A 72,089-nucleotide genomic window follows, 5' to 3' on the forward strand; every position below is an offset into this window, starting at 1 on the left:
GTTCCCAGGGTCAGTAGAGGTGCCTCCTTAGTGGTGTGGGACCACTGTTGCTGTATGCCAGTGTCCAGGTACATATCCTGTAGTACAGCCAAGATTAATTATCAGTCTTATATGCGGTTGTATGTCCTCTTGGAGTGCATGTAGCACACATCCAGAGATACCATCAGGTCACAGTGATGCTGTGTGTTCTGCTTTGCTGAGGGCAGCCCTCACCTGGACATGTGAGATGATAGGGAGGTTACATACAGCTGTGATAAGTATTTCAACTGGTGGGGGAGAAGGAGTGGGGATACGTGCACCGAACCTGTCTGCAAGAATGTTGCCAATACCTGTGTGTTTGGTGAATGTTAAGTAGGTGTGTATTAACGCAGAGCATATCTGAGGCATTTGGTCCATATGTGTAACATAACTGAAGAAGGCCTTGTGGTTATCCATAGTGTTTGTGGCCATTTCCCTCCCAGAGTAGGCCATGGCCATTGTTATGAGAGACCGTAGCATAGTACCAGTGCTGACCACAGATGCCTTCCCTTAATGTGAATCTGCTCTGTCCTGCAGTAGCCTCCTGCTATTGTTATACAATCTGCCTCTGTCTGGGGTCCACCAGACAGGATGCCTAACCTTTGTGCATAGGGTCTGGGTTAGAAATGTGTGTGCAAGTTCCATGCAATCTGTGGCATGTCCATGGTAAGCATTTGCAAAGGGGTCAGCAGTGTGGGTTGTGGCTTCCACTGGCCCAGTGTGCTGCATGGATACCATCTCAGTCCTAACAAGTGAATAACTGTCTAATCACATACATATCAAAGTAGTCTACTGTGCTGGTGGTGGTGGTGGGATATGTATATCCAGGCCGAGTAACTTGTGTCCACATCACACTAGTGGATTGCATCCCACATACAGTACCTTGGGATGAACCCCCAGAGTGAGGTTGTGCATTGGACCTGTCAGTGTGTGCTGACCGATGGGGCATGCTACTATGTTGTGTGGAATGTGGCAGGTATTGTTGCACAGGTGTTGGCTGAGCACTGATATCTGGCCATGTACTTGTGTATCCACCATGAGACACACACATGCAACATATGGGAGTAGTAGTATATCACTACACATGAGTATCATGTATAGTATGTGTGCCATATATTGCTGACATAGTCTGCTGATATCCTGTTTGTGTTCTCTTCCAGGGAGATGGCGCATCAGCGTAATCCCACCTACTCTGCAGCGGAAGATGAGGAGATACACCAGACCCTGGTGCGGGAGTATGACATACTGTTTTCCCGCACCAGTCAGAATCAGCAGGAGAGGGCTGCACTGTGGCAAGACCTTGTCTGTAGGGTAAATGACATTGGCACGCATAATAGGACATATGAGCAGGTACGACATCACTGCAGTGATTTAATCAGAAATGTCCATCAGCGTGCATCGGATATCCACAGGCAACAGGTTGCCACAGTGGGTGGCCACACATCCCCCCCTCACCAGACTGGAGGAGCTACTCCTAAGTGTTGTGGCTCCAGCCCCGGAACAGCAACAGCAGTACACCTGCATCATGATGGAGGCTGGATCCACACAGCAGCACGACATGGAGCGTGCAGGTAATATGCCATATGTACACTTGACTGTTCTGTACACTGTTAGTTTATGCATGTGTAAGGTGTGTCCGTGGTATGTAGCTGTCATCATAGTATGTAATTGTGCATGTGTGATATTGGCAATATCAGCAGCTGACGTGTGAAAGGCAACTGGTGTACTACTGCACTGTATCATATGCAGTATCAATGGCACAGTTGTGCCCACTGACATTAATCTCAGCATTTCTGCAGGTCCCTCCGGGGTTACAGCAAGGCAGGCCATCCATGCTGGTGAGTGTGTTTAACAATACCTGTAATAGTCCTGATAGTGCTTGTAACACTAGTGTAACTCAGTTGTGCTCTGTGTGTATACTGCGGGGTGTGCAGGTGTGCATGTGTGCAGGTGTGCCTGTGCCCATGTGTGCATGTGTGCATTTGTGCAGGTGTGCCTGTGTCCACGTGTGCATGTGTGCATGTGTGCCTGTGTCCACGTGTGCATGTGTGCATGTGTGCATGTGTCTACATGTGCATGTGTGCATGTGTGCATGTGTGCATGTGACCACGTGTGCATGTGTGCATATCTGCATGTGTGCATGTGTCCATGTGTGCAAGTGACCACGTGTGCATGTGTGCATGTGTGCATGTGTCCATGTGTGCATGTGTCCACGTGTGCATGTGTGCATGTGTCCACATGTGCATGTGTCCACGTCTGCATGTGTGCATGTGTGCCTGTGTGCATGTGTGCATGTGTGCCTGTGTGCATCTGTCCATGTGTGCATGTCTGCATGTGTGCCTGTGTCCATGTGTGCATGTGTGCATGTGTCCATGTGTCCATGTGTGCATGTGTGCATAAGTGCATCACTGGTAACAATGTGTGGACACTGTAAACTGTGTTTCCTGTCTTCTTCCCACAGGTTCTGGTGCTGCTCTGGTGTCCTGCAGCAGGGAACCTGAATCTGGTGCCACAGGTACTGGTAATGATGATATCTGTGTAATGGTACAGGAAGGTGTGTCAGGGTCTGCCACTGGTCAGCCAATTGACAGTACACAGCTGTCAACCCCATCATTGTGCACAGCCATCCTGCCAGTACATCCTTTGTCACCATTGTCCCTAGGTGATGGACAGGATACAGTGGGCATTGACCAGGGTAATGTGGTACCTGTGGCACATGTGTCCCCACACAGCAGCCATGGGCAGGGTCCTGCGATGGTACCACACAGACAGTTGCCCATGGGTTCTCGTGGGAGCATCCGTGGGCGTACTGCCTCTGGCAGACGTGCCCAAAGAGGTCTGTCAACCTCAGCTATGTTTCGGGCTGTCATGCAGGCACAGTTGCGTATGGAAAGGTACACCAGACAGGGTCTGAGGGAGCTGAGAGCATGTCGCACAGCCATGACTGACAGTATGCGTGACATCGCGGATGCTATCCGTAATTTCACCGATGTCATAGACAGACGTTGTGGGGACATATTACAGCAGTTCCACAACCAAATGTCCATGAGCCAGGGCAATGGTGGGTGTTTGCGGCATTGACGTGGCCATATGCCAGCAACAGCAGCAGCTGGCAGTCGGCGTGGACGACAACAGGCCCGCGCACGCCCCCATAGTGCCAGCAGCAGCCCCAGCAATGCTGGGTCTGTGCTGTCATTGGAACACCCCAGGAGACCACATGCACGTGGCTCTGGACAGTCCCAACAGGGACCTGTGTCCAATCAACACACTCCTGCTTCTGATGACAGTACCCAGTCTGGCTTAGTACTGGATACGGTCCGTAGCACCCCTGCCAGGCACAGGTACCGTGTCCGTGCCCACAGACACTGATCTGTATGACCTGCCAGGTGCAGTCTGTGGCTGTCCACAAACCTCTGTATATGGCAGCCATGAGGTGGAACTGTGTGCGTGCATACACACATGCGAAATGTTAACACCTAGGGCGACCACATACACGCACACACTGCACCAACAGTGCCCCACCCTGTACTGCTGCCCCTCACCAACACACATACACACACATGTCAATTGGTGGTATCAGTGGCAGGCTCAGGCATACCTAATTCACACCCTGTGCATATGATGACACTGTGCCACCTCCTGCAATCTCCAACATCATTGCGGGAACAGGTAAACACGTTGCTGATGCACAGGGTGACTACATAGAAGTGTATTAGTAGTATCATGTTGGTAACAGTACAGTGTGCTGATATGACTGTGTGTATATCCCAGCATGCCTGATGCAGTAACCGTATGAATGTCCTGAATTGTCATCTGCACCCATAGTACGTACCAAAGTGTAACAGCTGCACATAATTGCATGCCGGTGGTAAGGATGTCAACAGATAGCCGCATACATGGGTAGCACAGGGGAGAAGCTAACGCAAGTAGTGATATGCAATGGTGGACATGTACAGTAATGGTGTCAAGTTGCCCACAACGACTATGCAATGTGGATATTTGCGCATGTTGATATGTGTGCAGTACCAATGTAATCCAAATCGCAATTAACTATGACATAATATCAGTTCTACCATGGGCATCTGCGCTGTGTATTCCTGGATACATGTTGATAGTGCCTACATATTTGCATTGTTACTTACTGTTAGTGTTACCCCTTCTTTGTTGTACAATGCACTACTTCCAGCCCTGCTTACTGTAGCTTTGTTTGCATGCATGTTCGCTTGGGGTTCCCTGGAACACTGCTTACACCTGCAATGCAGAGTTACAGTGCTTCTGTGGACTCCTAGTGACATCTGCATAGCGTACAATACGTATGTCAAGTTTACACATGACAGAACGTCACTGTCCGTCCTGTTCACATGTACATTGCCTGTGACACATTGCACATGTCTTACCTGGCATTTACCCACGTGTGCAGTCATATATGCCAGTGCTATGAAACAGTATCAGTACACCCACACATACACACCTTCAGTATGTTGTTCCCCATTGGCCCTATGTGTTGGTACTCACCATGGCAATCACACTACTAGGGTAGCATGTGCAAAGGTAACCTGTGAATCACCTCTATGGTCCAGTTGTGGTTTATGTGAGTCATGTGGCAATGTCACAGCTGCCACATGTATGCAGTCAGCCATCACCCTTGGCCAGGAATGTACAACACATGTGTGGGATGCCACCACACAGCCAATCTGGGGACTGAGCTCTCTGAACCCAGTAATGCCATACCCTGTCAGGTGGCATGTCATATTACAGTGACTACAATACAAGTCAGACATAGACACGCACTGACAGCATGCTGAACACACTGGGGCATATGTGGGGACTCAGAATAGCATCCTGCCTGAGCATCACACACCTCCACAGCTGGCAGACAGGCATATGTTCCGTTGGAACAGAGCACATGCCACACATGGCACACACATCCCGTGTGCCACACACTCACAGCCTGTAGGGCTACACAACACACCTGCTACAGACGTGTCAGGTACCTGTCTTGGGTGCTGCACTGGGGTCCCGCTCAACAGGATGTATCTGGTGAAGGTCACAGTGATATGCCTCAGGGGCACTATGGTCCACCACAGAACATATGCATACAGGTCAGTCAGAGGCATGGACACATATGACTCACTCATTGACCATGCCACTATGGCTGACCTGAGACATACCTCCCTGGACTACATGATAGGGAACATAGAATGGATCTCTCAGCATGTGGCACGGGCCAGTATGAGCCTGATCTTGGTTGCCAACATACCCTCACCAGGTATGCTACCACTATATGTAGGAAGGGTGTTGTATGTCTACATTCTGCTCAGTCTCCAATGTCATTCATAGGGTATCCGCTGGCTGTCAACATGTGCTTACATGCTAGGGAAGCCACAATGATGTGCAAGGGTCATCTTGCACGTGACACCCATGGCCCGATGTATATTGGCAAAGCTCCTTGATACACACATACTGCCTTATGCTGCAGGACACGGATTACATAGCCACCTCCACGGGTATCGCACAGGTTAGGACACTAACAGTGCTGCTACACAACACCAGCAGTGTACACCGCAAGATGCATGCACTGGACACTGTCCTCAGCACGGTGAACTGCAATGTCTGTGCAGTACCAGAGTCCTGATTCATGGCTCACAGGTGTTACCCATCACTGACAGGTTATGCCTCATACCATGCCTGTCATCCCCTACACATGTAACACGCATGGACAGGGGGGTGGTATCCCAAGGCACCACAGATACACACACCTCCAGGTTGTTGCACAGCACAAAGCATCAGGGCCTAATCATGTGCAGCTAACAGTGTGTCGGACTGCCATCTGGTTCATAGCCTGGCACACACAACCCTCCCATACACAGGAAAACCACCTATCCTCCATAACAACACTGGCAATATGACAGTCTCAGGAACTGTCTTTATATGGCTGGACTGCATCCAGCCAAACATTGTGCGTGAGCATTACTGTAGCTACAACACACTAGTTGAAGGGTTCACAGCATATGGTCACTGAATTGCAGTGGAATGACATGTTACCACTCCCACAACAGGTGGGAACATGCAGCACCCCTACATTGACTACATGTAGACTATATGGCCCAGACCAGATGTGTATCCCCTGCTGTAGGTATTTTACCATATACACCCACACTGCATAGACACATACCACTTGCGGCCCCTGCACAGTAAGACACAGTCATATTGGTATACATTGCAAATACCATTTATCCACTCGAGGCATGTGTCAGACATGGTAACTACTGCAGGTCACAGGTATTTATGTGTATGTGTCACACACATACATCATGTGTGCAATGCCATTGCTGTTCTAGGCAATGTCATGCATTGTTATGTACAAAGACCCACACAAGGTCATAAGGTGTGACACAACCACACGTGGCAGTTGTGGGTTACCAAAACATACTTATCTGTACTCTGACAATGGTAATAGACCCAGTAGCAGAGTGCACTATTGGCATTACTGGCCAACTAGCCCTGTTTGGCTGTGCTGATAGTGTGGTGACATCCCCTGTGTTTACTGGGGGAATATGCAGCATCTGGTGTATTGTAGTATTTGCCAAAAGAACCTGTTCTTTCACACTTGCATTTACACACACCCTACTACCCCCACACACTTGTCATTTGTAGGATTCATACCCCTACCTGACTAAGTCATGACATGTGAGAGAGACGTATTAGCAGAGCACACTATTCAGATTACTAGATAGTTCTTCTTCTCTGGCTGTACTTATAGGGTGCTGACATCATCAGTATTTTGAAAGGGTAATGTGCATCAGGTAGTGTGATCTCCTGATTGCCAAAACTAACATGTTTTTCATACAGAAATGCACACACACAAACTCCCCACATCCAAACACACACACACTTGCAGGCTTCAAACCCTTGCCTAAATATGTTATGGCACTTGAGAGTGACGCTGTAGCAGGTTGCACTATTCTGATTACTGGCAGATGTTTCTTCTCCAGCTGTATGTATAGGGTGCTGTCATCATCACTGTTTGGAAAGGGTAATGTGCATCATGTAGTGTGATCTCCTGATTTCAAAAAAGCACATGTTTTTCATACAGAATTGCACACACACACAGAGTCCCCACATCCAAACACACACACATGCCATTTACAGGTTTCAAACTCCTACCTAACTATATTATGACACTCGGGAGAGACGCATTAGGAGAGTGCGCTATTCGAATTACTGGGTGGTTTCCCTTCTCCTGCTGTACTTATAGGGTGCTGACATCAACAGTGTTTAGAAAGGGGAATGTGCATCCTGTAGTGTGTTTTCCTAGTTGGCAAAAGGGATATTTTTTTCATACAGTCTTGAACACACACTAACCTCCTCCACACACACTGAGCTTTTACAGGATTCAAACCCCTATCTAACTATGTTATGACATTTGAGACGGACACATTAGCAGAGTGCACTATTCGCATTACTGGGAGGATTCTCTTCTCCTGCTGTACTTATAGGGTGCTGACATCACCAGTGTTTAGAAAGGGGAATGTGCATCCTGTAGTGTGTTCTCCTAGTTGGCTAAAGGGATATTTCTTTCATACAGTCTTGAACACACACTAACACCCTCCACACACACTGAGCATTTACAGGATTCAAACCCCTATCTAACTATGTTATGACACTCGAGACGGACGCATTAGCAGAGCGCGCTATTCGCATTACTGGGAAGACTCCCTTCTCCTGCTTTACTTATAGGGTGCTGACATCATCAGTGTTTAGAAAGGGGAATGTGCATCCTGTAGTGTGTTTTCCCAGTTGCCAAAAGGGACATTTCCCTCTCACACACACAAACCCCACTCACACACACTGAGCATTTGCAGGATTCAAACCCCTACCTAACTATATTATGACACTTGAGGGAGACGCATTAGCAGAGTGCACTATCCGAATTACTGGGCATTTGTTCTGCACCTGCAGTATTTATAGGGTGCTGACAATTTTATTTCTACAGAGGTATGTACATGTAGTACTACCTGTCAGGTGGGGGATAGCATATATATGCATTTGCAGCCACCTACGTCAGAGTCAGATATGCACATCGCACTGGCAGGTTATGTTCTATACCATGCTTTGTGACCACAGGACCTGTAACACACAACACAACCAGTCCAGAACATCACACCCACATTCAGGACACACACTTAGCTTCCCTGGGAACAGTGCCGGGATATGCAGGTGTTCACATACACCATTCCAGTTGTTAACATCAGGTACAGGCATATTGTGTGTGAGAACTACTCAGGCCTCTACCACTTTACCCTACAGCCACTACAATTTGTGGGTCCATGTGCTATGGCAGAACCACACACCACAGCCACATGGGGGAATACATATTGCACCTGTCCATCTGCAACGTGGGTACTCACTGTTCCACACCAGAGGTAGACCACCATTGTTGATATCTGACCATACACACCTTTCCCTGGACATCCATATCCCATATCCACCCCCAGGCAAGGTTGTCACTGCACACAAACTGTATTTAGCACAAGCAGACTCTACACTTGTGAAGACTGGGGTGGACGACTTCAGAGGACCCATGCTGGGGGACTATACTGGCCACTCAGCAAAATCCTTGACAATTGCATTCTATGAGCATGTGTATGGTTTGCATTGATCATGCTATCCCACATATACCCATGACTGCTCCACAACAAGACACCTGTCAGCTGTACACCAGCCATATATGAGCTGTACAACAGACAGAGTGAGCTAATACATTGCAGAGCTGTAGCCCACAGAGGGAGGACATCTGTGAACAGTTCCGGTGTGGCACTTCATTCACACATAATCATTACAACACAGTGTTGACAGTGGAATTGTCCAGAGAATGCAGATAGGGCTCCCCTCAGTCTGTTATTGATGGACACCTACTGTCAGAGATCCTCAGCAACCCTCTTCCAGCACACACCGACAACATGGCTGTGACTTAGCACATTCAATTCCTGGGACCTCCACGGTGCCCCTGCTTGACAGAGGCACAGCTCACTAGCCTCACATGTTGCCTTCTGTGACCTACTTTACAGTGGCACAGTAGCCTACTGTACTGGGGATGCAGATGCCAAGCACACTCTGGCTGAGCTGTCATTCCCTAGGGCAGCAAGCCTAGTATTGACCTCTACACCCATATGTTCAATTGTCGGATGCACAATATTTGTTGTGCTGTTCTACTGTTTGCAGGTCTTTATTGCCATAGCATTCCCTGTTCCTATGACCAACTTGTGTATCTGTGGAAGATGTTTGCATATGACGGCGATCCACTATATCACTTATGTCTCTGTAGTCATTTACTGTGTGCACTGGGCAGATTGCTGTGTTGTGGTTGGTTCCTGGACTGACACGTACAAATACCAGATATGTGTGGCCAACTGCTAAACGGAGATATGGCCTAAGTGTGTGAGCATGCCCAGTTCAGCCTTTCCATGGCATGTTGTCTGACATATGCCTCATTTATCAAAGTGTGCGAGCATGCCCAGTGTGAGCTTTCCATATGTTGCACTCTGAAGTCCACCACATATTTGGGGGGGTGTGAACTTCAACAATATCTCATGTTTATGGTTGTGTGTTGGGTGTCATGTTGTGTACTAACTGGCCAACTGCTTCATGTCTACCACAACAGGGATTATACTGTGCCTGCAGGGATTGCATGGGATACTTTGCAGACAGTTCTCAACATACTTTCATAATGACCTAACACTGTAGTACCGTATAGTGTACTGGTTCAGTACTTTCACTGTGGTGGACAGTATCTGGGTTTTAGTCCTATGACTGCTTGACATCTTCATAGTGAGCACTACAGACTGTGTAGGGGCCAGTTGTGCACATATGACCATGTTGCATTATGTTCAGATATAGACTACCTACACCAGGCTCGTCCAACATTGCTAGTGTATTCCACAACATGGGTGGACATTGGCAAACACTAGCGATGTTCCCTAGGCCATTTCTGATGCTAGTCACAGGGTGTGTTTGTCCTTCGACACACATTGTAACTGGAGTTTGCCATGACATATGTCATGGTTAGTATACTGTGCCTCCGTCTACCTCTGACATAACAGTGATACCCAGGGTTAGCTTACCATCTCCTATCCACTCATCAGGATTCCTCTTGAGGGGTGTCGATAAGTGACTCTCTGGCTAACCTGTACCAGGAGTTTACTGAAGAGTGGGGGTGCCTTCTGTGTTATGGATCATTCTGTACAGCTTGTCCTATGTATGTCAGTGCTGGGGTTCAGGTCTCTCATGTGCATAGCTCACTGCCATTCAGATTGTACAAGGTGCAGCATGTTCATTGATTCCAGGTTGGACATGGCTTCATACATCAGGCACAGCTTGCCTGTAGCTGGGCAGTATGGCAGTGTGTGGGGCTGCAGTTTGTTTACTCAGGCAACACATGGCATCTGTTCATGCTCTTTGCTCCTCCTGGTGGGGTACTGTTGTGGACTTTACAGTTGATGGAGGTGTCTGCTGAGGTATATCCCACAGGGGCTATTGTAGTCAATTGTGACGCTGATGGAGGATGACTGCAGAGCCACAGTGAGTTCCCCTTATCTACATCTGCCAACCTTCATGTTTGGGTGGGCATATAGTATATGTTTCTGCGAACACTACAGCCACATGTTTGTCCAGTGCAGGATATCTATCACCTTTTGTACCCAGGTCTTACATTACATGTTAGGTATGTCATGGGTTAACACCTGTGTGGTAATTTGTGGGCACTTACTGTATATCCACGGTGGTTGTCTATACACAGTTCTGCAATTATCTTGCGGACATGGCTATGGCTCCAGTTGTCTGTTTGTAGGTGGCCCTTTTGTGGGTTGCTTGTGTCAGCTGGGGGTCGGATATGGTGGGCTGTTTGTACTCCTCTGCATACATGTTCAGTCACAGTCCTTCCATGTTGGCCTATACCTATGGGACATATATACAGAATGGGGGGGGGGCCAGGACCAGGCCTTGTGGGATGCCACTCATATCTGCTTTGTAGTCTGACATGGATGCGGCATGTCTGACCATGTCAGTTCTGTCCTTGGTCTGGTTTGCAACCCCTCTACTGACATAGGGGTATATATTTAAGCTGCTGAACATATCCATACTAAACCCGTATGGTATTGTCTAGAAGCATGTGCACGGTAAAGCTACGCTGTCTGGACCACATTGCCCTCATCAATGACCTTAATGACTGCTTACAATGGGTCACACGTGTTTAGGGGCAGGATCTGCAGTTATGACAGCCACACTGTGTAGGGTCCAGTATCAGCAGGTCCACAATAGCCTTCTGTCTGCAGTACATACTGATCCTTTCCATAGCTGTGCAGACCAAGCTTGTCAGGATCCTGGGGTGGTAGTTTGCAGTATCCATTCAGGCAACACCTTTGTTGTGATGGACCACTGTTGTTGTACACTGCTCTTTGGGTACATATCCTGTGGTAAGGCTGACATTGGGCAGTAGTGTGATTTGGCATTCCATTATTCTTGGAGTCCATGTTGGCCTCAGCCCAGGACACCATCACATACCTTTGCTGCTGTGTGTTTTGCTTTGCAGATGATGGCTGTTACCTCAGCATCTGCAATGTCAGGGGACCAGCAGTCTGCTGGGATAGATATGTTGCACTCTGGGGGGGGGGGGTTTGTTTGCACTGCACCTGTCAGGTTGTATGTTAGCAATATGTGTGTGTGTTTGGTATGTTGTTTGTAATATCTGTGTGATTCGGAGCATATCTGTGGATGCCTAACACGGTTCCTACCATCAGTTGGGTAAGCCTTGTGATTATCCTTAGTGTCCTGTACATTTTGTATCTTCATAGGTTCATGGGTTCAAACTAGGCTATCCACCCTAGGGCATTAGTAAGCCTAGCCAGAGTGTGTGTGTCTTTCGCCACCCCTTGCTATGTTTCTATTATGGCCATTTATGAATTTCTTCACTGTGCCTCTGTCTGGTCATGACACAGTGAAGACCCCCAGTATACATGTACGATCATCCATCCACTTGGCAATATTCCTGTTGAGGGGTGTCAGTGAGGGGCTCTGCCTAACATGGATTGGGATCCTGTTTCTGGGTGTGGGGAGCCTCTGGGTTATGTATCTGTCCCTCCAGCACATCTTATTTCATTATGTGTTGAGGCTGACATCTGTCACTCTCACAGCTCCAATGGCTTTGATTTCCTGTGGTGGAGCATGTCCATTACTCCTGTGTTGAACATGGCCTTGTACAACAGACATACAATGCCTCTGTGTAGGCAGTCTGTGACTGCATTCAGCTGGGGTGTCTACAGCCAGGCAGCATATGACATATATTTCACACCCTTTATCCTGTTGGTGGGGTAACTATGAGGTCTTCGAACCGCTGCAGGTGTCACGACGGTACATCCCATATGAGTCATTGTACTAGATTATGGGTCTGATAAGGGAACAGTACAGCGGCACAGTGACCTCTGTTGATGTAGATGTGAATCCTTTCATGATACGGTGTCCAATATCGACAATCTTCCTAGCCACATTGGCATTGTGAGTGTCACATGACAGATTACTGTCGACCTGTGTCCCTAGGTCCCTGATTACTCCTTGCATACATAATGGTTTGCCACCTATGTGGTAATTTGTGTGTACCTTGTCTGGTATTTGGTGGGACATTTATACTGTCCAGTGTCTTCAGGATGTCTGGGTGGAGTTCTTGTGTGTGAGAGTGTGGTCTGTCACATGCTACAGACTGTACAGCAGTTTGGACTACACTTAGGTGCACATGGGTGGTCTCCGTTGCTTTGTGCATTGTCAGTTACCTGGCCATATGGGTGTCTGTGCTGCATATGGATACTCCCCCTCCTTTGATGTTTTGGTGCAGGTGTTGGGGCCATAACACATGATATGTGGTATAACCTAGTAGTGCTGGTGTGCTATCACTAGGCTTGCAGGAGGCTTCTGTCACTGCACAGACATCGATGTTCTCCATAATGGGAAGTGCCTCAGGGGCATGCATATTGCAGTTTACACATCTGGCATTGGTCAGCATTACCCTTATGTTTCCTACCACTTATTTTTTCTATGGTGGTGGGTAGTCTTTTTGGCCTTGCCTACATACGGCTCTATGGAGGTGGCAAAGGCCTTATCCAGTATCCAGACGCACAGGGGTAACAGGTGCAAGCCATCCCTGGAACAGCAGCATGGCTTGTCATGCTTGACATCTCAAGCAGACAGACATTAGACCCTCTTGGACTGACAGCTGTAACTGTGCCAGCTGTTAAATCATGATCATTCTGTGTTTGTACTGTGGCATCATTCTTGGTGAGGGTTGGATGCTGCACACAGCCAGTGTCATACCGGCCTGGGTTACATACTCAGAGAGATCATCCATGTCTCTTTTCATGTTGACCAGGGAGATACATCTCAGGTCATTCACACCAGCATGGACATTGAGTGCATCATATTTCTGCTTGCTTTGGGGTGACCTGCGTACTTGTGTTATGTGGCATTTTGTGGCAGCCTACAGGCAGCTTACTCTACCCTTTCCCTTGTTCAGTCTGGTGAGTGGGACAGCAGTGTGTCTGCCTATACAGACACCTATTACAACTGTATCAGGCATGTTGTTTCTCCTTCTGGCCTGTGACTGTTTGGCACACCAGCTTTGTGTACTATTCGTTGCATGTGCTATGTTTGGAGGTTGTGGTTGCTTGTGATCTGCTTTGGAGGCTTCTGTTGGTGTGGTGTGTTTGTAATTAGGGCCTCCGGGAATATTTTTCTGTGTTTATGTGTTTGGTTTACAGTTGTGGTAGGTCTATGTGGGACTGGGTTTGTGGTGTATGTGGTTACCTTCTCCTCCTGACTAGTTTTGACAGTACTGAGTTGGTGGAGCTCAACCTCTGGTTTGGATACATGGTTGCATCTATCACATATATTTGTATTTATTGGGGGGTGTTGTGGTTGTCTGTGTACTTGGGACAGGTGTCACATTGCCTCTGGATTCACAGATTCTACTTGTTGTGGCTGGGCTTAGTGGATTGTATGTGTGGACATATGTTATTGCCATACTACTGGTCAGTGATTACTTCCCTTTTATGTTTGCTCTATCATGTGGTAGCTTCCTCATTCTCTTGCATGATTTGGTAATGGCTGGAGTCCAGCATGCCAGATGCCTGCGTGTATGGCATTGTGTGTTGTTGTTATTTGTGATTGCATACTCCAAGCATTCCTGGCTGTGTTCATGGAATGCCTGTATAACATGTTCTGTGGTGTGTCCCATATTCTGCACTTGCACAGGGCCTTTCGTGGATTCAACATCAGTTTGGAGGGCTGCAACCTATGCTTTACACATGTTTTTCACTGTGGTATTCTGGCCAGGGACTGGGGTCAGGATGTGTATATCCAGTGTGATTACTCTATGGTCTGGTCTTACAAGTGAGGGATACACTTCTCATCTTGCCATCCAGTACACATGTTGCTGATTATCACATCCAGTATGCTTACCCCTCTTGTGGGAGTGGTACGTTGTTCCTGGGCATTTTGGTTTATGGATTCTGGGAACTTTTCTCCTACTGTGTTGGTGCTAGTATAATGCTCCCAGTGTATGTCTAGGTATTTTCAGTCAAGCAATATAATGTGGTTTTGGGGGGCTTGATATATTCATGTATTCCAACATAGGCCAGGTGCAGTTCCTGGTATTAGGACAGTAGTTTGCAGCAGGCTATATACTGGGAGGCGGTTTTAGCCATTGGTATTTGACCATGGCTAATCCATGCTGCTTCTTGTTGTGGTACCAACATGGGGGTGTGGTTATCCTTGATATTTATTGCTAGTCACCCTCCTTTTGTAGCTTGTTCCATGTTTTGCAGCTGTACAGCACAGTATGAGGTGTGACCTGGTAGTGTTAGGGTGCTGATGTGAGCCTTGACCCAGTTCTCTATTACAGGACTGGTATCTACATTCTCCATACTGTGTGCGTTTACACTGCACACATCTTGCTGTTTAGACTTCTGGCATTGGGTAGCATTACATCTAGGTTCCTATCCCTTGTGGTACCTATGAAGGTGGGTTTGTGTTTTGAGACTTACCTATTCAGGGCATGCTGTGGGTTCTGACAGCCTTTGCCAGTATCCATGGGGCATGGAATAATAGGCGCACGCCACCCCTAGCAGGTGGTGCATCATGTCATGCTCCGCATGTCTTCCCAGCCTGAAACACATTGGCTCCCCTTTGACTAACTGCATTACTTCAGCCAGTTATTGCACTTGATCATCCCATCGCCTTTTTGTGGCTTCATGCTTGGTGAGGGTGGATGTTAGTCAAGGTGCTCAGGTGTGCATATAGTACATGGTGTTACATTACTTAACACATGGCATTCATGCCTCAGGTGGTGCTGCAGGGCTGCCTCTGTCGGATGCGCATATTACACTTCCCTGTACATGTTTGTGAGCAGGTCATGTCATTTTAGGCATCTATGTTATTATTTGAGTGAGTCAGAGGAGGTATCATTCCCAGGGTTCCTACTGAGCCAGTGTATGTGCTATGCGTTCCCTCTTTGCCAAGGCCAGGACATACTGGGCACGCCTCCTTCTGCCTACTGGGGCAGGCTCAGGTTGTTCCTCCTCCGAGTCACGCTCTGCCTGTGATGGCCTTGGCAATGGTGGGGGGCTGTTTGTCCCAGCCCTATGCTGGTCCTGCTGCAGCTGTTTTCGCAAGATCATATTATGTAGCATAGCACATACCATGACAATTTGGGTACATGTAGTTCGTGTGTACTGCAAGGCTCCACCAGATGTGTCCAGACACTGGAACCGTGACTTGAGCAGCCCAAACACACGGTCTATTACATTACGTGTTTGTGCATGGGCCTCATTATGGCTTTCCTGTTCAGGTGTGTGTGCATTTCTGATGGGTGTCATCAGCCACGGCTCCAGTGCATAACCTGCATCCCCCACTAGGTGTCCGTGTGGGATGTCCCCATTGGCAAATGTCTGGTACAGCTGCGTCAAATGCCAGATGTGGGAATCATGGTAACTCCCAGGGCAGCCAGCACACACATTCATTATTATGCCCTGGGCATCACACACGACCTGGCAGTTGATGGAGGGAAGCCCTTGTGGTTAATGTAGGCCCTACCCCGCTCACCGGCTGGTGCTTTGATGCATATGTGCTTGCAGTCTATTGCACCCACTACCTCAGGGTATTCCACTATTTGCTGGAAGAGACGCATATTGCTGGCCAATACCTCACGGGCATTGGGGAAATATACATGATCACCGACATGTGCTGACATGGCATCCAGGAACTGGTGCAGTACCCTGGAGGCTGATGCCTGTGATATCCCCATCATATCGCCAGTTGGTCTCTGGAAGGTACCTGTTGCTAGTATTCTTAGGCCAACACATACCTTGGTTTCCACTGGGATGGGTTCCCTCTGTTGGTTCTGTGTGTGAGGCGTGGCCTGCACAGCTCAACAATTTGCTGCAGGAGCTCTCTGTCCACTCTATAGCTCTACTATCTCCAGCTCATGTAACCCGTGGTAGGTGACCCTGGGCCTGTACACTCTTCTCCGTCTCCTCACTGTGGGTTGTCTGGCACCATCTGCATTGTCACCACCCTCAGCAAGTCACCTATGTCTCATTATGACAGCTATGGCAGCCCCTAACATTTCTGCTCTGAGTGAAGCTTTTTCAGTTTTCACTTCTATTAGCTTACTCCTGTCTTGCAGTGTCTCTTAAGAGAAACATCCTGCACTACTGTTTGCAGAGTTTTAAGTGCTGGGCTGGGCTACTATTCTGCCTGTGCAATTGCCTGCTTCTAATTGTTTTCACCTGCTAGCTTCAGCAGTTATCCCTGCTAGCTTCCTATTAATTCTGTTGCTTCCTTTTTCCTTTCTGTTTCCTCAGGGGGGAGCAACATGCATACCAGCAGAAACACGCTCACAGTGGCTTACACGCGCACACGTGCTTACACGGTTCAGAATGTACTTATTCGGGTTAAAACGCATGCACACCAGCGCAAACACTGTTACACTTCTGCCAACAGCCTTCAATATGCTCAGCCTGCCCTACACGCGCGCACACCAGCGCAAGCAGTTTTAAACATCTCCCAACACGCTCCCACATGCTCAGTCTGTCTTACACGGGCGCACACTGCCCTACTCACGCTTCATGGCGCACACACATGTGCATGCACGCCCAGCAAGAAACTTTGGTGTAAGTAACAGTGTACACCTTCCATTTCTTGACTTTCCCTGACTTATCTAGTGGCACACCTCTTTCCATGATCTGTGTCTGTCATCTGTCATGTAACACTGACCTCCAATGAACTGCATTTCTTTCTACCATTCCCCCCTGTGATGTCACCTATCTCCTACTCTATTCCTCCCCCTTATGTATCTCTTACACTACTCAGACTGTGCTCATTTGCTATGTGACTGTGAGATTCAGTATCCTAACCCTCATATACATGAGATTGCCTACTAATGCTTAGTTACACGTCTTAGACTAAGCTTCTCCCCTTAGCAACCACTACACGGTGGCCATGTTGTTTTTGGTCTGCTGGTCCCTGCATTGTCATTCCATGTATTGCATGAAACCCACATTTGTGGGTTTATAACCTTCTTTTTTATGGTTTTATACAGCGCAGCCCGTTTGCGTGGGGCTGCGCTGTGTTTAAACATCGGCGATCGCCGAAAAAAAAAAATTATATTTTTATTATTTTGACATCGGGTTATATTGCCAATGGCCACATATTTGGCCATTGGCATGTTGCCTGAGTCATATGCACCCTTTGTTTGGAGCTGACATGGCTCCGGTGTGGAATTTGCAGAAACGTACTCAGTTGTCAACTGAGTACATTTCTGCAGCTAAAACATCTCTTACATGGACTGGTTTCTGCTTCGTGGATCGCTAATATACCTCATTTGCATACCTTTCGGCTGCAAGTGAGGTATTTAGCATGTCCACGCCCAGTCTGTGTAAGAGACGTTTTAGCTGGTCTCTTACACGGAGTTTAGGGCTGTTCCTGGATCGCGAGGCTTGCATGGAGTGTTACACGTCTCTTACACTCCGTGCAAGCCTTCGTGACTCCTGCCCATAGTAAAGGTGCTGGCATTTACATTCAACAAAAAGTTCACCCATTTATCACCTCAGGTCACTTCTGATGAAATTTCCCCTATGATTCCTTTGCCTGATATCACAAAAGAAGTCATCACTGCACTCTGTAAAGCTAGAGACACAGCATCTATGAACCCTGATGGAATCCCAGGGTGTCTTGTAAATAGCTCAACCATGGTCTAGCACACCAATTCCGTTCTCTATTTAAGCACAGTCTCCAGGCAGGCTTTGCTCCAGTAGAGTGAAGGAAAGCAACAATTATCACATTGCACAGGGCTGGGCCATCAACAGACCCAGGAAACTACTGACCCATCCGTCTGACTAGACTGATATGCAAGGAGAATCATGAAGCTGAAAACCCCTGTTTTTAAACTCATTTCCACCTGAAAGGCCAATGGTACAGTGGTTAGGGTGTATGCTTTTCAAGCACTCGATGCAGGGTTTGATTCTCACCCCTGGCAAGAGCTTGACAAAATAAAGAAGTATATTTTTATTGCCCTGAGAGGGAGTGAGACCAGATAGCAAAGCGGTTAAGGTGTTCACCTCCCATGCACAAGGTACAAGGTTTGATCCTGACCTCCGGCCAATGCATTATCTCCGGCCATTGCATTATCTACTTGTGCTTCTGTGGTGGTCGTTCCCCCAAATCATGCTGAATGTTTCCATCTGAAATTCACCCATTAATGGAAGACATTTAAAAGGTGAGAATGAACAAGATAGTACTCAGCCCTCAATTACCCCAAGACAAGTAGAGGAAGAAACAGACTTAGACGAAGAAAATTGGCAGCACCTCAAAACAGCATGTAGGATGACTACAGAACAAATATGTGGCCAAGCAAGTGATAGAATTAAGGTACTTAAAAAGAGGTGACTGAGGAATTAAAGGAAAGCATGAGTGCAGGACTAAGTGGGACATGGAAAAGACAGACTAGGCCACGAAGGAATACTGGATGTCTAAGAAGGAGGCTAAGAATGGAGTTCTACTTGCTTCTAGAAAATGACCTCAGTACTTGGCAAAAAGAAACAATCAGGCTGCAAGACAAAGACAGAAAGATAAAGTTAGACATGCTTCTGATAACCAGGCCCACCAGGAAACAAGGGACATAGAGAAACATGGAAACTTTACTGCCTTATGATGAGAGTATAGAAGGAGCATTGGTCAGGCTAAACTCATTTGTTCTACTCCATGTCCTGCCTGACCTATGGCAATGTCTCCCACCATACCATTGCTAGTTCAAGGATCCCCACTGAGTACGATGAGAAACAGTCATTATACCTGAAGGTACAGGGAGGGCATTCAACCCAACACAGGACTGATGGCCGATTTAGCAGGATCGGAATCATAAACAAAATATACAACAGAAGGCAGAAATTTCTGTCTAAAACTAACCAGGAGAGTGCTCAACGGAAAAAAAATCCCACATTAGAATCAACAGTCAAATCTGGAAACTAGTCAAGTCAGCAAAAGCTAAATAGGAGACTTAAATAGCTTACTATGCAAAGGATAACTGTAAAGTATTTTTAGTTAGGTCAGAAATCTTAAGGGAAACACTCAAAAACGTGCTGAGCTGGCTGAAGAAGACAGTGCTAATATTCATCTAAAAGACATAGGGCAGGATTCACGAAGGTTTGCACGGAGTCTAAGAGTAGTGTAAGACTCCATGCAGCCTTCGCGATCCAGGAACAGCCCTAAAGTCCGTGTAAGAGACCAGCTAAAACGTCTCTTACACGGAGTGGCGCGATATAAATCACCTCACTTGCAGCCGAATAGCATGCAAATGAGGTAGATTAGCGATCCAGGAAGCCCAAAGCAGCCCGTGTAAGAGCTGTTTTAGCTGCAGAAATGTACTCAGTTGACAACTAAGTACGTTTTTGCAAAAACCACAATGGAGCCATGTCAGCTCCAAATAAAGGGTGCATATGTGTCAGGCAGCATGCCAATGGCCAAATATGTGGCCATTGGCAAGGTACCCCGATGCAAATATTAAAATATTTAAACCCAGCGCAACCCCACGCAAACGGGCTGCACTGTCTAAAACATAAAAATAAAGGTTATAAACTCACAAATGTGGGTTTTATGCAATACATGGGTTTACAATGCAGTGACCAGCAGACCAAAAACAACATGGCCACCGTTTAGTGGTTGCTAAGGGGGGAAGCTGAGTCTAAGACATGTAACTAAGCATTAGTAGGCAATCTGATGCAAATGAGTGTTAGGATACTGAATTCCACTGTCACATAGCAAATGAGCACATTCTGGGTAGTGTAAGAGTTACATAAGGGGGAGGAACAGAGTAGGAGATAGGTGACATCACAGAAGGGAATGGCCAAAAGAAATGCAGTTCATTGGAGGTCGGTGTTACATGACAGATGTCAGACACATATCATGGAAAGAGGAGTGCCACAACATAAGCATGGGAAAGTCAAGAAATGGAAGGTGTACACTGTTGCCTACACCAAAGTTTCTTGCTGGGCGTGCATGCGCATGTGTGCGCGCCATGAAGCACGAGTATGACAGTATTTGCGCGTGTAATGCAGACTGAGCATGTAGAAGCGTGTTGGTAGATGTTTAAAACTGTTTGCGTGGGTGTGCGTGCGTTTTAACCCAAATAAGCAGATTCTAAGCCATGTAAGCATGTGTGCACGCGTGTAAGCCACTGTGAGCGTGTTTCTGCTGGTATGCACACTGCTCCCCCCTGAGGAAACAGAAGGAAAAAAGGAAGCAACAGAATCCGTAGGAAGCTAGCAGGGAATACTGCTGGAGCTAGGAGGTGAAAACAATTAGAAGCAGGCAATTACACAGGCAAAATAGTAGCCCAGCCCAGCACTTAAAACTCTGCAAACAGCAGTGCAGGATGTTTCTCTAAAGAGACACTGCAAGACAGGAGTAAGCTATTAGAAGTGAAAACTGAAAAAGCTGAATTCAGAGCAGAAATGTTAGGGGCTGCCATAACTGTCATAATGAGACATAGGCGACTTGCTGAGGGTGGTGACAATGCAGATGGAGCCAGACACCCCACAGTGAGGAGACGGAGAAGAGTGTACAGGCCCAGGGTCACCTACCTCGGGTTACATGAGCTGGAGATAGTAGAGCGCTATAGAGTGGACAGAGACCTCCTGCAGCAAATAGTTGAGCTGTGCAGGCCACGCCTCACACACAGAACCAACAGAGGGGAACCCATCCCAGTGGAAACCAAGGTATGTGTTGGCCTAAGAATACTAGCAACAGATACCTTCCAAAGACCAACTGGTGATATGATGGGGATATCACAGGCATCAGACTCCAGGGTACTGCACCAGTTCCTGGATGCCATGTCAGCACATGTCAGTGATCATGTATATTTCCCCAATGCCCGTGAGGTATTGGCCAGCAATATGCGTCTCTTCCAGCAAATAGCAGAATACCCTGAGGTAGTGGGTGCAATAGTCTGCACTCACATATGCATCAAAGCACCAGCCGGTGAGCGGGGTAGGGCCTACATTAACCGTAAGGGCTTCCCCTCCATCAACTGCCAGGTTGTGTGTGATGCCCAGGGCATAATAATGAATGTGTGTGCTGGCTGCCCTGGGAGCTACCATGATTCCCACATCTGGCATTTGCCGCAGCTGTACCAGACATTTGCCAATGGGGACATCCCACATGGACACCTAGTGGGGGATGCAGGTTATGCACTGGAGCCATGGCTGATGACACCCATCAGAAACGCACACACACCTGAACAGGAACGCCATAATGAGGCACATGCACAAACACGTAATGTAATAGAGCGTGTGTTTGGGCTGCTCATGTCATGGTTCCGGTGTCTGGACACATCTGGTGGAGCCTTGCAGTACACACAAACTACATGTACCCAAATTGTCATGGTATGTGCTATGCTACATAATATGATCTTGCGAAAACAGCTGCAGCAGGACCAGCATAGGGCTGGGACAAACAGCCCCCCACCATTGCCAAGGCCATCACAGGCAGAGCGTGACTCGGAGGAGGAACAACCTGAGCCTGCCCCAGTAGGCAGAAGGAGGCATGCCCAGTATGCCCTGGCCTTGGCAAAGAGGCAACGCATAGCACATACACTGGCTCAGTAGGAACCCTGGGAATGATACCCCTCTGACTCACTCAAATAATAACAGGGATGCCTAAAATGACATGACCTGCTCACAAACATGTACAGGGAGTGTAATATGTGCATCCGACAGAGGCAGCCCTGCAGCACCACCTGAGGTATGAATGCCATGTGTTAAGTAATGTAACACCATGTACTATATGCACACCTGAGGACCGTGACTAACATCCTACCCTCACCAAGCATCATGCCACAATATGACAATGAGATGATCAATTGCAATAATTGGCTGAAGTATTGCAGTTAGTCAAAGGGCATCCAATGTGTGCCAGCCTGGGATGACATGCTGAGCATGACATGATGCTCCACCTGCTAGGACTGGCGTGCACCTATCAGTGCAGGCCGTATGGATACTGGCAAAGGCTGTTGTTACCCACAGCGTGCCCTGAATAGGTAAGCCTCAAAACACAAACCTACCTCCATAGGTATCAGAAGGGATAAGAACCCAGATGTAATGCTACCCAATGCCAGAAGTCTAAACAGCAAGATGCATGCAGCTTAAACTCACCCAGTATGGAGAATGTTGATATCTGTGCTGTAACAGAAAACTGGGTCAAGGCTCACAACAGCACCCTAACACTACCAGGTTACACCTCATACTGTGCTGTACAGCCTCAAAACATGGAACAAGCTACAAAAGGAGGGTGACTAGCAATAATTGTCAAGGATAACCACACCCCCATGTTGGTACCACAACAAGAAGCAGCAAGGACTAGCCATGGTCAAGTAACAGTGGCTAAAACTGCCTCCCAGTTTATAGCCTGCTACAGACTACCGTCACAACACCAGGAACTGCACCTGGCCTATGTTGGAATACATGAATATATCAAGTCCTCCAAACCACATTATATTGGGTGACTGAAAATACCCAGACATAGACTGGGAGCATTATACTAGCTCCAACAGTGTAGGACAAAAGTTCATAGAATCCATAAACCAAAAGGCCCAGGAACAACGTACCACTCCCACAAGAGGGTTAAGCATACTGGATGTGATAATCAGCAACATGGGTACTGGATGGCAAGATGAGAAGTGTATTGCTCACTGGTAAGACCAGACCATAGAGTAATCACACTGGATATACACATCCTGACCACAGTCCCTGGCCAGAAAACCACAGTGAAAAACATGTGTAAAGCAAAAGTTGCACTCCTCCAAACTGATGTGGAATCCATTAAAGGCCCTGTGCAGGTGCAAAATATGGGCCACACCTCAGAACCTGTTATACAGGCATTCCATGAACACTGCCAGGAATGCTTGGATTATGCAATCCTAAATTAAAACAAGACACAATGCCATACACGCAGGCATCTGGCATGGTGGAGTCCAGCCATTACCAAACCATGCAAGAGAATGAGGAAGCTACTACATGATAGAGCAAACATAAAAAAAGAAGTAATCACTGATCAGTAGTATGGCAATAAAATACATCCACACAAACAATCCACTAAGGCCAGCTACAACAAGTTGAATCTGTGAATCTTGAGGCAATGTTACACCTGCCCCAAGTACACAGACAACCCTCAATTCCCCTCAAGAAATACAAATATATGTGAGAGATGCAACCATTTATCCAAACTGGAGGCTGAGCTCCCTCAACTCAGTACTCCCAAAACTAGTCAGGAGGAGAAGGTAACCATACACACCACAAACCCAGTCCCACATAGACCTATGACAACTGCAAACCAAAGACATAAACACAGAAAAACATTTCTGGAGGCCCGAATTACAAACACACCACACCAACAGAGGCCTCCAAAGCAGACACCCAATCAAACAACCTCCAAACATTGCACATGCAACACATAGTACACAAAGCTGGTGTGCCAAACAGTCACAGGCCAGAAGGAGAAACAACATGCCTGATACAGTTGTAATAGGTGACTCCATAGTGAGACACGCTGCTGTCCCGCACACCAGACTGAACAAGGGAAAGGGTACAGTAAGCTGCCTGTAGGCTGCTACAATACTCCACATAGCACAAGTATGCAGGTCACCCCAAAGCAAGTAGAAATATGATGCAGTCATACTCCATGCTGGTGTGAATGACCTGAGATGTACCTCCCCGGACTACATGAAAAGAGACATAGATGAGCTTTCCGATTATGTAGTCCAGGCTGGTATGACACTGACCGTTTGCAGCATCATACCCTCACCAAGAACGATGCCACAGTACAAACACAGAATGATCAGTTATAACAAGTGGCACAATTACTGGTGTCATTCCAAGGGGATCCAATGTCTGTCTGCTTGGGATGTCATGCTTGACAAGCCATGCAGCTGTTCCAGGGATGGCTTGCACCTGTTAACCCTGGGCGTCTGGATATTGGATAAGGCTTTTGCCACCTCCATAGAGCCTTTCGTAGGCAAGGCTGAAAAGACTAACCCACCACCCTAGAAAACATAAGTGGAAAGAAACATAAGGGTAATTCTGACCAATGCCAGATGTGTAAACCTCAATATGCATGCTCCCGAGACCCTCCCCAGTATGGAGAACATCGATGTCTCTGCAGTGACAGAAACCTGCTGTAAGCCTCCTGACAGCACACCAGCACTACCAGGTTATACCACATATCATGCGTTATGGCCCCAAAACTGGAACAAAACATAAAAGGAGGGTGAGTATCCATATTCAGCACAGACACCCATACGTCCAGGTAACTGACAATGCACAAGGCATTGGAGTCCACCCATGTGCAACTAACCGTAGGCAAGACTGCTGTACAGTCTGTAGCATGCTACAGACCACACTCTCACACACAGGAACCCCACCCAGCCATCCTGAAGACACTGGACAGTATGAATGTCCCACCAAATACCAAACAAGGTACTCACAAATTACCACATAGGTAGTAAACCATTATGTATGGAAGGAGTAATCAGGGACCTAGGGACACAAGTGGACAGTAACCTGTTATGTGACACTCACATTGCCAATGTGGCTAGGAAGACTGTCTATATTGGACACCGTATCATGAAAGGATTCACATCGAGGTCAACAGAGGTCATTGTGCCCCTATACTGTTCTCTTATCAGACCCATAATCTAGTACAATGCCTCATTTGGGATGTACCTTACCTAACACCTGCAGCAGTTAGAAAGACCTCAAAGGTACCTCACCAAGAGGATAAAGGGTCTCAAATATATGTCATATGCTGCCTGGCTGTAGACACCCCAGCTGAATGCAGTCACATACTGCCTACACAGAGGCATTGTATGTCTGTTGTACAAGGCCATGTCCAACACAGGAGTAATGGACATGCTCCACCCCAGAAAACTCAAAGCCATCGGAGCTGTGAGAGTGAGAGATGTCAACCTCAACACATAATGAAATAGGATGTGATGGAGGGACAGATACATAACCCAGAGGCTCCCCACACCCTGGAACAGAATCCCACTCCATGTTAGGCAGAGCCCCTCACTGACACTCTTCAACAGGAATCTTGCCAAGTGGATGGATGATCGTAGATTTACACTGGGGGTCTTCATTGTGTCATGTCCAGACAGAGGCACAGCAAAGCAAATCATAAATGGCCATAATATTCACATAGCAAGGGGTGGTGAAAGCCACACACACTCTGGCTAGGCTTACAAATGCCCTAGGGTGGATAACCTAGTATGAACCTATGAACCTATGAAGATACAAATTGTACAGGACACTAAGGATAATTCCAAAACTTCCTCAACTGATGGTAGGAACCGTGTTGGGAATTCACAGATATGCTCTGAATCACACAAATATTACAAACAACATACCAAACACACACCACATATTGCCAACATACATCCTGACAGGTGCAGTGCAAACCCCCCCCCCCCCCAGAATAGAAAATATCTATCCCAGCAGACTGCTGGCCCCCTGACATTGCAGATGCTGAGGTAACAGCCAGCATCTACAAAGCAAATCACACACAGCAGCAATGGTATGAGATGGTGTCCTGGGCTGAGTCCAACATGGACTCCAAGAAGAATGGAATGCCAAATCACACTACTGCTCAATGTCAGCCTTACCACAGGATATGTACCCAAAGAGCAGTGTACAACAACAGTGGTTGTTCTCAACAATGGTGTTGCCTGAATGGATACTGAAAACTACCATCCCAGAATCCTGAGAAGATTGGTCTGCACAGCTATGGAAAGGATCAGCATGTACCGCAGACATAAAGATATTGGGGACCTACTGACACCGGACCCTACCCAGTGTAGCTTTCTTAAGTGCAGATCCTGCCCCTAAACATGTTTGACTCATTTGAAACAGTCATTAAGGTCATTGATAAGGGCAATGTGGTCCACACAGTGTAGCTGGACCTTGCAAAGGCTTCCATACAATACCCTATGTGTTCATTATAGATATGCTCAGCAGTTTAAATATAAACCCCTATGTCAGTAAAGGGGTTGCAAACCAGACCAAGGACAGAACTGACATGCTCAGACATGCTGCAGCCATGTCAGACTACAAACCAGATATAACTGGCATCCCACAAGGCTTGGTCCTGGGACCTCCCTCGTTTGGTATATATGTCCCATAGGTACAGGCCAACATGGAAGGACTGTGTCTGAACATGTTTGCAGAGGACTACAAACTGCCCACCATATCTGACCCTCCAGCTGACACAAGCATCCCACAAAAGGGTCACATAGAAACAGACAACTGGTGCCATAGCCATGTCAGCAAGCTAATTGCAGAAAAGTGTATAGTCAACCCCCGTGGATATACAGTAAGTGCCCACCTATTACCACATAGGGGTTAACCCATTACATACTTAACATGTAATGAGAGACCTGGGGACACAATGTGATAGATATCCTGCATTGGACAAACATGTGGCTGTACTGTTTACAGAAACATACCATATACCCACCTAATCATGAAGGTTGTCAGATCTAGATAAGGGGAGGTCATTGTGGCTCTGCAGTCATCCTTCATCAGTGTTACAATTGACTACAATAGCCCCTGTGGGATATACCTCAGCAGACACCTCCATCAACTGTAAAGTCCCCAACAGTACCTCACCAGGAGTATCAAAGAGCTTGAACAGATGCCATGTGTTGCCTGATTAAACAAACTGCAGCTACACACACTGCCATACTGCCCACCCAGAGGCAAGCTGTGCCTGATGTATAAAGCCATGTCCAAGCTGGAATCAATAAACATGCTGCACCTTGTACAATCTGAATGGCAGTGAGCTATGCACATGAGAGACCTGAACCCCAGCACTGACATACATAGGACAAGCTGTACTGCATGATCCATAACACAGAAGCCACCCCCACTCATGAGTAAACTCCCAGTACAGGTTATCCATAGAGTCACTCATCGATTCTCCTCAAGAGGAATCTTGATGAGTGGATGGGAGATGGTAGGTTTACTCTGGGTATCACTGTTATGTCACAGGTAGACGGAGGCACAGTATACTAACCATGACATATGTCATGGCAAACTCCACTTACAATGTGTGTCGAAGGACAAACACACTCTCCGACTAGCATTAGAAATGGCCTAAGGCACATCGCTAGTGTTTGCAAATGTACACCTATGTTGTGGAATACACTACCAATGTTGGACAAGCCTGGTTTAAGTAGTTCATATCTGAACATAATGCAACATGGTCAGATGTGCACAACTAGCTCCTAACCAGGCTGTTGTGCTCACTATGGAACTGTAAAGCAGTGATAGGACTAAAGCCCAGGATACTGTCCACCACAGTGAAAGTACTGAACCAGTACACTATACGGTACTACAGTGTTAGGTCAGTATGAAAGGATGTTGACAACTGTATGCAAAGTATCCCATGAAAACCCTGCAGGCACAGTATAATCCCTGTTGTGTTCACACACAAAGCAGTTGGACAGTAACTACACATCATGACACAACACACAACCATAAACGGGAGATATTTGTTGAAGTTCACACTCATCCACAAATGTGGTGGGCTGCAGAGTTCAACAAATGGAAAGCTCACACTGGGCATGCTTGCACACTTTGATAAATGAGACATATGTCAGACAACATGCCATGGGAGGCCTGAACTGGGCATGCTCACACACTTAGGCCAAATCTCAGTTTAGCAGTTGGCCACATATATCTGGTATTTGTACGTGTTATTCCATGAACCAACCACATTACAGCAATCTGCCCAGTGCACGCAGTTAAATGACTACAGAGACATACGTGATATAGTGGATCCCTCCCATATGCAAACATCTTCCACAGATACACAAGTTGTTCATACAAACAGGGAATGCTATGGCAATAAAGACCTGCAAACAGTCTATCAGCAGCAAATAATGTGCATCTGACAATTAAACATATGGGTGTAGAGGTCAACACTAGGCTGTTTGCCCTAGGGAATGACAGCTTAGCCAGACTGTGCTTGGCGTCTGCCTCCCCAGTACAGTAGGCTACTGTGCCACTGTAAAGTAGGTCACATAAGGCACCGTGTGAGGCTAGTGTGCTGTGTCTCTGTCAAGCAGGGACACAGTGGAGATCCCAGGGTTTGAATTTGCTAAGCCACAGGCATGTTGTTGGTGTGTGCTGGAAGAGGGTTGCTGAGGACCTCTAACAGTAAGTGGGCATCAATAACAGACTGAGGGGAGCCTTATCTGCATTGTCTGGACAATTTCACTGTCAACACTGTGTCGTGATGATTATGAGGGATTGAAGTGTCATGCCGGTACTGTTCAGAGATGTCCTCCCTCTGTGGGCTACTGCTCTGCAATGTATTAGCTCACTCTGTCTGTTGGACAGCTCATATATGGCTGGTTGACATCTGACAGGTGTCCTGTTGTGGAGCAGTCATGGGTATATTTGGGATAGCATGATCAATGCAAACCTTCCACATGCTCATAGAATGCAATTGTCAAGGATTATGCAGAGTGGCCTGTATACTCCCCCAGCATGGGTCCTTTGACGTCTTCAACCCCAGTCTTCACAAGTGTAAAGTCTGCTTTTGATAAATACAGTTTGTTTGCAGTGACAACCTTGCCTGGGGGTGGGGATGGGATATGGATGGCCAGGGAAAGGTGGGTATAGTCAGATATCAACAATGGTGGTCTACCTCTGGTGTGGAACAGTGAGTACCCATGTTGTAGATGGTCAGGTGCAATATGTAGTCCCCCTTGTGGCTGTGGTGAGTGGTTCTGCCATAGCACATGGACTCACAAATTGTAGTGGCTGTAGGGTAATGTTGTAGAGGCCTGAGTAGTTCCCACACACAATATGCCTGTACCTGACGTTAACAACTGGAATGGTGTATGTGAACACCTGCATATCTTGGCACTGTTCCCAGGGAAGCAAAGTGTGTGTCCTGGATGTGGGAGGGGTGGTCAGGACTGGTTGTGTTGTGTGTTACAGGTCCTGTGGTCATGAAGCATGGTATAAAACATAACCTGCCAGTGCGATGTGCATATCTGACCCTGACGTAGGTGGCTTCCAATGCATATATATGCTATCCCCCACCTGACAGGTAGTACTAGATGTACATACCTCTGTAGAAATAATGATGTCAGCACCCTATAAATACTGCATGTGCAGAACAGATGCCCAGTAATTCGGATAGTGCGCTCTGCTAATGCATCTCCCTCAAGTGTCATAATATAGTTAGGTAGGGGTTTAAATCCTGCAAATGCTCAGTGTGTGTGGAGGGGGTTAGTGTGTGTGCAAGTCTGTATGAAAGAAATATCCCTTTTGGCAACTAGGAGAACACACTACAGGATGCACATTCCCCTTTCTAAACACTGATGATGTCAGCACCCTATAAATACAGCAGGAGAAGGGAAACCTCCCAGTAATGCGAATAGCGCGCTCTGCTAATGCGTCTGTCTGGAGTATCATAACATAGTTAGGTAGGGGCTTGAATCTTGCAAATGCTAAGTGCGTGTGGAGAGGGTAAGTGTGTGTGCAAGTCTGTATGAAAAAAATGTCCCTTTTGGCAACTAGGAGAACACACTACAGGATGCACATTCCCCTTTCTAAACACTGATGATGTCAGCACCCTATAAGTAAAGCAGGAGAAGGAAAACCTCCCAGTAATGTGAATAGTGCGTTCCGCTAATGCGTCCGTCTCGAGTGTCATAACATAGTTAGGTAGGGGTTTGAATCCTGCAAATGCTAAGTGTGTGTGGAGGGGGTTAGTGTGGGTGCAAGTCTATATGATGATGTCAGCACCCTATAAGTACAGCAGGAGAAAGCAAGCCTCCCAGTAATGTGAATAACATGCTCTGCTAATGTATCCATCTTGAGTGTCATAACATAGTTAGGTAGGGGTTTGAATCCTGCAAATAACAAGTGTGTGTGGGAGAGGGTGAAAGTAGTGTGTGTGCAATGACATGTGTGAGAAAACCGACCCTTTTGCCAACCAGTACAACACACCAGCTGCTGCATACTCCAATCTCTACACAGAGATGATGTCAGCACCCTACAAGTACAGCGGAAGAGAGCAAATCTCCCAGTAATGCAAATAGCACGCTCTGCTACTGCGTCTCTCACTACTGTCATAGCACAGTTAGTTATGGCATTGGATTCCAGACATGCCACGTGTGTTTTTGTCACACAGAATGCCCATGTGTGTGGGTTGTTGTTCACAATAATGCATGACATCGATTAAACCAGTAATGGCAATGGACACAGGTGATGTATGTGTGTGCCAAATACACATATGTACCTGTGATCTTCAATAGTTACCATGTCTGACGCCTGCCACATGTGAATACATGGTATTTGAACTGGATAATATTATGACTGTGGTCTTCTGTGTGGGTGCTGCATGTGGTATGTGTATATACAGTGTGATATGTAGATGGTATCAACCTAGCAGCGAGGGATACACATCTGGTCTGGGGCATATAGTCTACATGTTGTTGATGAACAGGTGCTGCATGTTTTCACCAGTTGTGGGAGTGGTAACAAGTTGTTCCATAGCAATGCAGTGACTACATGCTAGGAACCTTTCAGCTAGGGTGTTGTAGCTACAGTAATTCATCAGCATTCAGTAATACGTCAGCATTCCTGGTGAGGCTATGATGCCAACCAAGGTCAGGGTCATACCAGCCTGTGCCACATGCTCAGAGAGCCCTTCCATGTTCCCTATCATGTAGTCCAGGGAGGTACATCACAGGTCAGCCATAGTGGCATGGACAATGACTGAGTCATATGTGTCCATGCCTCTGACTGACCTGTATGCTTGTGTTATGTGGTAGACCATAGTGCCCCACGGGCATATCACTGTGACCTTCACCTTGTCCAGCCTGGTGAGCGTGACCTCACTGTACCAGACAATAAAGGTACCTAACACAACTGTAGCAGGTGTGTTGTCTAGCCGTACAGGCTGTGATTGTTTGGCACATAGGATTTGTGTGCTATGTGTTATGCGTGGTGTGTTCTGGCATAACGTATGCCTGTATGTCAGCTGCAGAGGTGTCTGCCGCTCAGGCAGGATGCTATTGTTAGGCTCCACGAATGGCCCAGTGTGTTCACGTGCTTGTATTGCTGCCAGTGTAGGTCTACATCAGACTGGTATTGTAGTCACTGTAGTATTTCATGCCACCTGACAGGTTATGTCAGTACTGGGTTCAGAGTGCTTAGTCCCCAGTTTGGCTATGTGGTTCCATCTCATACATGTGTTGTACGTCCATGTGTAGGGGAGAGGGTTGACTGTGTACATGTGGCAGCTGTGACATTGCCACATGACCCACATATTCCACAACTGTACCATAGAGGTGACTGACAACTGACCTTTGCACATGCTACCATAGTATTGTGATTGCCATGGTGATTAACAGCACATAGGGCCAATGGGGAACAAGGTACATAGGTTCATAGGTTCATAGGTTCATACTAGGCTATCTGCCCTAGGGCATTTATAAACCTAGCGAGAATGTGTTTGGCTGTCGCTATCCATTGTAAATTTATCTTGCTATGCCCTTTTTCGAGGTTAGTATACTGTGCCTCTGTCTAACAGTGACACAGAAGTGATACCCAGGGTAAACCTACGATGTCCAATCCACTCATCAAGATTCCTCTTGAAGAGAGTCAATGAGGGACTCTGCCTAACCTGGACTGGGATTTTATTCCAGAGTGAAGGGAGCCTCTGGGTTATGAATCTGTCCCTTCAGCATGTCCTATTTATTTCAGTGCTGAGGTTCAAGTCTCTTGAGCGTGTAGCTCGATGGGATTTGGATATTCTGAGGTGCAGCATGCCCATTAATTCGGGTTTGACATGGCTTTATACATCAGGCACAGATCGCCTCTGAACAGGTGGTATGCCACTGAGTAGAGCTGGTGTTTCTTTAACCGGTCAGCATATGGCATCTGTTTGAGCACTTTGATCCTCTTGGTGAGGTACTTTTGGGGTCTTTCCAGTTGCTGCAGGTGTCTGGTAAGGTACATCCCAACAGGGGCATTGTACTCAATTATGGGCCTGATGAGGGATGAGTAAAGAGGCACGATGTCCTCCCCTGATCTAGATGTGAATCCCTTCATGATGAGGTGGGCTATATAAAATGTTTTTCTAACCACTTTGGCCACGTGGTTGTCAAATGAGAGATTGCTATCAACTTGGGTCCCCAGGTCCCTAATTACTTCTTCTGTACTTAATGGATTACCACCTATGTGGTACTTTGTGGGCACTTTGTTTTTGCCAAAGGGGATGACTATACACTTTTTGGCATTCAGCTTGAGGCCATGGCTCTGGCACAAGTTGTCTGTTTCTATGAGGCCCTTTTGAAGGATGCTTGTGTTGGCTGGAGAGTCAGTTATGGCGGCCAGTTTGCAGTCATCTGCGAGTTTGGTCAGCCACAGTCCTTCCGTGTTGGCCTGTACCTCCGATAAATATATACCGAACAAGAGAGATCCCAAGACTGAGCCTTGTGGGACACCACTTGTAACTGGTTTGGAGTCTGGCATGGCTCCAGCAATTCTAACCATGTGGGTTCTGTCCTTGAGCCAGTGTGCAATCCATCTAGTGACATAGGGGTTTATATTTAAGCTGGTGAGCTTCTCTAGAATGCCCAAGTGGGGTATTGTATAGAATGCTTTTGCGAGGTCCAGGTAGGCTGTGTGGACCACCTTCCCCTCGTCAATGGCCTTGGTGACTGTTTCAAAGAAATCAACCAGGTTTGAGAGGCAGGATCTGCACTTAACAAAGCCAAACTGGGTATGATCCAGTGTCTGTAGGTCCCCAATATCTTTATTTATGAGGTCCATGATGATCCTTTCCATTGCTTTGCAGACCAAGCTAGTCAGGCTTATGGGGCAATAGTGTCCAGGATCCGTTGAGGCACCACCTTTCTGTAGAGGGACCACTGTTGCTGTACGCCACGCTTTGGCCACATATCCTGTAGTAAGGCTGGGATTGAACATTAGTTTTATGTTTGGGTGTAGCTCTTCTTGGAGTTCATGTAGGACACAGCCCAGGACACTGTCTGGTCCCATTGATGCAGTGTTTATTGCTTTGGAGAGGGCGGCTCTTACCTGAACATCTGAGATGTCAGGGGGGCAGCACTCTGCTGGGATAAATATTTGCCCTTTCGGTGTGGAGGGGGGGAGAAGTTTGCGCTGAACCTGTCAGCTAGGATGTTGGCAATGTCTGTGAGTTTGGTGTTTCTATTGACATTTTGGACTACCTCTGAGCATATCTGGGAATTACCACCCAGGTTTCTAACATAACTAAAGAAAGACTTGTGATGATGCTTAGTGTCCTGTGCAATTTTCTCTCGAAGCTGGCCTTAGACAATCTTATGACTGCCCGTAGTTTTTTGCTAATACTGATCAGTGATGCCTTCCCTTTTTGGGATTTTGCTGTATCATTTAGTAGCTTCCTCCTTCTATTGTATAGTTTGTTTATGGCTGGGGTCCACCAGACAGGGCGTCTGCCTTTGGAGGATTGGGTCTTGGTTTTATTCGGGATCGCATGATCCATGCATTCCTGAAGGTGTTCATAGAATGCATTTATAGAGGAATCTGCGGTCTGGTCCGTATTTTCCCCAGGCCCAGGGGCTTTGAAGGTTTCCACCTCAGTTTTGAGGAGTGTGAATTTGCTTTAGAGAAGTTGTTCACTGTGGTTTTCTGGGCAGGGGGTGGGGTCGGGATGTGAATATCCAGTGAGATTAGTTTATGATCTGATCTTACCAGTGAGGGATACACTTCTGGTCTGGAGCATAGAGTCCCCATGTTGGTGATGATCAGGTCCAGTATGTTTTCCCTTCTTGTGGGAGTGGTAACAAGTTGTTCCATAGCATTTGAGTTCATATATTCTAGGAATATTTGGGCTAGGGTGTTGGAGCTAGAGTCATGCTCCCAGTCTATGTTTGGGTAGTTGAAGTCACCCAATATAATGGTGTTTGTTGAGACCTTCATATTTTCCACTGTTCTCAGGAAGGCCGAGTGTGGTTCTTGGGTGTGGGAGGGTGGTCTGTAGTAGGCTATAACCTGGAAGGCAGTTTTACCCATTGTTAGTTGCACATGGATAGTCTCTGATGCTTGGTGCTTTGCCACCAACCTGGAGGTGTGGGTATCTTTGATGAATATCAATACTCCCCCTCCTTTTATGGTTCGGAACAAGTTTTGGGGCTGAAAAGCATGGTATGAGGTATAACCTGGTAGTGCTGGGGTGCTCTCAGTAGCCCTGAACCAGGTATCTGTTACTGCACAGATATCGATGTTCTCCATGCTAAGGAGAGTTTCGAGTGCATGCATCTTGAGGTTTAGACTTCTGGCGTTGAGTAGCATTACTCTTAGTTTCTTATCCCTTGTGATACCTATGAAGGTGGGTTTGTCATTTGAGCCTTGCCTAACAAAGGCACTATGGGGGTAGCAAGAGCCTTTGTCAATATCCCAAAGCCCAGGGATGACAGGTGTAAGCCATCCCTAGCGAAGCAGGTGGTTCAACAGAAGATGAGTATGTGAGGGTGTAGTGCCTGTGATTAGTTAGCAGTGGCATATATGACTGCTCATGTGGACAAATGCCAGGTAAGTCATATGCAATGTATCACAGGCAACGTACATGTGAACAGGACAAACAGTGATGTTCTGTCAAGTGAGACATGGACATACATATAGTAAGCTATGCAGATGTCACTAGGAGTCCACAGAAGCTCTGTAACTATGCATTGCAGGTGGGATCAGTATTCCAGGGTAATTGCAAGCAAACATGCATGCAAACAAAGCTACAGTAAGCAGGGCTGCATGTAGTCCATTGTACAACAAACAAGCTGTACCACTTCCAGTAGGTAACACTGCAAATATGCAGGCACTATGCACATACATGGAAATACACAGGTCAGATGGCTAGGGTCCAGTCTCATCGCACACAAGTGTACAGACCATGTACCGTCAGGATGTACAATAACTGGATGGAAACACATGTGCTCATACCTGCAGTAATACACATGTCAAATAACAGACACTGAGCCTTCACTCAGTGGTTCCATACTTAGTAGGATGTATGCTACCTGGCCTGCCACCACAGTATCCCTGACATGTATGGGGACTCTCCCTCCTGTGACAGTTAGTTTTGTGTGTTGGAGCTGTCTAGCATGGTATGAGATGTGAGCTTGCAGTGCTAGGGTGCTCCTGTGTGTCCTGTACTAGTCGTGTAGTACTGCACACATATCAACATCCTCAAACATCCGCATTGCAGAGTCCAGTGTGGGCAACATGCCACTTGCAGTTTACATATCCATCATTGCGTATTAATACTTCCATTACCTTATCCCCTGTGCTACCTATGTATGTAGCCTTCTGTTGACATCCTTACCACCAGTATGCCAACATGTGCAGATGATACACTATGGTACTTACCATGGGTGTAGACAACAGTACATGACAATCATACCCTTGCTGCATCAGGCATGCTGTGATATACCCACAATTATTTCAGCACATGGTACTGTTAACAACATGATACTATTACTACATGTCTATGTAGTCACCCTGTGCATCAGCAACATGTTAACCTGTACCTGCACTGATGTTACAGATTGCAGGAGGTGGCACAGTTTCATCATATGCACAGGGTGTGAACTTGGTATGCCTGAGTCAGCCACCGATACCACCAATTGACATGTATGTGTATGTGTGTTGGTGAGGGACAGCAGTACAAGGTGGGGCAATGTTGATGCAGTGTGTGCGTGTATGCGGTAGCCTTAGGTGTTGTCAATTCGCATGTGTGTATGGATGCACACAGTTCCACCTCATGGCTGCCATATACTGGTGTTTGTGGACAGCCACAGACTGTTCCTGCCAGGTCATACAGATCAGTGTCTCTGGCCACGGATACAGTACCTGTGCCTTGCAGGGGTGCTACGGTCCGTATCCGGTACCAACCCAGACTGGGTACTGTCATCAGAAGCAGGTGTTCATTGACTGGACACAGATCCCTGTCGGGCCTGGCCAGAGCCACGTGCACGTGGTCTCCTGGGGCGGTCTGATGACAGCACAGACCCAGCATTGCTGGGGCTGCTGCTGGCACTATGGGGGCAGCCGCGGCCCTGTTGTCGTCCGCAACAACTGCCAGCTGCTGCTGTTGCTGGCATACGCCCACGTCGATGCCACAACTGTCCACTATCGCCCTGGCTCATGGACATGTAGTTGTGGAACCGGTCTAATATGTCCCCACAACGTCTGTCTATGACATCGGTGAAATTACGGATGGCAGCCGCAATGTCACGCATACTGTCAGTCATGGCTGTGCGACATGCTGTCAGCTCCCTCAGACCCTGTCTGGTATACCGTTCCATACGTGACTGTGCCTGCATGACAGCCCGAAACATAGCTGAGGTTGTAAGACCTCTGTGGGCATGTCTGACAGGGGCGGTACGCCCACAGATGCTCCCACGAGAACCCCGGGACATCTGTCTGTGTGGTACCATCTCAGGGCCATGCCCATGGCTGCTGTGTGGGGAGGCATGTGCCACAGATACCACATTACCCTGGTCAATGCCCACTGTATGCTGTCCATCACCTAGGGACATTGGTGACAAAGGGTGTATTGGCAGGATAACTGTGTGCATTGATGGGGTTGACAGCTGTGTACTGTCAATCGGCTGACCAATGATTGACCCTGGCATACCTTCCTGTGCCATTACACAGATGTCATCATTATCAGTACCCATGGCACCTGCTTCAGATTCCCTGCTGCATGACACCAGAGCAGCACCAGAACCTGTGGGAGTGAAACAGGAAACACAGTTTACAATGTCTACACAATATTATCAGTGATGCACACATCCACACATGCACAGGTCCAGACATGCACATGTGCACACATGCACACATGCACACATGCGTACATGCACACATGCACACATGCACACATGCACACGTGCACACGTGCACACATGCACACATGCACACGTGCACACGTGCACACATGCGCACATGCACACATGCACAGGTGCACACATGCACACATGCACAGTTGCACACGTGTACACATGCACACGTGCACACAGGCACACATGCACAGGTGCACAGGTGCACAGGTGCACACGTGCACACATGCACACATGCACAGGTATGCACGTGCACACATGCACACATGCACACATGCACACGTGCACACATGCATACATGCACACGTGCACGCACACATGCATGCACACATGTGCACGCACACATGCACACAAGCACACGCGTGCGTACACATGCACACAGTTGCACACAGTTGTACACAGTTGTACTACTCGGTATGCAGATATCATCACACAGACACAGACACACCTGCATGCATACACAGAGCACTACTAAGTGAGCCTAATATTACTATTACTATCAAGACTATTAAAGGTATTGTTAATACACACTCACCAGCATGGATAGGCTGCATTGCTGTTACACCGGAGGGACCTGCAGAAATGAGGAAACTAATGTCAGTGGGCACAACTGTGCCATTGTTACTGAGTATGATACAGGTCAGTAGTACAACAGTCGCCTTTCACAGGTCAGCTGCTGATATTGAGGATATCACACTTGCACATTAAATACTATGATGACAGCTACAATTCAAGGACACACCTCACACATGCATTAACTACCAGTGTACACAACAGTCAACTATACATATGGCATATTACCTGCACGCTCATAGTCTTGCTGCTGCGTGGCTCCAGCCTCCATCATAATGCATGTCTGCTGCTGTTGTTGTTGTTGGCGTACTGGAGCCACTACACTCATGAGTAGTCCCTCCAGTCTGGTGAGTGGGGGATATGTAGCCACCCCACCACCTGTGGTGACCTGTTGCCTGTGGATATCCGGCCTTGCGCTGATGGACATTTCTGATTAAATCACTGCAGTGATTTCGTACCTGCTCATATGTCCTATTATGCGTGCCTATGTCATTTACCCGACGGACCAGGTCTTTCCACAGTGCAGCCCTCTCCTGCTGATTCTGGCTGGTGTGGGAAAAGAGTATTGCATAATCCCGCACCAGGCTCTGGTGTATCTCCTCATCCTCAGCTGTGGAGTAAGCTGGATTTCGCGGGTGAGCCATGTTCCTGAAAAAGGAAATAACCTGATATCAGCAATATATGTCAGCAGAATTTGGCACACATACTACACATGCTACTCGACTGTTATGATATGACATATCTCACATATATAGCATCTGTCTGTCTATTGGTGGATACACATGTAAATGGCCAGGTATCATTGCTCAGCCAGCAACTGTGCAACAGTACCTGGCACACTCCATACGACATACTACCAAACCCCAGCAGTCAGAACACTGATTCAGGTCCAGAGCACCTCCTCACTCTGGGGGTTTGTATCTAGGTACTGTATGGGCTACATCATCAACTACTGTGAGCTGACCACAAACTAATTGCCCTGGATATACATATCCCACCTCCACCACCAGCACAAACCACTATAGTGAATAACATTGCACATGCAAACTTTACACTTTGTAACAGTGACATGGTATGCTTTCAGCCCACTGGGCCAGTGGAAGACACAACCCACAATGCTGACCCCTTCACAAATGCTTTCTATGGACATCTCCAAGAATGCATGGATCATGCAGTCCCATATATGGCCAAGACACTCCCCACAAAGGGACAGCATCCTGTCTGGTAGACCCCAGCCATAGACAGATTGTATTACAAAAGATGAAAACCACTGCAAGACAGAGCATAATTCCATAAAGGGAAGGCATGTCTGAGCAGCACTAGTAAGGATCTATTTTCCCTCATACAAACATCCATGGGCAACTTTGAGAGGGAAATCAAGAGGAACACTACAGATAACCACAAGGCCTTCTTCAGTTATGTTAGCAACCTGGTCAGAATCCCTCCACTATGCTCATAGTTAGTACACAACAACAAATAATTCACTGAAACCACAGATATTGACAACATTGTGGCAGACAGGTTCAGTGCAGGTTTCACCCCTCCCTCTCCCCAAAATAAGACATAGTTATCCCAGCTGACTGTAACCTCCCTGTCATCACAGATGTCCAGGTGAGAGCCGTCCTCAGTAAAGCAGAATACACAACATGAATGGGACCTGATGGTATCCCCGGTTGCATGCTACATGAACTCCGACAGGAGCTAAACACACATATAGAAGTGCTATGTAACACTAGCCTGACTACAGGATATGTACCTGTACACTGGTGCACAGCAGCAGTGGTTCCACTCCACAAAGGAGGCACCTCAACTTACCAATACAATACAACACAATACAATACATTACAATACAATACTATACAATATGCTATTGCCCCTGGGACTACAGCAGCATACTGTTCTGCTACCCTGACCATTGTGACACATGTGGTGTGATGGTACATGCTGCTGTCAAACAGTTACACAGAGTGACTCATATGGCATATTACCTATCTGACTAACATTCAGCAGGGGTATGTGTGACATGTACTCATGTGGAGTCTTGCTTCTTAACACTGTGTGGTTTATTGCAGGGTATGTCTTATCTGTGGGTAGGAACCTTTACCTCCACATGTGCTCGCTATTGCAGTGGCACGGACGACACACAGCAGTCATTTAGATTGTGGATGGTGTGAGGTGTTACTATGGCTGTTGGACATCTGTCATGGGTGTGACTTAAGTATGTAAATCCAGGAGTGGTAACCTCTATGTGGGTAGTATGTGTGTACTCTGTGGTGTTGACAGTCACTGTGCATTGGCAATGTGTTTGAGTGCATTGTCACAGTGTTGTACATGTCACTGTGCCCTTCTCCATATCTGTAGCTGTCATGTGAGGTACATACCATGGCAGCCATTATGTGGTGTGAAGGGGTACACTGACCTACATATCCATAGCTGACACACCATGTCTGCTGACACATACCATGTGCAGGTATTCCAGGAATAGTGTGACACTGTGAATATCATTGGGGGGACTATTGTACACATTTATGACCCTGTTCACCCCTGACACATGCAGTGGTGGGCAGCCAATCACATATTTGGTGGTTACTGGTGTAGGTGATTTGAAATGGGGTATGGTACTCCAGTTTTGACACTGGTGTTCACTCCATGCCTTTGTCACCAGGCACCTGTTGCAATACATCTGTACACATGTGCCTCACTCAGAATATATATACATCTCTCTCTCTCTCTCTATATATATATATATGTATATATATATATATATATATATATATATATATATATATATATATATATATATATATATATATGTATGTATACATATACACATATATATATTGATGTACATATATTGCAATAGATATGGAGGGTGTGACAGAGGGGTGAGAGTGACAGAGGGGGTGGGACAGGGGGTGTTGAGGTCGTCATATACAGTCATACCTGTAGATAGTCAGATCTGTCTGTCTATATATTGATGTACATATATTGCTATAGATATGGAGAGGGGGTGTGACAGAGAGGGGGTGAGAGTGACAGAGGGGATGGGACAGGGGGTGTTGAGGTCGTCATATACATTCATACCTGTAGATAGTCAGATCTGTCTGTCTATATATTGATGTACATATATTGCTATAGATATGGAGGGGGGGTGCGACAGAGAGGGGGTGGGAGTGACAGAGGGGGTGGGACAGGGGGTGTTGAGGTCATCATATACTGTCATACCTGTAGATAGTCAGATCTGTCTGTCTATGTATATGTATCTACATATATCTATATCTGTATGTGTGTATTACATATATATGTTTGTACATATTCGATCTATCTACATCTGTCTATGTATTCCTACATCTCTCTCTATGTATGTATACATATATGCATATTATGTATATATATATATATATATATATACATATATATATATATATATATATATATATATATATATATATATATATATACATACATATTTTGACATACATACGTATCCATATGATAGATACATATCAACATGTTTGTTTACCATACTGTATACACATACTAACATACTGCTAAACATACATAACTGTGAAACCTACTTTGTACATTGCACTACAACCTACATTCAACCTACATTGATATGTGCACATAGATGCTCTCACATACAAATGTATGTACAGCCTTCTCTGATAGTTGCTGTATGTCCCCTGCCCTTTGCACATCTTCATATACATATGGATACAGACCAATGACACATATGGAGGGTTCACAGTATGTAGACCTTTATAGTATTACTTTACATTACCTGTGTTTGTCACAGCTGCTTGTGTTGCCATCTGGTTTTGTGTCCTGCTGCTCCACTTGCCAGTTGTCAGCTTTCAGGTGGCTGTTGCTGACCAGTTTTGTTTGTGTATGTTTAATTTTGTTTTTCTCTCTCTGTCTCTGTCTCTGTCTCTGTCTCTCTCTCTCTCCCTGTCTCTCACTTCCTCCTCAGGGTGCAATGAAAGTATTGCATGTGTGGACTGGGAGTACAGCATGCTTTTGTAGGTATCTGCATTTGTCCATGTGATGGCCTCTGCACCAATTGTTATCCAGCATTTGCTAATTGCATGCAGCCTGTTGTGTACTGATTGCAGTTCTCACTGTGATTTCAGAACAGTGCTATAAAAAGGTATGCGAGATAGGCGTAGCCCTTTCAGATTTTAAGGGCAGGGACCATGCTGGTATGCTGTGGACAATGTTCTGTGAGTGTAAAGGTTGGTATCTCTCTCATATTTCCAGCTGTGTTATAGATTAACATTTCTCCATTCATTTCTCCAGTTTCCTGTACTAACTGTGTGTACACTGACACCTCGACTACTACTACTGTTAATGTGTGTGTGTGTGCTTTCCTGTGGGACATGTGGTGTAACTGGTGTATAGCAGTGGCTCTTGCACTTTGTTGCTATGGCTTCAATATTTGCCCTTTACAGTCACTACTTGTATGCCTGCTAGGTGTCCTGACTGTAGTGTGCTGCTGTGGCTTTCCTATTTTCCATGTACATTCACACATTGGAATGCTTGCTATATCTGCTAGGGTGTTACAGCATGCAGTGTGGTCTGGCCATGGTGTGGGCCTTGACATCTATTAGGGTATTTGAGTATGCTGCTGAGCAGGCCCCAGAGACTCTCAGGTGCATCTGTTATCTGCCTCATGGAATGGTACATATCAGTAGGGTACACCCATTAAATTGTCTGGTATGCTGCAGTTGTGAGCATATGTATTACTACACTTTTTCTGCCATGCAAGTGGTGCATACTTTCAGGACTTCATAGTTACCATTGCATGTGTTGTAACACCATTCTGCCTACTGTTTGTGCATTTCACATGGAGTCTGTGGGGCATTCCTGTAACTCAGTCACTGTTGCTATGTCTAGGCTCTTAACTATTCAAATATGGTGGTGTCAAACCTCTCATATGTACAAATATTTGCAGGTTGTCCACATTTCTGCCTCATATTTTGGTCAATATCTCATGCACAGCTTTTTCTGGCAAATCACTCTGGGCTCAAGTCAGAATATAGTGACAAACATTTCAGTTTCAGACTTCATACCCTTCCAAACATCACACAAAATGCAGAACCTGTTACTCTCTGAACTGTCTAAGTTTGTTGTAACATTATTTGTAATGTGTCCCTGGTTTTGGCCCTCCACATATTTTATTACTTGGTCCGGATGTGTTCCTGTAAGAGGTTGTGGGGTATGGGCAGTGATAATCCTGCTGTGAGTATGTGTGTGGCTTGCAAGGTGCTACAGTGACATTATTACCTACTAGCTACCAACTAGCATGGCTGTTTCTGTTCACACACTACTATCATAGATATCCACTAGATTTGACAGTAAATATACATGACATGCTTTGTGTACTACACATCCTATATTCCCTTTACATTCATTCCTACTATTACATGATATATTTATTTTAGCACAATGTTCTTGCATAACAGTCATGGCTTAGTGGTAAGTCATGCAGGCTAGTGTTTCCAAGGTCCTGGGTTCGGGAGTGACAGAGGGATTTTATTTTGCTTTTGAACTGACTACAGGACCTGTCAATCAGAGTGACTAAGGCACTTTTAAGCAGTTGTAACCGGGTTAGCGCTGGTTTCTTGTGAGCTCACATGCGCACTGGCGTTTAGCTCCGTGCACACTGCACACCCGCTTACAACCGCTTAAACGTGCTCTACTCTTGCACACCAGCTATTTTCTTTGAAAGAAATGAAAATGGCGAGACAGGAAAGTGGTGAAAAGGGGTCACAAAGAGGGTAAGACAGTAGGGAAACAAGCTTGGGTTTTGCAGGAGGGATGTAGGTAGGGCCCATAGCTGCCCATTTCTTCATCAGCAACAGCTGTGCATATGTTTGTAATTTGGTGTGACATTTGATACCTTCCACCCCTGAGAGAGGTGTAAGGACAACAATAATACTTGTTGTACAGCCAATTGTAATTGATAGTTTCCATGTCCGGCAGACATATGTGTGGAATGGGCAGCTATGTATGGGGCGTAATTTTTTTGTCGGTACAGAGTGCCCTTTTTTTTTTTTTTCAGGTGAGTGGTATGTCAGGTGAAGGAAGTCGGTATAGCTGGGGAGGTAGGTTGGGTAGGTCAACAGACAAGACAAACAAGACGCATACAGGGGCGGTGTATGACACGTGTGGGGGGTTACACAATTGACGGGGATGGATGTTTGGATATCCAGAGCCCATGAGCCCACAGATGGCAACAGTGGAACTGATATCCCCACCCATGGGCAGTTGCCACTGTTCCTTCACTGCCCAGGAAGGGGCTGTGCTGGGGGCTGTGTAGGCCGGGCAACAGGCATGCCCGTAAGTTGTGCCACCTGTGCCTCAAGCTGGCGTAGGGGCCCAAGAACAGAGTCCTGGATCTCCCTACGCACCACAGTCCGGACGCTACGGAGGGTGAGTGGTGGTTCTCCTCCAGCCACGCTTGCAGAGGGGGGACGGGCCCCATCCCCTGCAGCGCTTCCACCCACAGGTGGCACACGGCCACCGGAGGAGGGTCCAGACTGGGCACTAGTGCCAGGTGCACTCGCCAGCTGAGGTGGGAGAGGTGGGTCCACTGGAACCCGCCTTCCCTGTTGTCCTATGTTTTGCATTATGTCATGACAGTTTGGGTTAGTAACATACAATACCATTCGCAATTAGTTGTAACAGCATGCATTAGTACTCCCATTAACCAAACACCCAGATATTCACACCATTGAACAGCGAGCATAACACATGCATAATTTGAACAGAAATACACAGTCCAACAACATGCAGGGTTGATTGATGGCAACAGGCCATCAGGTTTGGATGTATGAACAGGACAGATGCATCAACGGACATGCAAATATTTATGACCCAACAGGACAAATGTCCAGGGGTGTTAATTGTGATTGCACATACCAATTTCACGTGGAATGGATTATATGTGGTTATAGGGTGGGGTGAAGAAAATATTATTAACACCTTCGAATACCAATACATATGCTGTACATTTCTAATAGCTACAGATATATACACACTACTGTTCTAACTACAGTTTCCTATATGATAACTACTTCAATTTGGCGATAGGACTGTTACTGCTACACCAATATACATTTTATTGTTATTCATACACATTCATATCTGGCTTTGTTCAGCCACATCATCCTGCTACATTTGCTTTATATAGCTATAGACAACTGTGGATGTTTGATATTTCAGACAATCATACTATCTGCATATTGCAGACTGAGAGCAACATATCCAGATTTTGGGATACACATTCCAGCTGCAGCAACACTTTGGACACATTTCGCAGTTTGGTTCTACTTGTCACATTCATTTCATTCTGTACTGACTGCAGTATACTTTATTCAGGGGTTATTACTACTTTATTGGTGGATTCATAACTCTTTCTCACACTCTCTCACTTGTTTTCATTTTACTATTCAGAATGGTACTTACTTCTAGGCTTTATTGACATGTTTTACCTTATTACAATCCTTTCCAGCAGTCTCACTTCTGTCATGTTTCAGTATTTCAACAGGGATATATTTCACACATGTGATTTGCTCATCTTCTGCAGCTGTACTTTTCAGCCTGCTGCAGGTTGTGTACTATTATATTACACATGGGGCATCTTTATTTCAGACTTTATTTCAGACATTTTCATTTTTCTGTTTGGATTACAGACTGCAACACACTTTTCTAATCAAGCAATACTTGCAAACACTTTTACACTGTTACTTGCACATTTTATTACTTCGTGACTACACTGCACTCTTTTGCTAACTGTCATACTTTGATATTTCTTTACAGTTACTGGGAGTGGATTACTGACCTGCCTGGTGGCGCAACTGCACCAGCCTATCGCCATAGGCTCTGCGGTTCGCAGAACGGACACCTGCAGCTGTAATATAAATGAAGTAATATTGGAATACACATCTCCATAATATCAGCTGATTTAATTTCTTACATACATAATTAAATGTAACTTACTCAGTAGTGGGGCGTTGGGCATTTGCCTGGCCTCCTGTATCTAAAGGTTCAATTGGTCCTGCTTGCGTCTCTTCAGGTCTGCATGGTGGTGACGGACCTGCTCACCAGTCCTTGGAATCCCTGTGGCACTGGTGAGATCATGAGCCAACCGGTCCCACGCCTCAGCCCTATATGCTCCCCAGAGGACCTGGCCCTGCACGAGTTGGGCCTCATAATTGTGGACTAGGAGCCAGACCATGTATCTGGACTCCTCAACGCCCCACCTCTGTGCTCGAAAGCAACTACCCTCACCTACACCTGACATTCTGGCTGCAAGTCAGTTCTACAATCATTTATGCTGTGTATTCCCACCTATGGGGCTTATATATGCCGTTTTTCCCGCACTTATCTGTGATTGGCCATTTTGGAATTGTATCCACTTCACAAAACCTGCTTTGTCATGCTCCACATTCTATTAATTCCTATATATTTGCTATTACTGCATTTCTGAGTACAGCTGTCGTGGCTTAGTGGTTCAGTACCGTGACTATGGTGCATGGTATTCTGGGTTCAAACCTGCTCACTGCTTTTTATATTTTATGACTGTCTAGACAGGCTAGGGGGTGTGTCTGTGTAAAGGCAGTTTTGTTACAGCTTGCTCAACGTTGCCCGTCGGTTAGCTTGATAGCGCGGTGCGCAGCTCAGCGCAAATGGGGTACGCTGGCTTACGCCCCATTTGGCTGTCATCACGCATATTACGCTCAGCTCAGCTAGGGGCACACAGTTTCAGTGTGTTAAACCACTGCTCAGCTACGGGCACTCATTTTGCACCTATTAAACCACTGCTCAGCTACGGGCACTCATTTTGCACCTGTTAAACTACTGCTCAGCTACAGGCACTCATGTTGCACCTGTTAAACCACTGCTCACCTACGGGCAGATGCACTCACCTTGTTAAACTGTAGCTCAGCTATAGGCACATCTGGCATTTTTTATTGTTTTGTTACCTCACATATCTTCAAAATAAATGGACTATTTCCTTACATGTTACATAAAATGTGATTTTATATGTGTACATATTTGTCAGGGACTTGTTTCGTGCTTATTTTACTAAAAATAAAATTGATGTTGTGGGGGCTCGAACCATTGATGCCTGCTCTTCAGCCGACGTCTCTACCGCTACGCTATTGCTTTTTGGCTTACTTTGCATATTTAGTTCTTATATGCTTTCCCACTGACTGCTAACTGTGGCTGCGCTACGGGCACGCCCGCGCAAATGAGCGCACTTACGGGCAAACATCTTTACGATTTAAAAAAAAATATATAATATGTTCATTTATATATTTTCTGTTCATAGTCTGTGGGGGCATGTGTTGTGTTGTGTTTATTCACATTTCCATGGAGTCTGTAATGGGTGTTTACTTTGGGCACTTTTACTCTTCCGGGGGCGTGTCCGCTTGCAGGGCTCGGCCTACGGAAACACCCCCTACTGTCTTACACGGACCGTGTTAGCCTTAGGTGTGATTCAGCATGCTCTCATGAATATGCAGAGCATGCTGACATCACTCCGTTTAACTGCAGCCTCCATGTAAGAGTTATAACTCTTACACGGAGGCTTTGTTAATCCTGCCCTATGTCTTCTAGGTGAATATTAACACTGTCTTCTTCAGCCAGCTCAGCACGTTTTTGAGTGTTTCCCTTAAGATTTCTGACCTAACTAAAAATACTTTACAGTTATCCTTTGCATAGAAAACTATTTTAGTCTCCTATTTAGCTTTTGCAGACTTGACTAGTTTCCTGATTTGACTATTAATTCTAATGTGGGATTTTTTTCCGTTGAGCACTCTCCTGGTTAGTTTTAGACAGAAATTTCTGCCTTCTGTTGTATATTTTGTATATGATTCCGAACCGGCTAAATGGACCATCAGTCCTGTGTTGAGTTGAATGCCCTCGCTGTACCTTCAGGTATACTGAGAGTTTCTCATTGTACTCAGTGGGGATCCTGGAACTAGCAATGGTATGGTGGGGGACGTTGCCATCAGTCAAGCTGGACATGGAGTAGAACAAATGAGTTTAGCCTGACCAATGCTCCTTCTATACTCTCATCTTAAGGCAGTAAAGTTTCCATGTTTCTCTATGTCCATTGTTTCCTGGTGGGCCTGGTTATCAGAAGCATGTCTAACTTTATCTTTCTGTCTTTGTCTTGCAGCCTGATTGTTTCTTTTTGCCAAGTATTGAGGTCATTTTCTAGAAGCAAGTAGAACTCCATTCTTAGCCTCCTTCTTAGCCATCCTGTATTCCTTCGTGGCCTAGTCTATCTTTTCCATGTCCCACTTAGTCCTGCCCTCATGCTTTCCTTTAATTCCTCAGTCACCTCTTTTTAAGTACCTTAATTCTATCACTTGCTTGGCCACATATTTGTTCTGTAGTCATCCCCCATGCTGTTTTGAGGTGCTGCCAATTTTCTTCATCTAAGTCTGTTTCTTCCTCTACTTGTCTTGGGGTAATTAAGTGCTGAGTACTATCTTGTTCATTCTCACCTTTTAAATGTCTTCCATTAATGGGTGAATTTCAGATGGAAACATTCAGCATGATTTGGGGGAAAGACCCCCACAGAAGCACAAGTAGATAATGCAATGGCCAGAGATAATGCATTGGCCGGAGGTCAGGATCAAACCTTGCACCTTGCACATGGGAGGTGAACACTTTAACCGCTTCACTATCTGGTGTCACTCCCTCTCAGGGCAATAAAAATATACATCTTCAATCTGTCAAGCTATTGCCAAGGGGGAAAATAACACCCTGCACCTAGTGCTTGAAAGGCATATACCTTAACCACTGCACCACTGGCCTTTCAGGAGCAATTGAGTTTAAATACAGGGGTTTTCAGCTTCATAATTCTCCTTGCATATCAGTCTAGTCAGACGGATGGGTCAGTAGTTTCCTGGGTCTGTTGATGGCCCAGCCCTGTGCAAAGGGATAACTGTTGCTTTCCTTCACTCTACTGGAGCAAAGCCTGCCTGGAGACTGTGCTTAAATAGAGAACTGACTTGGTGTGCTAGACCATGGTTGAGCTATATACAAGGCACCCTGGGATTCTATCAGGGTTCATAGATGCTGTGTCTCTAGCTTTACAGAGTGCAGTAATGACTTCTTTTGTGATATCAGGCAAAGAAATCATAGGGGAATTTTCATCAGAAGTGACCTGAGGTGATAAAGGGGTGAACTTTTTGTTGAAGGTAAATTCCAGCACCTTTACTATGTCTTTTAGGTGAATATTAGCACTGTCTTCTTCAGCCAGCTCAGCACGTTTTTGAGTGTTTCCCTTAAGATTTCTGACCTAACTAAAAATACTTTACAGTTATCCTTTGCATAGAAAGCTATTTTAGTCTCCTATTTAGCTTTTGCATACTTGACTAGTTTCCTGATTTGACTGTTGATTCTAATGTGGGATTTTTTTTCCATTGAGCACTCTCCTGGTTAGTTTTAGACAGAAATTTCTGCCTTCAGTTGTATATTCTGTTTATGATTCCGATCCTGCTAAATCGGCCATCAGTCCTGTGTTGAGTTGAATGCCCTCCCTGTACCTTCAGGTATACTGACTGTTTCTCTACTGGAGCAAAGCCTGCCTGGAGAATGTGCTTAAATAGAGAACTGAATTGGTGTGCTAGACCATGGTTGAGCTATTTACAAGGCACCCTGGGATTCCATCAGGGTTCATAGATGCTGTGTCTCTAGCTTTACAGAGTGCAGTGATGACTTCTTTTGTGATATCAGGCAAAGGAATCATAGGGGAAATTTCATCAGAAGTGACCTGAGGTGATAAAGGGGTGAACGTTTTGTTGAATGTAAATGCCAGCACCTTTATTATGTCTTTTAGGTGAATATTAGCACTGTCTTCTTCAGCCAGCTCAGCACGTTTTTGAGTGTTTCCCTTAAGATTTCTGACCTAACTAAAAATACTTTACAGTTATCCTTTGCATAGAAAGCTATTTTAGTCTCCTATTTAGCTTTTGCAGACTTGACTAGTTTCCTGATTTGACTGTTGATTCTAATGTGGGATTTTTTTTTCCATTGAGCACTCTCCTGGTTAGTTTTAGACAGAAATTTCTGCCTTCTGTTGTATATTCTGTTTATGATTCCGATCCTGCTAAATCAGCCATCAGTCCTGTGTTGGGTTGAATGCCCTCCCTGTACCTTCAGGTATACTGACTGTTTCTCATCGTACTCAGTGGGGATCCTGGAACTAGCAATGGTATGGTGGGAGACATTGCCATTGGTCAGGCTGGACATGGAGTAGCACAAATGAGTTTAGCCTGACCAATGCTCCTTCTATACTCTCATCATAAGGCAGTAAAATTTCCATGTTTCTCTATGTCCCTTGTTTCCTGGTGGGCCTGGTGATCAGAAGCATGTCTAACTTTATCTTTTGGTCTTTGTCTTGCAGCCTGATTGTTTCTTTTTGCCAAGTACTGAGGTCACTTTCTAGAAGCAAGTGGAACTCCATTCTTAGCCTCCTTCTTAGCCATCCAGTATTCCTTCATGGCCTACTCTATCTTTTCTATGTCCCACTTAGTCCTGCACTCATGCTTTCCTTTAATTCCTCAGTCACCTCTTTTTAAGTACCTTAATTCTATCACTTGCTTGGCCACAAATTTGTTCTGTAGTCATCCCACATGCTGTTTTGAGGTGCTGCCAATTTTCTTCTTCTAAGTCTGTTTCTTCCTCTACTTGTCTTGGGGTAATTGAGGGCTGAGTACTATCTTGTACATTCTCACCTTTTAAATGTCTTCCATTAATGGGTGAATTTCAGATGGAAACATTCAGCATGATTTGGGGGAAAGACCCCCACAGAAGCACAAGTAGATAATGCAATGGCCGGAGGTCAGGATCAAACCTTGTACCTTGCGCATGGGAGGCGAACACCTTAACCGCTTCGCTATCTGGTCTCACTCCCTCTCACGGCAATAAAAATATACATCTTCAATCTGTCAAGCTCTTGCCAGTGGTAAGAATCAAACTCTGCACATAGTACTTGAAAGGCATACACCTTAACCACTGTACCATTGCCCTTTCCAGCGAAAAAGAGTTTAAAAACATGGGTTTTCAGCTTCATGATTCTCCTTGCATATCAGTCTAGTCAGACGGATGGGTCAGTAGTTTCCTGAGTCTGTTGATGGCCCAGCCCTGTGCAAAGGGATAATTGTTGCTTTCCTTCACTCTACTGGAGCAAAGCCTGCCTGGAGACTGTGCTTAAATAGAGAACTGAATTGGTGTGCTAGACCATGGTTGAGCTATTTATAAGGCACCCTGGGATTCCATCAGGGTTCATAGATGCTGTGTCTCTAGCTTTACAGAGTGCAGTGATGACTTCTTTTGTGATATCAGGCAAAGGAATCATAGGGGAAATTTCATCAGAAGTGACCTGAGGTGATAAAGGGGTGAACTTTTTGTTGAATGTAAATGCCAGCACCTTTACACTGGGCAGAATTCACGAAGGCTTGCACGGAGTCTAAGAGTAGTGTAAGACTCCATGCAGCCTTTGCAATCCAGGAACAGCCCTAAAGTCCGTGTAAGAGACCAGCTAAAACGTCTCTTACACGGAGTGGGCGTGGATATGCTAATCACCTCGCTTGCAGCCCAAAGGCATGCAAATGAGGTAAATTAGCGATCCACGAAGCCCAAAGCAGCCCGTGTAAGAGCCGTTTTAGCTGCAGAAATGTACTCAGTTGACAACTGAGTACATTTCTGCAAAAACCACAACGGAGCCATGTCAGCTCCAAATAAAGGGTGCATATGTGTCAGGCAGCATGTCAATGGCCAAATATGTGGCCATTGGCAAGGTAGCCCGATGCAAATATGAAACATAATTAAATGTGTAAACGCAGCGCAGCCCCGCGCAAACGGGCTGCGCTATATAAAACATAAAAATGAAGGTTATAAACCCACAAATGTGGGTTTTATGCAATACATGGATTTACAATGCAGGGACCAGCAGACCAAAAACAACATGGCCACTGTTTAGTGGTTGCTAAGGGGGGAAGCTGAGTCTAAGACATGTAACTAAGCATTAGTAGGCAATCTGATGTAAATGAGTGTTCGGATACTGAATTCCACTGTCACATAGCAAATGAGCACATTCTGAGCAGTGTAAGAGATACATAAGGGGGAGGAATAGAGTAGGAGATAGGTGACATCACAGGGGGGAATGGTAGAAAGAAATGCAGTTCATTGGAGGTTAGTGTTACATGGCAGATGTCAGACACATATCATGGAAAGAGGAGTGCCACAAGATAAGCATGGGAAAGTCAAGAAATGGAAGGTGTACACTGTTAATTACACCAAAGTTTCTTGCTGGGCGTGCATGCGCACGTGTGCGCGCCATGAAGCGTGAGTAGGGCACTGTGCGTGCGTGTAAGGCAGACTGAGCATGTGGGAGCCTGTTTGCAGACTTGTAAGACTGTTTGCACTTGTGTGCACGTGTTTTAACCTGAATAAGACGATTGTAAACCATGTAAGCATGTGTGCATGCGTGTAAGCCACTGTGAGCGTGTTTCTGCTGGTATGCACGTTGCTCTCCCCCTGAGGAAACAGAAAGGAAAAAGGAAGCAACAGATTTAGTAGGAAGCTAGCAGGGAATACTGCTGGAGCTAGCAGGTGAAAACAATTAGAAGCAGGCAATTACACAGGCAGAATAGTAGCTCAGCCAAGCACTTAAAACTCTGCAAACAGCAGTGCAGGATGTTTCTCTCAAGAGACACTGCAAGACAGGAGTAAGCTATTAGAAGTGAAAACTGAAAAAGCTGAACTCAGAGCAGAAATGCTAGGGGCTACCATAGCTGTCATAAGGAGACATAGGCTACTTGCTGAGGGTGGTGACAATGCAGGTGGTGCCAGACAACCCACAGTGAGGAGACAGAGAAGAGTGTACAGGCCCAGGGTCACCTACCACGGGTTACATGAGCTGGAGATAGTAGAGTGCTATAGAGTGGACAGAGACCTCCTGCAGCAAATTGTCGAGTTATGCAGGCCACGCCTCACACACAGAACCAACAGAGGGGAACCCATCCCAGTGGAAACCAAGGTATGTGTTGGCCTAAGAATACTAGCAACAGGTACCTTCCAGAGACCAACTGGTGATATGATGGGGATATCACAGGCATCAGCCTCCAGGGTACTGCACCAGTTCCTGGATGCCATGTCAGCACATGTCGGTGATCATGTATATTTCCCCAATGCCCGTGAGGTATTGGCCAGCAATATGCATCTCTTCTAGCAAATAGCGGAATACCCTAAGGTAGTGGGTGCAATAGACTGCACGCACATACGCATCAAAGCACCAGCTGGTGAGCGGGGTAGGGTCTACATTAACCGCAAGGGCTTCCCATCCATCAACTTCCAGGTCGTGTGTGATGCCCAGGGCATAATAATGAATGTGTGTGCTGGCTGCCCTGGGAGCTACCATGATTCCCATATCTGGCATTTGACGCAGCTGTACCAGACATTTGCCAATGGGGACATCCCACATGGACACCTAATGGGGGATGCAGGTTATGCACTGGAGCCGTGGCTGATGACACCCATCAGAAACGCACACACACCTGAACAGGAACGCCATAATGAGGCACACGCACAAACACGTAATGTAATAGAGCATGTGTTTGGGCTGCTCAAGTCACGGTTCCGGTGTCTGGATACATCTGGTGGAGCCTTGCAGTACTCACCAACTACATGTACCCAAATTGTCATGGTATGTGCTATGCTACATAATATGATCTTGCGAAAACAGCTGCAGCAGGACCAGCATAGGGCCGGGCCAAACAGCCCCCACCATTGCCAAGGCCATCACAGGCAGAGCGTGACTCGGAGGAGGAACAACCTGAGCCTGCCCCAGTAGGCAGAAGGAGGCGTGCCCAGTATGCCCTGGCCTTGGCAAAGAGGCAACGCATAGCACATACACTGGCTCAGTAGGAACCCTGGGAATGATACCCCTCTCTGACTCACTCATATAATAACATGGATGCCTAAAATGACATAACCTGCTCTCAAACATGTACAGGGAGTATAATATGTGCATCCGACAGAGGCAGCCCTACAGCACCACCTGAGGCAAGAATGCCATGTGTTAAGCAATGTAACACCATGTAGTATATGCACACTTGAGGACCCTGACTAACATCCTACCATCACCAAGCATGATGCCACAATATGACAATGAGATGATCAATTGCAATAATTGGCTGAAGTATTGCAGTTAGTGCACCTATCAGTCCAGGCCTTATGGATACTGGCAAAGGCTGTTGTTACCCACAGCATGCCCTGAATAGGTAAGGCTCAAAACACAAACCCACCTCCATAGGTATCACAAGGGATAAGAACCTAGATGTAATGCTACCCAATGCCAGAAGTCTAAACAGCAAGATGCATGCAGTCTAAACTCCCCCAGTATGGAGAATGTTGATATCTGTCCTGTAACAGAAAACTGGGTCAAGGCTCACAACAGCACCCTAACACTACCAGGTTACACCTCATACTGTGCTGTACAGCCTCAAAACATGGAACAAGCTACAAAATGAGGGTGACTAGCAATAGTTATCAAGGATAACCACACCCCCATGTTGGTACCACAACAGGAAGCAGCATGGACTAGCCATGGTCAAGTAACAGTGGCTAAAACTGCCACCCAGTTTATAGCCTTCTACAGACTACTGTCCTAACACCAGGAACTGCACCTGGCCTATGTTGGAATACATGAATATATCAAGCCCTCCAAACCACATTATATTGGGTGACTGAAAATACCCAGACATAGACTGGGAGCATTATACTAGCTCCAACACTGTAGGACAAAAGTTCCTAGAATCCATAAACCAAAATGCCCAGGAACAACGTACCACTCACACAAGAGGGGTAAGCATACTGGATGTGATAATCAGCAACATGGGTACTGTATGGCAAGATGAGAAGTGTATCCCTCACTGGTAAGACCAGACCATAGAGTAATCACACTGGATATACATATCCTGACCACAGTCCCTGGACAGAAAATCACAGTGAAAAAGATGTGTAAAGCCAAAGTTGCACTCCTCCAAACTGATGTGGAATCCATTAAAGGCCCTGTGCAGGTGAAAAATATGGGCCACACCTCAGAACCTGTTATACAGGCATTCCATAAACACTGCCAGGAATGCTTGGATTATGCAATCCCAAATAAAAACAAGACACAATGCCATACACGCAGGCATCTGGCATGCTGGACTCCAGCCATTACCAAACCATGCAAGAGAATGAGGAAGCTACTACATGATAGAGCAAGCATAAAAAGGGAAGTAATCACTGATCAGTAGTATGGCAATAAAATATGTCCACACATACAGTCCACTAAGGCCAGCTACAACAAGTTGAATCTGTGAATCCTGAGGCAGTGTTACACCTGCCCCAAGTACACAGACAACCCTCAACTCCCCCCCAAGAAATACAAATATATGTGAGAGATGCAACCATTTATCCAAACCGGAGGCTGAGCTCCCTCAACTCAGTACTGTCAAAACTAGTCAGGAGGAGAAGGTAACCACACACACCACAAACCCAGTCCCACATAGACCTATCACAACTGCAAACCAAAGACATAAACACAGAAGAGCATTCCCGTGGGCCCTAATTACAAACACACCACACCAACAGAGGCCTCCAAAGCAGACACCCAAGCAACCACAACCTCCAAACATAGCACATGCAACACATAGTACACAAAGCTGGTGTGCCAAACAGTCACAGGCCAGAAGGAGAAACAACATGCCTGATACAGTTGTAATAGGTGACTCCACAGTCAGACACACTGCTGTCCTGCTCACCAGACTGAACAAGGGAAAGGGTACAGTAAGCTGCCTGTAGGCTGCTACAATACGCCACATAACACAAGTACGCAGGTCACCCCAAAGTAAGTAGAAATATGATGCAGTCATTGTCCATGCTGGCGTGAATGACCTGAGATGTACCTCCCTGGACTACATGAAAAGAGACATAGATGAGCTCTCCAATTATGTAGTGCAGGCCGGTATGACACTGACTGTTAACAGCATCCTACCCTCACCAAGAATTATGCCACAGTACAAACACAGAATGATCAGCTTTAACAAGTGGCACAATTACTGGTATCATTCCAAGGGGATCCAATGTCTGTCTGCTTGGGATGTCATGCTTGACAAGCCATGCTGCTGTTCCAGGGATGGCTTGCACCTGTTACCCCTGGGGTCTGGATATTGGATAAGGCTTTTGCCACCTCCATAGAGCCTTTCGTAGGCAAGGCTGAAAAGACTAACCCACCACCCTAGAAAACATAAGTGGAAAGAAACATAAGGGTAATGCTGACCAATGCCAGACGTGTAAACCGCAATATGCATGCTCCCGAGGCCCTCCCCAGTATGGAGAACATCGATGTCCGTGCAGTGACAGAAACCTGCTGCAAGCCTCCTGACAGGACACCAGCACTACCAGGTTATACCTCATATCATGCGTTATGGCCCCAAAACCTGGACCAAAACATAAAAGGAGGGGGAGTATCCATATTCAGCAGACACCCATACGTCCAGGTAACTGACAATGCACGAAGCATCGGAGACCACCCATGTGCAACTAACCGTAGGCAAAACTTCTGTACAGTCTGTAGCATGCTACAGACCACACTCTCACACACAGGAACCCCACCCAGCCATCCTGAAGACACTGGACAGTATGAATGTCCCACCAAATACCAAACAATGTACTCACAAATTACCACATAGGTGGTAAACCATTATGTATGGAAGGAGTAATCAGGGACCTAGGGACACAAGTGGACAGTAACCTGTTATGTGACACTCACATTGCCAATGTGGCTAGGAAGACTGTCTATATTGGACACCGTATCATGAAAGGATTCACATCTACGTCAACAGAGGTCATTGTGCCCCTATACTGTTCTCTTATCAGACCCATAATCTAGTACAATGCCTCATTTGGGATGTACCTTACCTGACACCTGCAGCAGTTAGAAAGACCTCAAAGGTACCTCACCAAGAGGATAAAGGGTTTCAAATATATGTCATATGCTGCCTGGTTGTAGACACCCCAGCTGAATACAGTCACATACTGCCTACACAGAGGCATTGTATGCCTGTTGTACAAGGCCATGTCTAACACAGGAGTAATGGACATGCTCCACCCCAGAAAACCCAAAGCCATCGGAGCTGTGAGAGTGAGAGATGTCATCCTCAACACATAATGAAATAGGATGTGCTGGAGGGACAGATACATAACCCAGAGGCTCCCTACACCCTGGAACAGAATCCCACTCCATGTTAGGCAGAGCCCCTCACTGACACTCTTCAACAGGAATCTTGCCAAGTGGATAGATGATCGTAGATGTACACTGGGGGTCTACACTGTGTCACATCCAGACAGAGGCACAGTAAAGTAAATCATAAATGGCCATAATATTCACATAGCAAGGGGTGGCAAAAGCCACACACACTCAGGCTAGGCTTATAAATGCCCTAGGGTGGATAGCCTAGTATGAACCTATGAACCTATGAAGATACAAATTGTACAGGGCACTAAGGATAATCACAAGGCTTTCTCAACTGATGGTAGGAACCTTGTTGGGCATTCACGGATATGCTCTGAATCACTCAAATATTACAAACAACATACCAAACACACACACATATTGCCAACATACAACCTGACAGGTGCAGTGCAACCCCCTCCCAGAATGCAAAATATCTATCCCAGCACACTGCTGGCCCCCTGACATTGCAGATGCTGAGGTAACAGCCAGCATCTACAAAGCAAAACACACAGCAGCAATGGTATGAGATGGTGTCCTGGGCTGAGTCCAACATGGACTCCAAGAAGAATGGAATGCCAAATCACACTACTGCTCAATGTCAGCCTTACCACAGGATATGTACCCAAAGAGCAGTGTACAACAACAGTGGTCCTTCTCAACAAAGGTGTTGCCTGAATGGATACTGCAAACTACCACCCCAGAATCCTGACAAGCTTGGTCTGCACAGCTATGGAAAGGATCAGCATGTACCGCAGACATAAAGATATTGGGGACCTACTGACACCGGACCCTACCCAGTGTGGCTGTCTTAAGTGCAGATCCTGCCCCTTAAACATGTTTGACTCATTTGAAACAGTCATTAAGGTCATTGATGAGGGCAATGTGGTCCACACAGCATAGCTGGACCTTGCAAAGGCTTCCATACAATACTCCACATGTTCATTATAGATAGGCTCACCAGCTTAAATATAAACCCCTATATCAGTAGAGGGGTTGCAAACCAGACCAAGGACAGAACTGACATGGTCAGACATGCTGCAGCCATGTCAGACTACAAACCAGATATAACTGGCATCCCACAAGGCTTGGTCCTGGGACCTCCCTCGTGTGATATATATGTCCCATAGGTACAGGCCAACATGGAAGGACTGTGTCTGAACATATTTGCAGAGGACTACAAACTGGCCACCATATCTAACCCTCCAGCTGACACAAGCATCTCACAAAAGGGCCACATAGAAACAGACAACTGGTGCCATAGCCATGTCAGCAAGCTAATTGCAGAAAAGTGTATAGTCAACCCCTGTGGATACAATAAGTGCCCACCAATTACCACATAGGTGTTAACCCATTAAGTACTTAACATGTAATGAGAGACCTGGGGACACAAGATGATAGATATCCTGCATTGGACAAACAAGTGCCTGTAGTGGTTACAGAAACATACCATATACCCACCTATCATGAATGTTGTCAGATCTAGATAAGGGGAGGTCATTGTGGCTCTGCAGTCATCCTTCATCAGCGTTACAATTGACTACAATAGCCCCTGTGGGATGTACCTCAGCAGACACCTCCATCAACTGTAAAGTCCCCAAAAGTACCTCACCAGGAGTATCAAAGAGCTTGAACAGATGCCATGTGTTGCCTGATTAAACAAACTGCAGCTCCACACACTGCCATACTGCCCACCCAGAGGCAAGCTGTGCCTGATGTATAAAGCCATGTCCAAGCTGGAATCAATGAACATGCTGCACCTTGTACAATCTGAATGGCAGTGAGCTATGCACATGAGAGACCTGAACCCCAGCACTAACATACATAGGACAAGCTGTATTGAATGATCCATAACACAGAAGCCACCCCCACTCATGAGTAAACTCCCAGTACAGGTTAGCCAGAGAGTCACTCATCGACTCTCCTCAAGAGGAATCTTGATGAGTGGATGGGAGATGGTAGGTTTACCCTGGGTATCACTGTTATGTCACGGGTAGACGGAGGCACAGTATACTAACCATGACATATGTCATGGCAAACTCCACTTACAATGTGTGTCCAAGGACAAACACACTCTCCGACTAGCATTAGAAATGGCCTAGGGCACATCGCTAGTGTTTGCCAATGTACACCTATGTTGTGGAATACACTACCAATGTTGGACAAGCCTGGTTTAAGTAGTTCATATCTGAACATAATGCAACATGGTCAGATGTGCACAACTGGCCCCTAACCAGGCTGTTGTGCTCACTATGAAAATGTAAAGCAGTGATAGGACTAAAGGCCAGGATACTGTCCACCACAGTGAAAGTACTGAACCAGTACACTATACGGTACTACAGTGTTAGGTCAGTATGAAAGGATGTTGACAACTGTATGCAAAGTATCCCATGCAAACCCTGCAGGCAGAGTATAATCCCTGTTGTGTTCAGACACAAAGCAGTTGGACAGTAACTACACAACATGACACACAACACACAACCATAAACGTGAGATATTGTTGAAGTTCACACTCATCCACAAATGTGGTGGGCTGCAGAGTTCAACATATGGAAAGCTCACACTGGGCATGCTCGCACACTTTGATAAATGAGACATATGTCAGACAACATGCCATGGGAAGCCTGAACTGGGCATGCTCACACACTTAGGCCAAATCTCAGTTTAGCAGTTGGCCACACATATCTGGTATTTGTACGTGTTATTCCAGGAACCAACCACATTACAGCAATCTGCCCAGTGCACGCAGTTAAATGACTACAGAGACATACGTGATATAGTGGATCCCTCCCATATTCAAAAATCTACCACAGATACACAAGTTGTTCATAGAAACAGGGAATGCTATGGCAATAAAGACGTGCAAACAGTCTATCAGCAACAAATATTGTGCATCTGACAATTAAACATATGGGTGTAGAGGTCAACACTAGGCTGTTTGCCCTAGGGAATGACAGCTTAGCCAGACTGTGCTTGGCGTCTGCCTCCCCAGTACAGTAGGCTACTGTGCCACTGTAAAGTAGGTCACATAAGGCACCGTGTGAGGCTAGTGTGCTGTGCCTCTGTCAAGCAGGGACACAGTGGAGATCCCAGGGGATGAATCTGCTAAGCCACATCCATGTTGTTGGTGTGTGCCGGAAGAGAGTTGCTGAGAACCTCTAGCAGTAAGTGCGCGTCAATAACAGACTGAGGGGAGCCTTATCTGCATTGTCTGGACAATTTCACTGTCAACACTTTGTCGTGATGATTATGAGGGATTGAAGTGTCATGCCAGTACTGTTCAGAGATGTCCTCCCTCTGTGGGCTATTGCTCTGCAATGTATTAGCTCACTCTGTCTGTTGGACAGCTCATATATGGCTGGTGTACACCTGACAGGTGTCCTGTTGTGGAGCAGTCATGGGTATATTTGGGATAGCATGATCAATGCAAACCTTTCACATGCTCATAGAATGCAATTGTCAAGGATTATGCAGAGTGGCCTGTCTACTCCCCCAGCATGGGTCCTTTGAAGTCTTCCACCCCAGTCTTCACAAGTGTAAAGTGCTTTTGATAAATACACTTTGTTTGCAGTGACAACCTTGCCTGGGGGTGGGGATGGGATATGGATGTCCAGGGAAAGGTGGGTATGGTCAGATATCAACAATGGTGGTCTACCTCTGGTGTGGGGACCCATGTTGCAGATGGTCATGTGCAACATGTATTCCCCCTTGTGGCTGTGGTGAGTGGTTCTGCCATAGCACATGGACTCACAAATTGTAGTGGCTGTAGGGTAATGTTGTAGAGGCCTGAGTAGTTCCCACACACAACATACCTGTACCTGACGTTAACAACTGGAATGGTGTATGTGAACACCTGCATATCTTGGCACTGTTCCCAGGGAAGCAAAGTGTGTGTCCTGGATGTGGGAGGGGTGGTCTGAACTGGTTGTGTTGTGTGTTACAGGTCCTGTGGTCACGAAGCATGGTATAGAACATAACCTGCCAGTGCGATGTGCATATCTGACCATGAAGTAGGTGGCTGCAAATGCATATATATGCTATCCCCCACCTGACAGGTAGTACTAGATGTACATACCTCTGTAGAAATAATGATGTCAGCACCCTATAAATACTGCAGGTGCAGAACAGGTGCCCAATAATTCGGATAGTGCGCTCTGCTAATGCGTTTCTCTCAAGCGTCATAATATAATTAGATAGGGGTTTGAATCCTGCAAATGCTCAGTTTGTGTGTGTGTGGGTGAGCGGGGTTGGTGTGTGTGCAAGTCTGTGTGAGGGGAATGTCCCTTTTGGCAACTGGGAAAACACACTACAGGATGCACATTCCCCTTTCTAAACACTGAAGTTGTCAGCACCCTATAAGTACAGCAGGAGAAAAGAAACCTCCCAGTAATGCGAATAGCGCGCTCTCCTAATGCATCCGTCTCGGGTGTCATAACATAGTTAAGTAGGGGTTTGAATCCTGCAAATGCTCAGTGTGTGTGGAGGGGGCTTAGTGTGTGTGCAATTCTGCATGAAAGAAATGTCCCTTTTGGCAACTAGGAGAACACACTACAGGATACACATTCCTCTTTCTAAACACTGATGATGTCAGCACCCTATAAGTACAGCAGGAGAATGAAAACCTCACAGTAATGCGAATAGCGCCCTCTGCTAATGCGTCCGTCTTGAGGGTCATAACATAGTTAGATAGGGGTCTGAATCCTGCAAATGACAAGTGTGTGTGGAGGGGGGTTAGTGTGTGTACAACTCTGTATGAAAAAAATGTCCCTTTTGGCAACTAGGAGAACACACTACAGGATGCACATTCCTCTTTCTAAACACTGATGATGTCAGCACCCTATAAGTAAAGCAGGAGAAAGGAAACCTCCCAGTAATGTGAATAGTACGCTCTACTAATGTGTCCGTTTTGTGTTCCATAACATAGTTAGGTAGGGGTTTGAATCCTCCAAATGGCAAGTTTGGGTGAGAGGAGTTAGTGTGTGTGCAATTCTGTATGAAAAAAATGTACCTTTTGGCAACTAGGAGAACACACTACAGGATGCACATTCCTCTTTCTAAACACTGATGATGTCAGCAGCCTATAAGTACAGCAGGAGAAGAGAAACCTCTCAGAAATGCGAATAGCGTGCTCTGCTAATACATCTGTCTTGTGTTCCATACCATAGTTATGTAGGGGTTTGAATCCTGCAAGTGTTTGGGTGAAGGGGGTTAGTGTGTGTGCAATTCTGTGTGAGGAAAATGTCCCTTTTGGCAACTAGGAGAACACCCGACAGGGTGCACATTCCTCTTTCTAAACACTGATGATGTCAGCACCCTACAAGTACAGCGGAAGAGGCCAAATCTCCCAGTAATGCAAATAGCACGCTCTGCTACTGCGTCTCTCACTACTGTCAAAGCACAGTTAGTTATGGCTTTGAATTCCACACATGCCACGTGTGTTTTTGTCACACAGAATGCCCATGTGTGTGGGTTGTTGTTCACAATAATGCATGACATTGATTAAACCAGTAATGGCAATGGACACAGATAATGTATGTGTGTGCCAAATACACATATGTACCTGTGACCTTCAATATTTCCCATGTCTGACACCTGCCACATGTGAATACATGGTATTTGCACTGGATAACATTATGACTGTGGTCTTCTGTGCGGGTGCTGCATGTGGTATGTGTATATACAGTGTGAGATGTATATGGTATCATCCTAGCAGCGAGGGATACACATCTGGTCTGGGGCATATAGTCTACATGTTGTTGATGAACAGGTTCTGCATGTTTCACCTGTTGTGGGAGTGGTAACAAGTTGTTCCATAGCAATGCAGTGACTACATGCTAGGAACCTTTCAGCTAGGGTGTTGTAGCTACAGTAATTCATCAGCATTCAGTAATACGTCAGCATTCCTGGTGAGGGTATGATGCCAACCAAGGTCAGGGTCATACCAGCCTGTGCCACATGCTCAGAGAGCCCTTCCATGTTCCCTATCATGTAGTCCAGGGAGGTACATCACAGGTCAGCCATAGTGGCATGGACAATGACTGAGTCATATGTGTCCATGCCTCTGACTGACCTGTATGCTTATGTTATGTGGTGGACCATAGTGCCCCATGGGCATATCACTGTGACCTTCACCTTGTCCAGCCTGGTGAGCGGGACCTCACTGTACTGGACAATAAAGGTACCTAACACAACTGTAGCAGGTGTGTTGTCTAGCCGTACAGGCTGTGACTGTTTGGCACACAGGATTTGTGTGCTATGTGTTGCATGTGCTGTGTTCTGGCTTAACATATGCCTGTGTGCCAGCTGCAGAGGTGTCTGCTGCTCATGCAGGATGCTATTCTGAGGCTCGACGAATGGCCCAGTGTGTTCACGTGTTTGGATTGCTGTCAGTGTAGGTCTACATCAGACTGGTATTGTAGTCACTGTAGTATTTCATGCCACCTGACAGGTTATGCCAGTACTGGGTGCAGAGTGCTTAGTCCCCAGTTTGGATATGTGGTTGCATCTCATACATGTGTTGTACGTCCATGTGTAGGGGAGAGGGTTGACTGTGTACATGTGGCAGCTGTGACATTGCCATATGACCCACATATTCCACAACTGTACCATAGAGGTGACTGACAAGTGACCTTTGCACATGCTACCATAGTATTGTGATTGCCATGGTGATTAACAGCACATAGGGCCAATGGGGAACAAGGTACATAGGTTCATAAGTTCATAGGTTCATACTAGGCTATCTGCCCTAGGGCATGTATAAGCCTAGCCAGAATGTGTTTGGCTTTCACCACCCATTTTAAATTTATTTTGCTATGCCCTTTTCTGAGGTTAGTATACTGTGCCTCTGTCTAACAGTGACACAGAAGTGATACCCGGGGTAAACCTACGATCTCCCATCCACTCATCAAGATTCCTCTTGAAGAGAGTCAATGAGGGACTCTGCCTAACCTGGACTGGGATTGTATTCCAGAGTGAAGGGAGCCTCTGGGTTATGAATCTGTCCCTCCAGCATGTCCTATTTATTTCAGTGCTGAGGTTCAAGTCTCTCGAGCGTGTAGCTCGATGGGATTTGGATATTCTGAGGTGCAGCATGTCCATTAATTCCGGGTTGGACATGGCTTTATACGTCAGGCACAGATCGCCTCTGAACAGGCGGTATGCCACTGAATAGAGCTGGAGTTTCTTTAACTGGGCAGCATATGGCATCTGTTTGAGCCCTTTGATCCTCTTGGTGAGGTACTTTTGGGGTCTTTCCAGTTGCTGCAGGTGTCTGGTAAGGTACATCCCAACAGGGGCATTGTACTCAATTATGGGCCTGCTGAGGGATGAGTAAAGAAGCACAATGACCTCCCCTGATCTAGATGTGAATCCCTTCATGATGAGGTGGGCTATATAAAATGTTTTTCTAACCACTTTGGCCACGTGGTTGTCAAATGAGAGATTGCTATCAACTTGGGTCCCCAGGTCCCTAATTACTTCTTCTGTACTTAATGGATTACCACCTATGTGGTAATTTGTGGGCACTTTGTTTTTGCCAAAGGGGATGACTATACACTTTTCGGCATTTAGCTTGAGGCCATGGCTCTGGCACCAGTTGTCTGTTTCTATGAGGCCCTTTGCGAAGATGCTTGTGTCGGCTGGAGAGTCGATTATGGCCAGTTTGCAGTCATCTGCGAACTTGGTCAGCCACAGTCCTTCCGTGTTGGCCTGTACCTCCGAGAAATATATACCGAACAAGACAGGTCCCAGGACTGAGCCTTGTGAGACACCACTTGTAACTGGTTTGGAGTCTGACATGGCTCCAGCAATTCTAACCATGTGGGTTCTGTCCTTGAGCCAGTTTGCAATCCATCTAGTGACATAGGGGTTTATATTTAAGCTGGTGAGCTTCTCTATAATGCCCGAGTGGGGTATTGTATCGAAGGCTTTTGCCAGGTCCAGGTAGGCTGTGTGGACCACCTTCCCCTCGTCAATGGCCTTGGTGACTGTTTCAAAGAAATCAACCGGGTTTAAGAGGCAGGATCTGCCCTTAACAAAGCCGAACTGGGTAGGATCCAGTGTCTGTAGGTCCCCAATATCTTTATTTATGAGGTCCATGATGATCCTTTCCATAACTTTGCAGACCAAGCTAGTCAGGCCTATGGGGCGATAGTTTCCAGGATCCGTTGAGGCACCACCTTTATGGAGAGGGACCACTGTTGCTGTACGCCACTCTTTGGGCACATATCCTGTAGTAAGGCTGAGATTACACAGTAGTTTTATGTTTGGGTTTAGCTCTTCTTGGAGTTCATGTAGGACACAGCCCGGGGCACTGTCTGGTCCCATTGATGCTGTGTTTTTTGCTTTGGAGAGAGCGGCTCTTACCTGAGCATCTGAGATGTCAGGGGGGCAGCACTCTGCTGGGATAGATATTTGCCCTTTAGGTGTGGAGGGGGGGGAGAAGTTTGCACTGAACCTGTCAGCTAGGATGTTGGCAATGTCTGTGGGTTCAGTGTTTCTTTTGTCATTTTGGACTAATTCTGAGCATATCTGGGAATTACCACCCAGGTTCCTAACATAACTAAAGAAAGTCTTGTGATTATCCTTAGTGTCCTGTGCAATTTCCTCTCGAAGCTGGCCTTAGACAATTTTATGAGTGCCCATATTTTTTTGCTAATACTGATCAGTGATGCCTTCCCTTTTTGGGATTTTGCTCTATCATTTAGTAGCTTCCTCCTTCTATTGTATAGTTTGTTTATGGCTGGGGTCCACCAGACAGGACGTCTGCCTTTGGAGGATTGGGTCTTGGTTTTATTTGGGATCGCATGATCCATGCATTCCTGAAGGTGTCCATAGAATGCGTTTATAGAGGATTCTGCGGTCTGGGCCGTATTTCGCACAGGCCCGGGGGCTTTGAAGGATTCCACCTCAGTTTTGAGGAGTGTGAATTTGCTTTAGAGAAGGTTTTCACTGTGGTTTTCTGGGCAGGGGGTGGGGTTGGGATGTGAATATCCAGTGAGATTAGTTTATGGTCTGATCTTACCACTGAGGAATACACTTCTGGTCTGGAGCATAGAGTCCCCATGTTGGTGATGATCAGGTCCAGTATGTTTTCCCCTCTTGTGGGAGTGGTATCAAGTTGTTCCATAGCATTTGAGTTTATAAATTCTAGGAATCTTTGGGCTAGGGTGTTGGAGCTAGAGTAATGCTTCCAGTCTATGTTTGGGTAGTTGAAGTCGCCCAATATAATGGTGTTTGGAGAGACCTTCGTATTTTCCAGTGTTCTCAGGAAGGCCGAGTGGGGTTCCTGGGTTTGGGAGGGTGGTCTGTAGCAGGCTATAACCTGGAAGGCAGTTTTACCCACTGTTAGTTGCACATGGATAGTCTCTGATGCTTCGTGCTTTGCCGCCAACCTGGAGATGTGGGTATCTTTGATGAATATCGATACTCCCCCTCCTTTTGTGGTTCGGTCCAAGTTTTGGGGCCGAAAAGCATGGTATGAGGTATAACCTGGTAGTGCTGGGGTGCTCTCGGTAGCCCTGAACCAGGTATCTGTTACTGCACAGATATCAATGTTCTCCATGCTAAGGAGAGTTTCGAGTGTGTGCATCTTGAGGTTTAGACTTCTGGCGTTGAGTAGCATTACTCTTATTCTTATCCCTTGTGATACCTATGGAGGTGGGTTTGTCCTTTGAGCCTTACCGAAAAAAGCCACTATGGGGGTAGCAAGAGCCTTTGCCAATATCCGAAAGCCCAGGGGTGACAGGTGCAAGCCGTCCCTAGCAAAGCAGGTGGTTCAACAGAAGGTGAGTATGTGAGGGTGTAGTGCCTGTGATTAGTTAGCACTGGCAGATATGACTGCTCACGTGGACAAATGCCAGGTAAGTCATATGCAATGTGTCACAGGCAACGTACATGTGAACAGGACAAACAGTGACGTTCTGTCAAGTGAGACATGGACATACATATAGTAAGCTATGCAGATGTCACTAGGAGTCCACAGAAGCTCTGTAACTATGCATTGCAGGTGGGATCAGTATTCCAGGGTAATTGCAAGCAAACATGCATGCAAACAAAGCTACAGTAAGCAGGGCTGCATGTAGTCCATTGTACAACAAACAAGCTGTACCACTTCCAGTAGGTAACAGTGCAAATATGCAGGCACTATGCACATACATGGAAATACACAGGTCAGATGGCTAGGGTCCAGTCTCAGCGCACACAAGTGTACAGACCATGTACCGTCAGGATGTACAATAACTGGATGGAAACCCAGATGCTCATACCTGCTGTAATACACATGTCAAATAGAAACTGAGCCTTCACTCAGTGGTTCCATACTTAGTAGGATGTATGCTACCTGGCCTGCCACCACAGTATCCCTGACATGTATGGGGACTCTCCCTCCTGTGACAGTTAGTTTTGTGTGTTGGGGCTGTCTAGCATGGTATGAGATGTGAGCTTGCAGTGCTAGGGTGCTCCTGTGTGTCCTGTACCAGTCGTGTAGTACTGCACACATATCAACATCCTCAAACATCCGCATTGCAGAGTCCAGTGTGGGCAACATGCCACTTGCAGTTTACATGTCCATCATTGCGTATCAATACTTTCATTACCTTATCCCCTGTGCTACCTATGTATGTAGCCTTCTGTTGACATCCTTACCACCAGTATGCCAACATGTGCAGATGATACACTATGGTACTTACTATGGGTGTAGACAACAGTACATGACAATCATACCCTTACTGCATCAGGCATGCTGGGATATACCCACAATTATATCAGCACACAGTACTGTTAACAACATGATACTATTACTACGTCTATGTAGTCACCCTGTGCATCAGCAACATGTTAACCTGTACCTGCACTGATGTTACAGATTGCAGGAGGTGGCACAGTTTCATCATATGCACAGGGTGTGAACTTGGTATGCCTGAGTCAGCCACCGATACCACCAATTGACATGTATGTGTATGTGTGTTGGTGAGGGACAGCAGTACAAGGTGGGGCAATGTTGATACAGTGTGTGCATGTATGCGGTAGCCCTAGGTGTTGTCAATTTGCATGTGTGTATGGATGCACACAGTTCCACCTCATGGCTGCCATATACTGGTGTTTGTGGACAGCCACAGACTGTACCTGCCAGGTCATACAGATCAGTGTCTCTGGCCACGGACACGGTACCTGTGCCTTGCAGGGGTGCTACGGACTGTATCCGGTACCAACCCAGACTGGGTACTGTCATCAGAAGCAGGTGTTCATTGACTGGACACAGATCCCTGTCGGGCCTGGCCAGAGCCACGTGCACGTGGTCTCCTGGGGCGGTCTGATGACAGCACAGACCCAGCATTGCTGGGGCTGCTGCTGGCACTATGGGGGTGGCCGCGGCCCTGTTGTCATCCACGATGACTGCCAGCTGCTGCTGTTGCTGGCATATGCCCGCGTCGATGCCTCAAAAATCCACCATCACCCTGGCTCATGGACATGTAGTTGTGGAACAGGTCTAATATGTCCCCACAATGTCTGTCTATGACATCGGTGAAATTACGGATGGCAGCCGCAATGTCACGCATACTGTCTGTCATGGCTGTGCGGCATGCTGTCAGCTCCCTCAGACCCTGTCTGGTGTACCATTCCATACGTGACTGTGCCTGCATGACAACCCGAAACATAGCTGAGGTTGTAAGACCTCTGTGGGCACGTCTGACAGGGGCAGTATGCCCATGGATACTCCCACGAGAACCCCTAGCCATCTGTCTGTGTGGTACCATCTCAGGGCCATGCCTATGGCTGCTGTGTGGGGACGCATGTGCCACAGATACCACATTACCCTGGTCAATGCCCACTGTATCCTGTCCATCACCTAGGGGCATTGGTGACAAAGGGTGTATTGGCAGGATAACTGTGTGCATTGATGGGGTTGACAGCTGTGTACTGTCAATTGGCTGACCAATGACGGACCCTGGCATACCTTCCTGTGCCATTACACAGATGTCATCATTATCAGTACACATGGCACCTGATTCAGGCTCCCTGCTGCATGACACCAGAGAAGCACCAGAACCTGTGGGAGGGAAACAGGAAACACAGTTTACAATGTCTACACAATATTACCAGTGATGCACACATCCACACATGCACAGGTCCACACATGCACACATTCACACGTGCACACATGCACACGTGCACACATGCACACGTGTTTCCCTTAAGATTTCTGACCTAACTAAAAATACTTTACAGTTATCCTTTGCATAGAAAGCTATTTTAGTCTCCTATTTAGCTTTTGCAGACTTGACTAGTTTCCTGATTTGACTGTTGATTCTAATGTGGAATTGTTTTTCCGTTGAGCACTCTCCTGGTTAGTTTTAGACAGAAATTTCTGCCTTCTGTTGTATATTTTGTTTATGATTCCGATCCTGCTAAATCGGCCATCAGTCCTGTGTTGGGTTGAATGCCCTCCCTGTACCTACAGGTATACTGAGTGTTTCTCATCGTACTCAGTGGGGATCCTGGAACTAGCAATGGTATGGTGGGAGACATTGCCATCGGTTAGGCTGGACATGGAGTAGCACAAATGAGTTTAGCCTGACCAATGCTCCTTCTATACTCTCATCATAAGGCAGTAAAGTTTCCATGTTTCTCTATGTCCCTTGTTTCCTGGTGGGCCTGGTAATTAGAAGCATGTCTAACTTTATTTTTCTGTCTTTGTCTTGCAGCCTGATTGTTTCTTTTTGCCAAGTACTAAGGTCATTTTCTAGAAGCAAGTAGAACTCCATTCTTAGCCTCATTCTTAGCCATCCAGTATTCCTTCATGGTCTTTTCCATGTCCCACTTAGTCCTGCACTCATGCTTTCCTTTAATTCCTCAGTCACCTCTATTTAAGTACCTTAATTCTATCACTTGCTTGGCCACATATTTGTTCTGTAGTCATCCCACATGCAGTTTTGAGGTTCTGCCAATTTTCTTCGTCTAAGTCTGTTTCTTCCTCTACTTGTCTTGGGGTAATTGAGGGCTGAGTACTATCTTGTTCATTCTCAAGTTTTAAATGTCTTCCATTAATGGGTGAATTTCAGATGGAAGCATTCAGCATGATTTGGGGCAAATACCCCCACAGAAGCACAAGTAGATAATGCAATGGCCGGAGATAATGCATTGGCCGGAGGTGAGGATCAAACCTTGTAGCTTGTGCATGGGAGGCGAACACCTTAACCGCTTCGCTATTTGTTCTCACTCCCTCTCAGGGCAATAAAAATATACATTTTCAATCTGTCAAGCTCATGCCATTAGGGAGAATCAAACGCTGCACCTCTTGCTTGTAAGGCATATACCTTAACCACTGTACCACTGGCCTTTCAGGTGAAAATGAGTTTAAAAACAGGGGTTTTCAGCTTCATGATTCTCCTTGCATATCAGTCTAGTCAGACGTATGGGTCAATAGTTTCCTGGGTCTGTTGATGGCCCAGCCCTGTGCAAAGGGATAATTGTTGCTTTCCTTCACTCTACTGGAGCAAAGCCTGCCTAGGGACTGTGCTTAAATAGAGAACTGAATTGGTGTGCTAGACCATGGTTGAGCTATTTACAAGGCACCCTGGGATTCCATCAGGGTTCATAGATGCTGTGTCTCTAGCTTTACAGAGTGCAGTGATGACTTCTTTTGTGATATCAGGCAAAGGAATCAGGGGAAATTTCATCAGAAGTGACCTGAGGTGATAAAGGGGTGAACTTTTTGTTGAATGTAAATTCCAGCACCTTTACTATGTCTTTTAGGTGAATATTAGCACTGGGCAGGATTCACGAAGCCTCCGTGTAAGAGTTATAACTCTTACACGGAGGCTGCAGTTAAACGGAGTGATGTCAGCATGCTCTGCATATTCATGAGAGCATGCTGAATCACACCTAAGGCTAACACAGTCCGTGAAAGACAGTAGGGGGCGTGTCCGTAGGCCGAGCCCTGCAAGCGGACACGCCCCCAGAAGAGTAAAAGTGCCCAAAGTAAACACCCATGACAGAGTCCATGGAAATGTGAATAAACACAACACAACACATGCCCCCACAGACTACGAACATAAAATGTACAAATGAACATCTTATAATTTTTTTTAAATTGTAAAGATGTTTGCCCGTGAGTGCGCTCGTTTGTGCGGGCGTGCCCGTAGCGCAGCCACAGTTAGCAGTCAGTGGGAAAGCATATAAGAACTAAATATGCAAAGTAAGCCAAAAAGCAATAGCGTAGCAGTAGAGACGTTGGCTGAAGAGCAGGCATCCATGTTTCGAGTCCCCACAACATCAATTTTTTTTTTTTAGTAAAATAAGCACGAAGCAAGTCCCTGACAAATATGTACACATATAAAATCACAATTTATGTAAAATGTAATGAAATAGTCCATTTATTTTGAAGAAATGTGAGGTAACAAAACAATAGAAAATGCCAGATGTGCCTATAGCTGAGCTACAGTTTAACAAGGTGAGTGCATCTGCCCGTAGCTGAGCAGTGGTTTAACAGGTGCAAAATGAGTGCCCGTAGCTGAGCAGTGGTTTAACAGGCGCAAAATGAGTGCCCGTATCTGAGCAGTGGTTTCACATGCTGAAACTGTGTGACCCTAGCTGAGCTGAGCGTAATATGCGTGCTGACAGCCAAATGAGGCGTGAACCAGCGCACCCCGTTTGCGCTGAGCTGCGAACCGCGCT

This window comes from Protopterus annectens, chromosome 11.part0 (assembly GCF_019279795.1).
Source record: "Protopterus annectens isolate FY-2018-M chromosome 11.part0, PAN1.0, whole genome shotgun sequence".
Lineage (NCBI taxonomy): Eukaryota > Metazoa > Chordata > Ceratodontiformes > Protopteridae > Protopterus > Protopterus annectens.